The following is a 72,089-nucleotide window of genomic DNA, read 5'->3' as shown; positions in this document are numbered from 1 at the left end:
CCCATGCTGAGCTCGTCAATTTCATCGACTTTACTTCTGACTTCCATCCAGCCCTCAAATTCACTTGGTCTATCTCGGACACTTCTCTCCCCTTTCTCGATCTCTCGGTATCCGCCTCTGGAGACAGACTGTCCACTGACATCTTCTACGAGCCCACTGACTCTCATAACTACCTCGACTATACCTCTTCCCACCCCGCCACATGCAAAAATACCATTCCCTATTCCCAGTTCCTCCGTCTCTGCCGCATCTGCTCCCAGGATGAGGCTTTCCGTTCCAGTACATCTCAAATGTCCTCTTTCTTTAAGGATCGTGGTTTCCCTTCTGCCACCATCAATGATGCCCTCACCGGCATCTCCTCCATTTCCTGCACCTCGGCCCTCACCCCATCCTCCCGCCACCACAACAGGGACAGAGTTCCCCTTGTCCTCACCTACCACCCCACCAGCCTCCGGATCCAGCACATTATCCTCCGCAACTTCCGCCACCTTCAACAGGACCCCACCACTAAACACATCTTCCCCTCTCCACCCCTCTCCGCTTTCTGCAGGGATCGGTCCCTCCGCGACTCCCTTATCCACACGTCCCTCCCCACGGATCTCCCACCCGGCACTTATCCCTGTAAGCGTAAGTGCTTCACCTGTCCCTACACCTCCTCTCTTGCCACCATTCAGGGCCCCAAACAGTCCTTCCAGGTGAGGCAACACTTCACTTGTGAGTCTGTTGGGGTCATCTATTGCATCTGGCGCTCCCGGTGCGGCCTCCTCTACATCGGTGAAACCTGACGCAGATTGGGGGACCGCTTCGTCGAGGACCTCCGCTCCGTCTGCCACAACAGACAGGATCTCCTGGTTGCCACCCACTTCAACTCTGCTTCCCATTCCCATTCAGATATGTCCATACATGGCCTCCTCTACTGCCATGATGAGGCTAAACTCAGGTTGGAGGAGCAACACCTCATATACCGTCTAGGTAGTCTCCAGCCCCTTGGTATGAACATAGAATTCTCCAACTTCCGGTAATTCCCTCCCCCTCCCTTCTTCTATCCCTATTTCACTCTGCCCCCTCCCCCAGCTGCCTACCACCTCCCTCATGGTTCCGCCTCCTTCTACTACCCATTGTGTTTTCCCCTGTTCCTTCTTCACCTTTCCTGCCTATCACCTCGCTGCTTCCCCTCCCCCACCCCTCTGTCTTTCAAATTACTGGTTTTTCAACTGGACCTACCAGCCTTCTCCTTCCCACCCTCCCCCACCTTCTTTATAGGGCCTCTGCCCCTTCCCCCTACAGTCCTGACGAAGGGTTCCGGCCCGAAACATCGACTCATCGTTTCCATGGATGCTGCCCGACCTGCTGAGTTCCTCCAGCATGTTGTGAGTGTTACTTTGATCCCAACATCTGCAGATTATTTTGTCTTTAAAACTCCTTGTGTCTTTTGGTTCTTTAAGAGATCACTTTTGTTGGACGTCATCTGGTTCTGGATTCTTCTGCAAGGTGAGACTGTTGTTCCTTCTGTTCTGTCTAGGTTTATAACGATAACAAACATCTCTGCTTTGGGTATCAAGTGACCTATGGCATTCACACCACAAATGTTCCACATATTAATGACTTCCAACGAGGAAGTCTAATTACCCACTCTTCACATCCATTGACATTGCCTTTGCTGAATTCACAACCATCATCACCTCAGGGTCACAGTGATCAGACCATCTTCCTGAGCAGCTGTGAAATACCACAAATTTCCTGCAGAGCAGTGGGATATGACCAGAACTGTTATGCTACAGCAATGGACAGACACACTGAACCAACTCACAGACAGGTGATGGGGAAGATTATCTCATTATGATACAGATAAGTGGACAATCAGGGAACTTGATGCTGAGTCCAGATGTTTGAACTGTAACCAGATGTAAGATGAGGATTTGTTCTCTAAACTTGTGTGGAGCCTGATTGTAACCTTCATAAATCAAAGTATTGAGTACCGGAGATGTGATGTTACGTTGAAGTTGTACAAGATGTTGGTGAGGCCTAATTTGGAGTATCATGCAGTTTTGGTCAGCTACCTACAGGAAAGATGGAAGTCACCTTGGAGACTAAAAATATCTCATCTGAAATTGTGTTCTTCGTACATTGTTCCCTTTTTAAAACCTCTGTGTAAAAAGGATTTGTGTTCAGCAGTCTCAAATACAATAGCTCAGCAGTTCTTCTCTGCATGACAGTTCACCAGTACTTGAATACCATCGATCTTTTGAACGTAACGTTGGAGGTCGGGTCAAACCAACCTTATAATTTTTTGAGGAAGTTACCCAGGAAGTTGATGAAGGCAAGGCAGTGGATGTTGTCTACATCACATTCAGTCAGAAGGCATTCCAGATGAGGTCGTAAATTGGTCATAAGTTTACCACGACATACCGCTGCAATATGCCCAAACCTCTGATATTTGTAATATCCAAGTGAAGGTGGAATATAAGCTCGTACATTACAAGTAACATACCCCAAACTTTATCAGGGAGCTTCACCTCAAAAATATATCAATACAGATAAACCATCCATCCTTTCCCCATTTCTGACTGTTTGCAATCTCTTTGCCCCCTTAACCTTGCCTCCCAATAAACGAGATTTAACCTCTTGTATCGAATTCTCCACCGGAACACCCGTTATAACATCCCTGATACCTCTGTTTTCATTGGGCAACATAGATACTATCCTTTTGCCAAGTAAAGTCTTCAAAGGTATGCCTTCTCATACTGATTCTTATCCTTACAAACGATTACCCCGTTACCTCCTCTTAAAGTACAAGCACAATCTATATTCCCTATGGCCAATTTTAACTCTGTAGATTACTTAACAGGATTGAAAGAAGGCAGTTCTGCGTCAAGCTTAAACAATACCTTAAAGTATTCTTTCCTTCTCCCCCCCCCCATATCCAGCCCCTCTTCTCCATCACTTGAAATCATTCCAACATTATATTTCTTTTCCCGTTTTCCGAATCTAGATTCAACTTTATTCCAACCTCCTCCCGCCAACCTGCACTCATCCCAACCCTCCATTTGTGGTGCCTTTTCCATATTCCCCACCCCCACCTGAACCTACTCTATTTCCCAACATTCCTACACCATTCACATTCAGCGCCATCAACCACCACTCCTCCGAGCCACAAAATCCACGAGATTTCTCAAAAGAGCCCAACCAGCCGATAACAGCACTAAACGTATGTTCAGGTGTTCCTTAAGTACTCAATTCTGAGCGCCCGAAACATGATTATCAATTAACAGGAATGTCCTAAGCCCTTAAAAAGGCAGCACCAGCTATCTATACCCTGGACAGTCAAAGTATTTAATTCTTGGAAGCTGACACGGTTGGGTGCATCTTGCAGCAATTGCGTTATTGGAGTCATGATAGAAATATGGTGAGACAGGGACAGAACTAGAAACTCACTGTTCCAGGGTACAGATAAAACAGATATGATGGAGGTAGAGATGAGAGAAGAGGGGCAGTTGTGTTTTGGATCAGGGTGAAGTCAATATTTAAATAGGATATTCCTGAAGGATGGTCTGGTGAGACTCTTTGTGGAAGTTAGAAATATAAAGGATGTGAGGTGATCATTTTGATGGGAATGTTTTATAAACTCCCAGTAATCAGTATGAATTAGAGGAACAAATATGTAGGGAATAACAGAGAACTGACGGAACAATAGGGTTGCAATTACAGGTGATTTCAGTGTTCCTCATATTGACTGGGACTGCCATAGTATTTGGATGGGACAGAATTTGCCAAATGTTGCCAGAAAGTTTTCAGAAACAGTTTGCAGATGAGGAGTCTAGAGTGGATCTCCTATTGGGAAATGAAAGTAGGCGAGTGACAGAAGTGACAGTGAGGGATCACATTGGGTTCAGTGACCATAAGTCTATTAGTTTTAATAGACTTATGGAGAAATATAGAACTGATCCACAAATTAAAAAACCATAATCTGAGAGTATATGCATTTACAGTGAAGGAAATAAGTTTCAGGGTGATGGGCAGTGAAATAGCAGTTACCTGTAACAAGCTTTCCATAGTTGTGGAAACAGAAATGAAAGTGGTGTTTAAGAGAATGTTAAATACACAGAGTATATGTGCATGTGGAGGGGTACGGATCATGTACAGACAGAAGAATGTTAGTTCAATTTGGCATCATGTTTGTCACAGACATCGTGGGCTGAAGGACCCGTGTTCCTCTGCTGTACTGTTCCATAGACAGCAAATGTCGATGGCTTTTTGATTGAGAGACATCCGACAAATGAGATGGCACTGCTGAAGTGAGGGGCAGGATGGTAGGATTAGGGAACCTCGGTTGTTGAGAATCTGATCAGGAAAGGGCATGATAGGTATAGACAGCAGGGATTATGAATCCCATGAAGAGTATAACAGATAGAAGAGTACACGTTGGGGAAATCAGGAGGACAAAATGACATTGGATAGTTCTGATAGATGAAGGGAAAGGTGAAGCCGAAGAGAGTCAGCAAGTAAAGTAAGAGCAAAAGAGTGCAGGGTAGTGTAGCAGTTAATGCAATCACTTTACATGTGTGATGATCGATCGGGCTTCCATTCCCAACGTTGTCTGTGAGGAGTTTTGTATGTTCTCCACATGACCATGTGGATTAACTGCAATCATTTTACAGTGTGATCATCGACTGGGCTCCATTCCCAATGTTGTTTATATGTCCTCACCGTGACCACATGGATGGCCTCCGGCTGTTCCAGTTTAAGGTAGCACCACAGAAGGTGGGTGACAGCTTATTGATGGTTTTCAAAGCAAAGAATTTGATGAAATACTTTGTTATTAACACTTTTTACATGGAAGATTGTAAACGATCACCGCAAACAATGAAGAAGCAAGCAAAGATGAGGCTGATCCAAGGGTCGAGGCGTGTCGGTATGAGATGGAGCTGGGGAGAGACCGAGGCATGTTCCAGGAGAAGTTGGAGAGAAGTGGTTGGAACTTTAGAGACGAAGCTGGAGTGAGTGGAGTAGAGAAAGTTGAAGCGGACTTGTTTCAGAGCTCATGGATGTAGACTGGGAGCAAGGATTGACCCATCTAAGTGCCTTGCCAATTTGGAAAGGTCAAGCAAGGGCTGGAAGCTCTACTCTGGCTGTTTTGGGCTTCATGTCCGCAAGCTTCACGGCAATTTATCCACCTGTATGATGGACTGAGACTATGTGCATACTCCGGGCTTTGGGATTATGGACTCAATTCATTCTGAATACTGATACTTGTTTATTGTTTGCATGATTCACTTTTTGTTTCTTTCCCCCCCACTTCTCTCCCCACATTGGGTGTTGGTCTTTTTTTAAAATTGGGTTCGTTTGCATTTCTTGTTTTTGTGGCTGCCTGTAAGTAGACAAATCTCAAGGTTGTATAATTTATACATAGTTTGAATATAAATCCACATGGATGGTGTTTAGAGAGGCTGGTGTTGAAGTACATCAGCTCCTGTCTGAGTGGCGACTTGGATCCGCTCCATTTTGCCTACTGCAGCAACAGGTCTACAGACAGGACCGGATTTAGTGGGGCTGGAGACCTTGATGGGCCCCTGTGGACACTGTAAAATGATGCTGTACCAGGCAAAAAAAGGCAAGAACAAGAGCAAAGGTCGTACTGGTCTAAGTATCAAAGCTGTGAACCAAGGCATTGGTCAAGTACAATACCATCACTGAAGATGCGGCATGGAAAACAAAACACACAGCCGATGGAAGGGGAATATAAGCGCCATTGCCTTGATATGTACTCACCATTTACGAGCTTGCGTTTGACGTGAAATTTGCAGAAAAAAACGTCTCTGCCGCTTGTATACTCGTTCCAAAGCTTTGATATCCACTTCCTTATTCTGGCAGGACTCCGGCCTTTTCTTAGCCCAGTATGCACGGACTGAATCATCTAACGTTTCATTTCCCCAGCGAGCAGGATCAGTGCTGTAAGGATCCACAGTAGCGGTCACGTTAACATTAATGGTGGTCCGACTTGGTTGTTTGGAGGCCTCTGTGGTTGGAGATCCCAAAGTCATGCTCTCTGCCTCTTCAACGTTAACTGCTGACTGTGGCAAGGACGGCGGTCCTGTGCTAACGCTGGTGCTAGCGCTAGCTGTTGAACAAGTCTCCGTTTGTCCACCGGTCTCAGACTGTGACGAGCGATGGTACTGCTGCATCATTGAGAACAGGTTTAAAAAAATCTGTCAATTTCAATGTCCTTTTTAATGCTTCCCAAGGTCCTCATTTTCTTGTTTCTTTTTACTTTTCTGTGCTCCAACCTCGTATTTTTTGTTTTGTCCACCATGATGATAGCTACCTATTTTGGGCCCCCCTGCAACTCGGGCCCCTGGGCTGCAGCCCAGCCTAGCCCTGCCTAAGGTCCGGCCCTGTTGGAGGCACATGATAAAATAGGCCAAAATCAACATGGTTTCCTTAAGGAGAAAACTTGCCTAACACATCTGCTGGTATTATTTGAGAACATACCAGGCAGGATAGACAAGGCAAAATCAGTGGCTGGCGTTTGCTTGGATTTTCAGAATGCCTTTGGCAAGGTGCTGCACATGAGCCGGCTTAACAAGATAAGACCCCATGGTATTACAGGAAAGTTACCAGCATAGGCAGAAGATTGACTAACTGGCAGGAGGCCGAGACTGGGAATAAAGAGGGCCTTTACTGGTCAGCTGCCTATGACTCATGGTGTTCTGCAGGAGTCTGTGTTGGGACCGCAATACTTCATTTAATTTAGAGATACAGTGTGGAACAGGCCCTTCCAGCCCAAAAAGATGCACTACCCAACATCCCAGGCCTCAGGATTTTGTATACGTACTGCTTTCAACCACCACCACCAGGTCTCCTAACCAATTTAACCTTTCCCTATAGCTTTGGTCCTCGGATCCTGCAAACATCCTTGTAAATTTTGCAGATTGCTCTGAATTAGACCCAACCATCATCTTATACAACTTCAGCATAGCATGCCAATTCCTTTGCACAATGCTTTGATTTATGAAGGTCAATGTGCCAAAAACTCTCTTTCTGACCCTATCTACATATGACTCCACTTTCAAGTAATTATGGATCTGTATTCCCAGGTCCCTCTGTTCTACAACACTCCTCAGTGCCCAAACATTCATTGTCTTAGTCCACTTTGATTTGTCCTCCCGAAGTCCAACAGCTCATTCTTGACTACACTGAATTCCATCTGCCATTTTTCCTCCCATTTTTACATCTGGATCAGATTCCGCTGCAAGCTTTGATAACCTTGCTTGCTATCCACTACACCCCAGTCTTGGTGTCACCTGCAAATTTGGCAAATGTGATATACATGACAAACCACAGCGTACCCAGCACTAATCCCTGTGGAACACCACCAGTCACAAACCTTAAGTCAGAGAGGCAACCATCTGCTCTCTGCCTTCTGCTGCAAAGTCAATGTGGAATCCAATTTAGGACCTCTTCCTGATTGCCATGCGATTGAACCTTCCAGACCAGCCTCCCATGTGGGACCTTGCCTGGCTAAAGTCCATGTAGACAACATCCACTGCCTTTCCGCCATGACTTTCCTAGTTAGGCACGACCTACCATGCCCAAAGCCATGTTGACTGTCACTAACTAGTCCCTGTCTATCCAAATACTTAAGTCCTATCCCTATCCCTTACCCACTACTGACGTCAGGCTCACAGATTTCTAATTTCCCACCTTATTCTTACAATCTTCCTTAAATAATAGAAGGACAATGGCTGCCCTCCAATCAAGTGGCACCCTAGCCGAGGCACAGGACATTTTAAATACCTACATGGGAAACCTTTCAATTTTGGCACAGCCAAACCACAAGATAAAGTGGGATGAAGGGGAAAGACAGAGAGAGATAGATATGTCAAATGTGATGGGGTGGTGGCAAGGTAAATGCTCAGCAGCCTGCTGCAGTTATAAACAACAGCAAGAAGGATATAGAACGTGGTAGAGCACAGGAACAGGCCCTATGGCCCACAATGTTGTACTGAACCAGCTAAAAAGCAAATCAAACATTAATCCTGCCCACCTGTACAATGTCCATATCCCTTCATCTTCTTCATATTCATGTGCCTATCTAAACCTCTCTTAAAAGCCTCTAATTTATTTTCCTCTACCACCATACCAGGCACTGCATTCCAGGTATCCACCACTCTTGAGTAAAAAAAAAATTACCCCTCACATCTCTTCTGGACATGCTTCCTCTCACCTTCAATGCATGCTCTGTCTACTTCATCTATACCACACATAATCATACAAACCACTATCAGATCTCCCCTAAGCTTCCAGTGCTCCAGAGAAAACACCCGTTTATTCAGCCTCCCAAGATAGCACATGCCCTTTCAACCAGGCAGCATCCTGTGCCCTCTCCAAAGCCTCAACATCCTTCCGATAGTGGGACGACCAGAACTATATGCAATACTCCAGATATGACCTAACCAGAGTTTCATAAAGTTGCAACATAACCTCTTGACTTTTGAACTCAATGCCTCGACTAATAAAAGCAAGCATTCCATCAGCCTTCTTAACCACCCCATCTAGCTGTGTAATCACTTTCACGGAGCTGTGAACGTGGATCCCAGGATCTCTTTGCTTAACAACGCTGTTAACGATATTGGCCTTAACAGCGTTCTGTCCCTTTGCATTTGCCCTATCAAGGTGCAACACCTCACATTTATCTGGGTTAAACACCACAGGCCAACTCTTTGCCCATATCTGCAACTGATCTATGTTGTGCTGTATTCTTTACTAGTCTTCTGCACTCTCTGTAACTCCACTAATCTTGGTATTGTCCACAAACTTAATAACCCATCCATCTACATTTTCATTTATATGTATCACAAACAGCAGAGTTCCCAGCACGGATTCCTGTGGAGCACCACTGATTACAGATCCCCAGCTCAAATAAGCTCCCTCGTTGCCTCATCAAAAAACTCAAATTGGTAAGGCATGACCTGCCCCGCACAGAGCTGTGCTGGCTCTCCCTAAGAATTTTCTCCAGCAATTTCCCGGCATCTAGTATGAGACCCACCAGTCAGAAGTTCCCACGATATTCCCTTGTTCCTTCTTTCGCCACCTACTAGTCCTCTGGGACCTCAACTGTGCCAAAAGAAGATACAAAGATACTGGTCAAAACCCCTCTTTTGCCTCCTTCAATAATCTTGGGTAAATCCAATCAGGTCCTGAGGACTTATCCACGTTAATATACATTAGGAGGCCCAACACTTCCTCCTCCTTGACCTCTAAATACCCTAAAATATTTATACACTAGACATTGATCTCCTGGTCCTGTGTATCCTTTTCCTTAGCAAATACTGAAGCAAAGTACCACACTCACATTCTGCACATCCAAGCAAATGTTTCCCCCTTTATCCTTGAGTGGTCCCACCATCTCCGGAGTTATCCTCTTACTCTTGACGTATGTATAGAATGCCTTGGGAGTCACCTTAATCCTACTTGCCAAGGACTTGTCATGGCCCCTCCTGGTTTTCCTAATTAGATCTCTTGTGTCTTGTTTCCAATCCCCATGTACTTTGTTTGATCATAACTTTCGAAGCTTTACATAGTTTTCCTTTTTCTTCTTGACTAAATTCATCACCTCGACAGCTATCCAAGATTCTCTTATCTTTCCATCCCTGTCCTTTTTTTCTAACAATAAATCATTTTTCCTGTATTCTGTGCTCACACTCCCAGACAAGCAAACAAGCAGGCAGTAAGATACAAATGCACAAACTCCCACATACGAAGCAACTTCCTTGCGTCTGTGGCCTGCCGTCTTATTTGTCCAACCACATTTGTGCAATCTGCATTCCCCTTTATCTGTCTTTCCCTTCCAACCAGGACACTCCAAAAGTGGCAGCTACTTCTTGCGGCCAAACAGGCCCTTTACCGTTCAAGAGCTTGGCAAGGTGCACTCAGACCAGTTTGTTCATTGGCAGGCCAACAGCAGATACACTGCATCATTTATAGGATAGTTAGCTCAGCTGTTCACAGTGTGGTACTAATAACGCAAAGGTCATGGGTTCGATCCCCATACTGTCCAGACATTTGCTTTAGCCATCCTCTCAACAGTGGTTCTCATGCAAGTACAACTCCATGCTCAACCACTGCAAGGAGTTTCTGACCAGTGGGCAATGCCTTTAAAGTGTGTCCGTCCAGTTTCTTTCTTTCCACGCAACCAAGGCTGTTGGGGTGCCGAGCTGAGCACAGCAAGGGTAAGGGCTTGAGATCGCGGGTGCGGTGGCGGTGAAATCAGGGCTTGGCACAGTTGCTGTAATGTGGCAGGAGTATCGGGGTTAAGTCTGGATAGGGCTGGCTGGCAGCATGTTGAGTCATAGAGTGCTACAGCACAAAAACACTCCCTTTGGCCCATCAAATCCATGCTGATTCATTATTCTGTGTGGTCTGTAGAACCATAAGACAAAGGAACTGAATGAGGCCATTCAGACCAACAAAGCAGCTTCTAACTTCCATCATGGCTGATTAACACCACGCTCCCTCTACCCTTTGATGCCCAGACTAATCAAGAACCTGTCAACTTTGGCTTTAATATTCCCAATGACTTGGCTTCCACAGCTGCCTGTAGCAATAAATTCCACAGATTCACCACCATCTGGCTGAAGAATTCCTCCTCATCTCTTTTCTAAAGGGACATCCTTCTGAAGCTGCGCTCTCTGGTCCTAGATGGCCCCACAATGGGAAACATCCTCACCACATCCATTCTGTCTAAGCCTTTTAATATTTGATAGGTTTCAATGATCTCTTACACCCCCCCCCCACCCCAATTCTTCTAAACTCCACTGAGTACAGGCCAAGACTCATTTGATGGTAGTCCTAGGCTAATCATTTAATTCCTGATTCAATCCCATGAGTCTCTTCTAGAACCTCTCTAATACCAGAATCCCTTTCCTAATGCAGACTCAATAAGAATCAGGTTAAATACCACTGGCATATGCCGTGAAATTTATTATATCTGCTGCAGCAGTGCAATGTAATAGAAAATAAGAAAAAAAACTAAATTGCTGTAGTAGAGACATAGAAACAGAGAAAACCTATAGCACAATACAGGACCTTTGTTCATAAAGCTGTGCCGAACTTGTACCTACCTCAGAACTACCTAGGCCCTCTATTTTTCTAAGCTCCATGTAGCCATCCAGGAGTCTTTTAAGAGACCCTATCGTTTCCGCCTCCACCACTGCCGCCAGCAGCCCATTCGACGCACTCACCACTCTGCGTAAAAATTTACCCCTAACATCTCCTCTGTACCTACTTTGAAGCACCCTAAAACTATGCCCTCTCGTGCTAGCCATCTCAGCCCTGGGGGGAAGCCTGTGACTATTCACATGATCAATATCTCTCAATATCTTGTACACCTCTATCAGGTCATCTCTCATCCTCCATCGCTCCAAGGAGAAAAGGCCGAGTTCACTCAACCTATTCTCATAAGGCATGCTCCCCAATCCAGGCAACGTTCTTGTAAAGCTCCTCTGCACCCTTTCTATGGTTTCAATGTCCAGTGAGGTGATCAGAATTGAGCACAGTACTCCAAGTGGGGTCTGACCAGGGTCCTATATAGCTGCAACATTACCTCTCGGCTCCAAAACTCAATCCCACGATTGATGAAGGACTTCTTAACCAGAGTCAACCTGCACAGCAGCTTTGAGTATCCTATGGACTCGGACCTCAAGATCCCTCTGATCCTCCACACTGCCAAGATTAATACTATATTCTGCCATCATATTTGACCCACCAAAATGAACCACCTCACACTTATCTGGGTTGAACTCCATCTGCCACTTGCCAGTCCAGTTTTGCATCCTATCAATGTCCCATTGTAACCTTTGACAGTATGTATATTAATTCGTTAAATTAAATAAGTAATGCAAAAACAGAAATAAAAAAAGTAGTGAGGTAATGGTCATGGGGTTCAATGTCTATTCAGAAATCGGATGGGAGAGGGGAAGAAACTGTTCCTGAATCATCGAGTGTATGTTTTCAGGCTTCTGTACCTCCTTCCTGATGGTAACAATGAGAAGAGGTCATGTCCTGGGTGATGGGGTCCTTAATGATGGATGCCGCATTTTTGAGGCAATGCCTCCTTGAAGATGTCGTGGATAGTCCCCATGATGGAGCTGACTAACTTTACAACTCTCTCAAGCTTACTTCAGTCCTGTGCGGTAGCCCTCTCATAGCAGATGGTAATGCAGCCAGTTAGAATGCACTCCATGGTACATCTGTAGAAATTTGCAAGTGTTTTAGGTGACATACCAAATCTCTGCAAAATCATAATGAAATACAGTATAGCCGCTGTCTTGCCTTCTTTACAGCTGCATCAATATATTGGGACCAGGTTAGATCCTCAGAGATATTGACACCCAGGAACTTGAAATTGCTCACTCTCTTCACTTCAGATTCCTCTATAAGGACTGGTTTGTGTTCCCTCGTCTTACCCTTCCAGAAGTCCACAATCAGCTCTTTGGTCTTCCTGACATTAAGTGCAAGGTTGTCAACTAGCTGGTATATCTTGCACCTGTACACCCTCTCGTCACCCCCTGAGATTCTGCTAATAGTGGCTGTATCATCAGCAAATTTATAGGTGGCATTTGAGCTCTGCCTAGCCGCACAATCATGGCTGTAGAGGGAGCAGAGCAGTGGGCTGAGAACACATCCCGAGGGTGCACCAGTGTTGAATGTCAATGAGGTGGAGATGTTATTTCCAATCTGCACAGATAGTGGTTTTCTGGTTAAGAAGTTGAGGATCCAGTTGCAGAGGGAGGTACAGAGGCCCAGGTTCTGGAGCTTATTGATCAGGACTGTGGGAATGTTGGTGTTAAACACTGAGCTACAGTCAAAGAATGGCACCCTGACATGGGTATTTGTATTGTCCATTGAACAGCCAATTAATGGTTCTCCATTCCGCTTTCAGACTTTAGTGGACAGTGGCGTGTTCTAACAACTCAGCAGTGGTGAAAATTACCCATAACGTTGAAAAGAGCAGGGAATGAAGAGGTTAATTACCAATGTTGTTCATCCTTGTCCCAGAGATCTGAGGGACAAAGAACATGTCAAACATAACTGCAGTCGGCTCGTCATCTTCATCAGTCTGCAGAAAGTCATGCAGGATGTTCAAAGGAAACCTCTTCACCCACAGAGTGGTGACTGTTTGGAACCTATCAGCATAGGGAGAGTGAGAGGTGAACAGCAGGAAAGGATTAAAGGAATTGTTGTGGAACAAAAACACAGGCTGATTTGTCTCCCTACTGTACACTAGAATCGACAGTTGTAGATTCACTAGGTACCTGTGAGAGAGTTTAAAATAAAACTGATTTATATGTTGCAGATCCAGAATTTAAAATCCAGTTCCATTAAAGATGAACAGCAGCAGGTGAAAATCCTCCTCTGCCCAGTGACGCGATGTGGCCAATAGGTGGGATGACTGAGGAAATCCCTTCCCACAATCTGAACAGGTGAACGGCTTCCCCCCAGTGAGAATTAATCTGTGTGACAGTAGGTGAGATGACCCAGTGAATCCCTTCCCACAATCTGAGCAGATGAATAGCGTCTCCCCAGTGTGAACTGACTGGTGTGTTTGTAGGTGGGATGACAGAGAGAATCACTTCCCAGGCACTGAACAGGTGAACAGCCCCTCCCCAGTGTGAACAACCTGATGTACCTTCAGTTGAGATGACTGAGTGAATCTCTTCCCACACGAGCAACAGGTGAACTGCTTCTTTCCTGCGTGCATTCGCTGGGGTGCCAGTAGTTCAGATAAACAAGTAAATCCATTCCCACAGTCTGTGCAGGTGAATGGCCTCTCCCCAGTGTCAACTAACTGGTGTACAAGCAGGTCATATGACCAAGTGAATCCCTTCCCACAGGCTGAGAAGGTGGGATGAGTGAGTGAATCCTTTCCCACAGTTTCTCAATCAATTCATCAAATCAGATGTCAGACGTAGTGAATCCCTTGCGCCATCAATGCAGTTGAAAACCTAATCTCAAGTGAACAAATGCCGGTGTGCACACCGGTTCCAGTGAATTTCACTGAGTTACAACGGAAAACTTCATTTCAGACACAAGGCACGCTTCCAGCTGAGATTAAAATATTTCTTCATCTCCAAGGATCAACAACAGATCAAAGGAAATATCTGGTCACTACTTAAATCTCAGTACACCAATCTTTTGCCATTTCTAAACTGTAAAAAGATTTACAAAAGGCATCAGTGGGTGAAGGATACGATTTCAGATTAGATAACTTTAGTATCTATGCTGTTCTGAGAACACTGTTACAGTGAAGTTCAACCAAAGTTAGAGGATCAACTCATTATCTAACTGGGCACAGAGCGGGCATCAAGACAGACCATCCAATGCTCTGGCTGTTTTTCTGTCTGTATCAGAATGGGCCATTTCTCCCTGAATTCAACCTGTGGCTTGACTCAGCTTCTCTCTCTCTCCATTAGTATTGTTTCAAGTTCTGGTCATGTCCCACAGCACTAAAAAGAACACATGATATTACAAGGCTGACGTGGACACTTTCTAATTAGTCTGACCCCCCCCCTCAGGTGATTGACAGTGGTGAACTCGTCATCTTCTACAGTCTGCAGAAAGTTATACAGGAAATTCAAATGACACCTCTTCGCATGCAGAGTGGTGACTGGATCCCAATGCCACGGGGAGAGCAAGGGGTGAAGAGCAGGGATAGATTTAAAAGGACTTTTGTGGAACAGAAACACTAGCAGGTCCAGCTGGTCTCCATACTGAACACTGGCTGTGTTGCAAGTTCACTGGGAATCTGAGACAGATTTAAAATAAGCTAATTTATTAGTCAAGATCCAGAATTTAAAATCTAGTCCCAGTGAAGGTGAATATTATCAGAAGAAACTCCTCCCATGCCCAGTGACCAGTTGGTAGGATGTGGCCAGTAGGTGGGGTAACTGGGGTAACTGAGGAAATCTCTTCTCACAATCTGAGCAGGTGAACAGCCTCTTCCCTGTGTGAACTGACTGGTGTGTTTGTAGCTGGGATGACAGAGTGAATCACTTCCCTGACACTGAACAGGTGAATAGACTTTCCCCAGTGTGAACTTGCCAATGTTGCTTCAGATCAGACAATCGAGTGAATCCCTTCCCACAGTCTGAGCAGTTGAATGGCCTCTCCCCAGTATAAACTGACTGGTGTGCCAGTAGGTCAGATGACTGAATGAATCCCTTCCCACAGTCTGAGCAGATGTATGGCCTCTCTCCTGTGTGAACTTGCTGGTGTATCTGTAGGTGGGATGAATTAGTAAATCCCTTCTCACAGTCTAAGCAGGTGAATGGCCTCTTCCCTGTGTGAACACTGATTTACCTTCAGATGGAATGACCAAGTGAATGCCTTCCCACAGTCAGAGCAGGTGAGTGGCCTCCCTCCCATGTGAATTCACTGCTATAGGTTCAGTTTAGATGACTGAGTGAATACCGTCCCACAGTCTGAGCAGGTGAATGGCCTCTCCCCAGTGTGAACTCGCTGATGAACCTTCAGTTGAGATGATCAAGTGAATCCCTTTCCGCGGTCTGAGTGAGTGAATCCTTTCCCACAGATCTCCATCAATTCAGAAAGTCACAAGTCAGACTAAGTGAATGTCTCATGCAATTAAAACAGTTGAGGAATTTATCTCGCATGAACAAATGCTGGTGTCCTCAGCATCCTGGTTTCCAGCTGATTTCACTGAGTTACAACAGAAACTTCACTTCAGACACAAGGCATGTTTCCAGCTGGGATGAGATCATTCTTCATCTCCAAGGATCAACAGCTGATCTCTTGATGGAAATATCTGGTTACTGCTTAAATATCTGGACAGAGACAACAAAACTGTGTTTGAGATTCCTGTACACAAACTCTGAGCTAGTTCTAACCTGTAAAAAGATTTACAAAACACAAAGGGTAAAGGTCAGCATTTTAGATGAGATCATTTCTGTCTCCATGCTGAGCTCTGACATCACAGCGTTATGGTGAAGTACAACCCAAGTTGGAGGAACACCTCCTTATCTTTGAACTGGGCACGGATCAGGCATCCGGACTGACCATCAAATTCTCTGACCGTTTTTCTCTTTGTATCAGAATGGGCCATCTCTGCCTGTCTGCAGTCTGTGACTTGGCTCAGTTTGTCTCTCTCCATTAGTATTATTTTAAGTTCTGGTCATGTCCCACAGCACTACAAAGAGCATATAGCTGTTCCTAGAGACTTACTAATTACTCTGACCCCTCTGCATCAGGTGAATGACGGTGGTAAATTCAACAAGGGCATTGCCAATCAATATGAAGGGGAGGGCAGTGTGGCACCTTTGTGATTGGAAAGCTGCCAGTCACTTGTTACCCAGGTAAAGGGAGTTTGATATCAAACCAATGCACACCAAATGCTGGAAGAACTCAGCAGGCCAGGCAACATCTGTGGAAAAGAGTAAACAGTCAACATTTCAGGCAGAGATCCTTCTTCAGAACTGAGAGAGAGTGCGGGAGATGCCGGAATTAAATGGTGGAGGGAGGGGAAAGTGGCTGGCAGGAAGGTGGCAGGTGAAGCCAAGTGGGTGGGAAAGGAGAGCTAAGAATCTGGTAGGAGAGGAGAGTGGTCAATAGGAGAAAGGGAAAGAGGAGAGCACCCAATCAGAGGTAATAGGCAGGTGAGAAGAAGTAAAATATCAGAGTGGGAATAGAGAAGGGGGGGGGGTGGGAGGGAAATTCTGTTCACCAGAATAAATAAATATTCATACCACCACATTGGAGGATATCCAGACGAAATATAAGATGTTGCTCCTCCAGCCTAAGGGTGGCCTCATTTTGGCACAAGAGGCCATGGATTGACACATCGGAATGGGAATGCAAATGTTTGGCGACCAGGATATCCCGCTTGTGGCAGACGGTGTGGTGGTGCTCAACAAGTGGTCCCGCAGTTTACGACGGGTCTCATCAACGTAGAAGAGCCTGCGGCGAGATTTTGTTGCTTTTGCCTTCTCATCAATAGGCGATGCCGGCAGCACACTTACTTGAGCACCCGTGACACACGTATAGCAGGAAGCACGCCCTGCAAAGGTGTCTGTGATGAACACTGGACGACCCCAGGCAGTGGTGAGGATGCTGTGATTTGGGGAAGTTATCTACATCTGTCATAGTCGTAAACCCTCCGCTCACTGGTTCTCACACAAACCACTTACATTCACGGATGAGACGTGATACTCACACCCAAACCTTTCAAGGTTACTCGCTTGGTGGGGTGCTATAAATAAAGCCCACACTATAGATAATGTAATTTTAAAATTAGAACATCGTGTTAATGCAACTATAGAAGAATTCCCTATTATGAATCAGGAAATGCTAAATCTTGGAATAGTTGCTTTGCAAAACAGGATGGCCCTGAATTATGCTTAGCAAAAGAAAGTGAGGTTTGTACACTATTTGGGAAAGAATGTTGCACTTATATACTAGATATTTCAAAAATATGACTTGTGTATTGGGACACATGACAAATCAGAGATGAAATTCTCTAGGAGCTTCAATCTTATAGTTCAAACAAAGCATTTCTTTTCAACAAAGAACAATTGTTTCATTCCATAACATACCTCCATTATCTGCATAATCTCTAGTTCCTGATTTTCTTTGATTTGTCTTTAGAAGCTGTATTTTGTTTTTCTCTATTCTCAAATCATCCCTGCCAGAAACACAACAACCTGCAGTCTTAAGACACACACAGATTTTTAAGCCTCCTTTCAGAGAAATTTAAAATAAAGCTCAATACCACATTTCAAGTGGCAAATCTTCTATTTTAGCATGAGATCATGGAGAGTCCACATGTCTGGAACTTTGAGGTACAACGAATCAGCTTGTGTCCATCTTAGTAATAGACATGTGAGAAAAACCAGCACCCGCCACCCCTTAGATGTCAAAGATTTGACAATTCATGATTTGTGGCATCTCTGCCCTGCTTATCTACACAGCTGTATTAGTGCTTAGCCCCATAATCTTAGTCATGTAGATTTGAAACTTAATTAAAAGAAAATACAGGATTTACACAAGGCCGTTTTAGCAACACACAGATCTTTTAACCCTATCTTCAAAGTTCCTCGGTTTTTGATCGTAAGATCAGCTCTATAGATTGGTGTCTCCAAAAGGGGTCTGATCCCTGGGGTAGTGGTTGAATTTTTAAACATTCTTGTTCCTCATAACTATCATCTTCCTCACTTTTCTCCACATTTGGGACCTCGCATAAAGTAAAGCAACAGTTTCTTTTGTCTTTGACTGGGAAGGGGTACATGTCAGATGAATAGACAGTTGGAAGATGCAGTGAATAACTAATGCCAAGCAACTCAGGGCAATAAGTCCATAAAAGGGGGGTTGTAACCAGGCATGTGCGTTTTGGAATTTGCAGCCACTCTTGCACCTGCGCATTTGTTCGGTGCGTCACTGGCACTGAATTTTGAATCGCGGAGTTACTGCGTAAACAATGTGCCATTAAAAGTGTCTCAGGGTTATTCCAGAATGAGGAGTATAACTGGTCTAAATGTGACATTCTGCAAGCTTTATGAATTGGACTCCAGAAACTCCTTGAGTGAAATAGTATAGGATTTAGATTAGTCTTGTTTTCCACATGCTGTGAGAGGATGTTAAGGGGAGAATGTGGTGCAGTGGCGAATTTTGAATCGCACAGTTTCTGCGTAAACAATGTGTCTTTAAAAGTGTCTGCAAGCACCGGTTCCACGCCACATGTCTCAAAAACAGTCAATGTTTTTTTGTGGGACACTCAGCAGCTACTTTACCGCAGCAAACCCCTACAAACAATACAATCAATATCCAACCACTTACAATGCAAATATAAACCACAAGAGATTCTGCAGTTGCTGGAAACGACAAGCAACACACACAAAGTGTTGACGAACTCTGCAGAAGAATAAACAGAGTAGGCATAGTGAAGAGACTGCTAATTCCTCTCCGTAGATGCTGCCTGAACACTTTCTCCAGCATTTTGCAAAAATAAACAACTTGTTTTTCAGTCAGTTTTCAAATGTTTCTGATCTTTCATTTGTAGGCACATCCTCCTGATTTGATTCGCTCCCCCCCCCCCCCATTACACTCTAGCCTCCACCACGTTTCAGAGCTCCCAAAGCTTGGCCTGTCCTGGCTTCTTTTTGGATTCTCAACTTCCTGCAGCAAACATTTACCTACTGTTCTGCTCAGCCTTTAGAGAGCGGTGTATTGCAACAACCCAGCTGCGTGAGGCACAGCCCTTCAAAATCTGTGAAAACAACCCAAAACTTTCAAAAGAGCAGGAAAGAAAGTTTAACCAGTCGTGACATTCTCTGTTTGCCCAGAGCCCTGAGGAATGAGGAATATATGAGACAAATTCACAGTGAACCCATCTTCTATTGCGGTCTGCAGAAAGTCATAGAGGAGATTCAGTGGAAACCCCTTCACACACAGAGTGCTGACCTGTTACAACACAGCAGCAGGGATACATTTAAAAGCACTGATGTGGAATAGGGGCACAGGCAAAGACCAGCTGGGCTGAATGGCCTCCCTACACTACACTGGCTGTGTGGCAAAGACTCTAAGCAGCTGAGACACAGGATCTGAAATAGGACTGATATATTTATCACAGATCCACAACATTAAACACCAGTCCAACACAAGACTAACATCAACAGAACAAATCCCTCTAGTGTACGGTGACCATGGGTCAGTCCTGGCTGTGATGGGCCGCCACAACCGCAGCATCTCACAATAACAACCAGTTGAGGACTTACAATCTGATTCAGTTACCATGCTGGTTAAAAATTTAACATACAGCTTTGTTGAACTTACTTCCTGATGTGAAGTTGCTGTTGTTTCTGCAAGTGGGATGACTGACTCACTCACTCACTCAGGACAGAAATGTGCCCTCTACTTATTGCAAACTTGCCGGATCCTCACAAGGAGAGTTAACTGAATTAAAATCTTTCTCACACTCACAACAGCCATAGCTGCTTTCCTGCGTGAACTGGCTGGTGTTTCAGTAGCTTAGGTAACTGCGATGTGAAGTAAATGCAATGACTACTCCAACCCTTCCAGCATGAATGGCGTCCTCTCCGGTTCTGCCAACTGCTGATCCCATTAAGAGAAACACTATTCCTTTCACATCAGGATGTACTGTTGTAACCAAATGCCCTACCATGGCAGGGGTTAGCTTAGAACCCTCTGGCAGGTTATTACTATCTTTACCATCATACAAGCCCATAACTAAAGTTCACTCATGTCAGGACATAGTCCCATTCTCTACTGTACACCACTCAACCCAGGACTGTAAATTCCACTCAAGGAGAGAAGCATACCATATCTTAACCACCACTACCACCTGAACCCATAATGAGGGATTGCCCCCAGGGGAATCGTGTGGCATCCTCTGAGTGCTATTAACTGTGTTTGGGGATGACCGTCCTTCCAGGATTCCTAACTCTGTTAGACAGGCTCACTCCAATACCCACCTCATCCCATATCCTCACCAACCATGTGGCCAGAGGTTCACACAACTTCTGCCACTACCTGTTCCCCAATCCTTTCAGTTCCTTTGTAGAAAGCTCTCCAGCCTCTGCTGTCTTAGAGAGACGAGTACAGTTCCTCACTTGTCCTTGTTCCCCCTCGTGTTAGAGAGATCCCATGCCAGGTATGGGATACTGGAGTGGCCTATGCTGGTTTGTGGTAATGGGGAGGAGGTGCTTAATTGAAACACTGCTCTTCTTCCATTTCTACATCCTCACTAACAGGACAGAAATCTCCATTCCACAGCCACGTGTTGGAGTCAGTTCTGTGTATTGTCAAGGCTTGGACCTTAGCAGGATCTGGTTGGCAGCTGCTTCTAATGTCTGCACCATCATTAGTTGGGAAGCTATCTCTGTGCCCTTAGTTTCTAGATCCCTGGCCTGGGTCTGTGCAGTACTGTTGCAGCACTTCCACTTCATTCTTTAATCTTGTTATCTCCTGCTCCCTCTGTACAATCATCCCATGTTGGTGCCGTAAGAAGGCCACCAGCAGCCGAAAAGCATCCCTTTGCACCCCAACCCCCACCACCACCATCTGGGAAGGCAAACATGGTCAGCAATGTGATGTCCCATCTTCTCCCCATGAGAGTCCAAGCTGTTTGACCAATCCACTGGCTTGTCATGATCTGCCAGGAGATAGGAGAGACTACCGAACCCAGCACTATCATCACTCTATCCCAGGACTCAGGACACCCTGCAGGTGGAACTCTTATGCTTACACTTAACCCTGAACATTATGAACTCCGGTTATACTTACTGAACCCTGCTCACAGCGCCAAATGTTGTACAGAAGCAGTTTTGTGGGTTTGGTAAGAGAAAGGGCAGACACTGATTATTCACAACAGCAACTGTTTACTCACAAGCAAGCAATGAAACACTACTCGCGTGTAAGTCGGACAAGCACTCATACAAGTCACTCAAACCCTTGTTACTACAACACTAAACATTCAATACACTTGTTAAATGTGTCCTGGGGATTCTGTTTCAGCTTCTCTTTGAAACCCATTGAATTCCAGGCCCTGAGAATCTTCACTGGAGATTAGATGGTAAAATTCTTGAATTGTGAGAGGGATTGGCTACATTATCTGACCTGATGAGACAACAGAGAATTCAGAGCAAGGAAAAATCATTCACCTCTTCTGAGCGTGTGAAGGGGTTCAGTTGTTCATCTGGACTGCAGACACACCAGCAAGTTCACAGAGGGGAAAGGTCATTCATCTGTCTGTGTGTGGGAAGGAATATATTCACTCTTCCAACCTGCAGAAACCCCAGTGAATTCACACTGTGGACAGGCTATTCCTTTGCTAGGTGTGTAGGATGGGGTAAACACAATCATTCAGTCTAAAGATACATCAGGGAGTTCACAGCACAGAGACAGTACACCTGTTCTGACTATAGTATCATGTGATCAGCAACAATGAATATAGAAATGAGTCATGTTTTATAAACAAATAAACATTTATTAATCTCTGCTCAATATTAGTAAAAAGGATAAACAAACGAAAACCTTAACTGGAAGTAAACTGCTATGCGGCCATTTAACAAACCGCCAAACTCAGTACTAGTTCTCAAAGCGGTAAATGTGAAAACAGTTCTTAAAGTGGTAAATTCGAACATAGTTCTTAGAACTGTAAATTCGAAAGTCCAAGAGATTTATACAGTCAATTCGGAGAGACTTCTCTGGAGAAGTGTTTCTTCATAGATGCGACTTTCCGGCTGGTTCTTCTAAAGGATTCACGATGGAGGAGATAAACAGTTTAAAAGGAACTTTTTAGCAAACCCTGCACGAACTTCCTTGCTCTTTTGGCAGGAGTTATATCCGATGCAGGTCACTACTTCCTGACTGAAGACTCGATAAGGTCGATCCTTTACTAAACTGCCAAATGACACCAACTTTTCTTAATCCTTCAGGTGCCGTACTTCAATAAAGTCTTCACTCTCCAATACTACTGAAAACGTACATCAACAAATCTGGCAGCTATTGGTGAAACTGCCAGCCCAACACTACTGTACCTTACAATTGACAGTAAGACTCCGTTTTTTTAAAAATATAATTTTTATTGAGTTTTCGAAGTGATTACATAGAAAGATAATGTCTACCCTTCTCCCCGATATATACCCCTACCTGAAAAAAAAGGAAAAAAAAAGAAAAAGAGAGAAGAAAGAAGAACTGCCTGGATATTGGAAGGTTTCCACATGCTCCATGGGATTCAAGATAAATTTGTATATTTATTTATTACCTTCCCCAAGGGACCAACATCTTTATCATCGGAGCAACTAAATATGCCATCCTATCTTTTGTAAATAAGGGCACCAAATATTCAAAAATGTATCATATTTATCTCTTGAATTATAAGTAATTTTTTTCGAGTGGAATACAACTAGACATTTTATTGTTCCAACAATTCATACTTAAATACGAATCTGATTTCCAAGTAACTGCTATAGCCTTCTCGGCTACTGCCAATGCAATTTTTATGAATTCTTTCTGATATTTATTCAGTTTAAGTTTCAGTTTTATCCCTTCAATATCACCTAATAGAAATAATACAGGGTTATGTGGAAGTTGAGTTCTAATAATTTGTTCCAATAAGACTCTTAAATTTATCCCAAAAGGTTGAATTTTAGAACAAGACCAAGTAGAATGTAAGAAAGTACCAATTTCTTGATTACATCGAAAGCATTGATCAGATAAGTTTGAATTTAATCTATTTATTTTTTGCGGTGTAATATATAATTGGTGTAAAAAATTATATTGTACTAATCTAAGTCGAACGTTTATTGTATTTGTCATTCTGTCGAGACATAGTCTTGACAAATTTGTTTCATCAATATTCAGATCCGTTTCCCATTTTTGTTTTGACTTGTGGAATCCTTGTTTAATTGTCTGTTTTTGAATCAAATTATACATACAAGAAATAAAACACTGGGTGAAGAAGTGGTGTCACTGACAACTTGCACTCATTCTTCCTTCAAACTTTATTTACCCATCTTGCGTCCAAGGGCAACAGTCCAGCCCCTCTCACCAAACTGCTCTGAAACTTCTGCTCAGAATTGTCAATTATATATGAATATTGATCAATTGAAAACTTGTGCAACCCCACTCCCCATCTCAGGGCCACTCCCTTCTTCCTGGTCTCTGCGTCACCTCTCTCACCATCTCTTTGGCTCATTCCACACTCATCTCCCTTGTCCCTTCTCCAAGTCATTAACGTTCCTCTCCCCTGCATCTCTGGGATGCCCCCCCTCAGATCCCCCACTTCTCGACTGCCCCCTATTTCCCCCATATCTGTCATCTATTTAACCCCTCCCCCCTTCACTAGGTCATTCCCTTTCACCCTCCCCTGTCTATTGGAGGGCTCATTCCCATGATTAATCCGGGTCATCACCTCTAGGTCACCCTTTTCCCCTCAATTCCACAACTTCCAGCACAGGTCATAACTATCCCCCTTTTTAATCCCCACTTATCCCAATGTCTCTGGGTCATTCCTTGCCTATCCCCCCCCAATCTATTTCAGAGAAGCCCCAACCCCCCTCACCAACTGTTATGGTCTCCCAATTCACCACATCCCCTTACGGTCACACTTTTCCCTCACTCATGCAGTTTCTTGGTTATCCCACCCACTTGCCTTTGGATCTCAACTTTCTACCCATTCCCCTCCCCCTTCTCTGTGTTGGCCCATTTTCCCTTCTCTGTGTCTTTGGGTCACCTCTTCCCACGTCCCCTTGTCTCTGGGACCTGGACTCCTCATATGTCCTCCCCTTTCCCCATCCACAATTTATTTTACAAATTAAAATATTCATTCCTATTTTACATTATAAAACTTGTGCTTTGATTCATTCATTGCCCATCTCCAATGGGATGAGTAGGTAAGTCCTAAAATGCTGCAGTGCTTTTTGTGAAGGATATCCCACAATGTGTTAAGGTAGGGAGTTCCAGAATTGAGATTTAGTAAAGATGGGTGGATGGCAAAATACTTCAAAGACAAAATCATCAGCAACTTGAATGAGAGCCAGTCGGCACTAGCTATGGTGGCAGAGATCATGTCTTCAGGAGATGATGTTGATTAGCCTCAGCAAATAACAAGTTGGTTTTGTAGATAAGTCACGATGTAGGTTCAGTGTTCCAGTGGCCATTCTGTTTTGTTTTGGAAGCTGTTGATTTTCTTGTGTATTGTTAGATGTACACTTTTACAGGCAAGTGGAGACAAATTGATTGGATTCCCGGCGTTGTCATGTAGGTGGTGGAATGCCAGGCAGTGAATCACTCAATGCAGGGTACCCAGCCTCCGACCTGCTCTTGTGTTAATTGCATAAACGTGTCTCTGGTCAATGCAAAGCGCGGGGGGATGAGGCCTCCTTTGCCTACCAATTTGTAGGCGAATGCACAGTCATTTGAAAATAAGATTGACAAGATCAGGGCAAGGCTACCGTATCAGAGGCAGATGAGGCAGACCTCAAGTGTTTGTGGCATTGAGACTTGGTAAATGGCGAATACTCCAGACGCAGCTATCCGTCCAGAAGGATTTATGATTTTTTAGAATGGATCGAACCTTGAATTCTGGTAAGGAAAGAGGTGGCAGCATATGCATTTTAGTCAATTCTTGTTGGTTTTATGTCCACTTCTTGTTCCCCTGACTTAGAACAACTGATTAAATGTAGCCCATTGCATTTGCCTCGGGAGTTCTCATCTGTGATTGTGACTGCAGTTTAAATACCACCCGCAGCCTGTTATAAGCAAGCATGTGCGAAAATGTGCGATGCTGTCTGTAAACACGGAACAGCCTGGCACATTTCAAATTATAGTTGGTGACTTTAGCCAGGTGTATCTGAAGAAAGCCCTGCCCAATTATCACCAGCACGGAACCTGTTGCACCAGAGGTCCCACACACTAGATCACCGCTGCACTATGATAAGGAATGCCTATTGTTCCTTACCGCGACCACATTTTGGCAAGTCAGATCATTTGTTTGTACTCCTACTTTCTGCATACAGCGCCTAAAGAGTAAGGCTGCAGAGATCAAAACAACCAAGAGGTCACAGGAGGTGGAAGAACAGGATTGCCTTGAGTCAGTGGACTAGGCCGTGTTCAAGAACACATCTGAGGGCCTGAATGACTACATCAGGGTCATAACAGACTTAATTAATACAGCTGTGGATGAGTGTGTCCCCATGAAATTGTTCAGTGTTTACCCAGTGGCACTTAAATCCACTGTGATGAAGTAGTTTGAGAGGCTGGTGTTGAAGCATATCAGCTCCTGTCTGAATGCTGACTTGGATCCACTTCAATTCGCCCATTGAAGGAACAATTCCACAGCAAATGCTATCTTGCTGGCTCTTCACATAACCCTGCTACATCTGCACAGCAAAGATACATACACCAGGATGCTCTTTATCAATTACAGCTTGGCATTTAACACCATCATCCACCCAAAACTAATCAGTAAACTTCAAGACCTGGACCTCAGTACCGATTTATGCAATTGGATCCTGTATTTCCTCACTTGTACAACCCCATTCAGCTCAGATTGGCAAAAACATCTTCTTCACAATCTCCATCAGCACAGGATCACTGCAGGGATGTGTACTTAGCCCCTGCTCTACTCACTTTACACTTATGTCTGTGTGGCTAAGTACAGCTCCAACACCATATACAAATTGCTAACAACAAGTGTTGTGGGTTGTATCAAAGGAGCAGATGAATCAGCATACAGAAGGAGACTGAAAACTTGGCTGAGTGGTATAATAACAACAACCTCTACTCAATGCCAGTAAGACCAAGGAACTGATTGTAGACTTGAAGAGTGGGAAACCATACATTCATCAGCCAGTAATCATTGGAGGATCAGAGGTGGAGAGGGTCAGTAACTCTTAATTCCTGGGTGTCACTATCTCAGAAGACCTGCCCTGGACTCATCATATAAATATTATTGCAAAAAAAAGCACAACAGCGCCTCTGCTTCCTTAGGAGACTGAGGAGGCTCGGCAAGTCATCAAAAACCTTGGCAAGCTTCTTTAGATGCGTGCTGACTGGCAGCATTATGGCCTGGAATGGAAACACCAATGCCTTTGAGTGGAAAATCCTATAAAAGGTAATGGATTCCGCCCAGTACATCATGGATGAAATCCTCCCAACCACTGAGCGAATCTACATGAGATGCTGCCATAGAAAAGTAGCTTCCATCATCAAAGATCCCCATCACCCAGGCTATGCTCTTTTCTCACTGCTGCCATCAGGTAGAAGGTACAAGAGCCTCAATACTCCCACCACCAGGTTCAAGAACAGTTACTACCCCTCAACTAACAGGCTCCTGAACAAAAGGGGATAATTACACTCATTTAAGGAAACAGTTTGATTGTAATTTCATTGTGGTTATATTGCTACTTATTTATACCTGCATTTGCAGTTTGTTTAGTTACTGTTCCATAGATTTGCTCATTATGCCCGCAGAAAAAGAATCTCAGTGTCGCATTGGTGATATGGATGTACTTTGATAAAAAAAATATTATTTTGAACTTTGTACCTGTGTTGCCGCATTCAGCAAATTACATCCCTGTACTCTCAGATCCCACTGATCTACCACGCACCCCAGTGCCCTACCATTCATTGGTAAGACCTACTCCGGTTGGTCCCACCATAGAAACCATAGAAACTACAGCACAGAAACAGGCCTTTTGGCCCTTCTTCGCTGTGCTGAACCATTTTCTGCCCAGTCCCACTGACCTGCACACGGACCATATCCCTCCATACACCTCCCATCCATGTATCTGTCCAATTTATTCTTAAATGTTAAAAAAGAACCTGCATTTACCACCTCATCTGGCAGCTCATTCCATACTCCCACCACTCTCTGTGTGAAGAAGCCCCCACTAATGTTCCCTTTAAACTTTTCCCCCCTCACCCTTAACCCATGTCCTCTGGTTTTTTTCTCCCCTTGCCTCAGTGCAAAAAGCCTGCTTGCATTCACTCTATCTATACCCATCATAATTTTATATACCTCTATCAAATCTCCCCTCATTCTTCTACACTCCAGGGAATAAAGTCCTAACCTATTCAACCTTTCTCTGTAACTGAGTTTCTCAAGTCCCGGCAACATCCTTGTAAACCCTCTCTGTACTCTTTCAACCTTATTTATATCCTTCCTGTAATTTGGTGACCAAAACTGAACACAATACTCCAGATCTGGCCTCACCAATGCCTTATACAATCTCATCATAACATTCCAGCTCTTATACTCAATATTTTGATTAATAAAGGCCAATGTACCAAAAGCTCTCTTTACGACCCTATCTACCTGTGACGCCACTTTTAGGGAATTTTGTATCTGTATTCCCAGATCCCTCTGTTCTACTGCACTCCTCAGTGCCTTACCATTAACCCTGTATGTTCTACCTTGGTTTGTCCTTCCAACGTGCAATACCTCACACTTGTCTGTATTAAACTCCATCTGCCATTTTTCAGCCCATTTTTCCAGCTGGTCCAAGTCCCTCTGCAGGCTCTGAAAACCTTCCTCACTGTCTACCACACCTCCAATCTTTGTATCATCGGCAAATTTGCTGATCCAATTTACCACATTATCATCCAGATCATTGATATAGATGACAAATAACAATGGACCCAGCACTGATCCCTGTGGCACACAACTAGTCACAGGCCTCCACTCAGAGAAGCAATTCTCTACTACCACTCTTTGGCTTCTTCTATTGAGCCAATATCTAATCCAATTTACCACCTCTCCATGTATACCTAGCGACTGAATTTTCCGAACTAACCTCCCATGCGGGACCTTGTCAAAGGCCTTACTGAAGTCCATGTAGACAATATCCACTGCCTTCCCTTCATCCACTTTCCTGGTAACCGCCTCGAAAAACTCCAATAGATTGGTCAAACATGACCTACCACGCACAAAGCCATGTTGACTCTCCCTAATAAGTCCCTGTCTATCCAAATGCTTGTAGATTCTGTCTCTTAGTACTCCCTTCAATAACTTACCTACTACCGACGTTAAACTTACCGGCCTATAATTTCCCAGATTACTTTTTGATCCTTTTTTAAACAACGGAACAATATGAGCCACTCTCCAATCTTCCGGCACCTCACCTGTAGACAGCGACATTTTAAATATTTCTGCCAGGGCCCCCGCGATTTCAACACTAGTCTCCTTCAAGGTCTCAGGAAATACCCTGTCAGGTCCCGGGGATTTATCCACTTTAATTTTCCTCAAGACAGCAAGCACCTCCTCTTTATGCCAGTTTCCTTAGTAAATATAGACGCAAAAAACCTATTTAAGATCTCCCCCATTTTCTTTGGTTCCGCACATAGCCGATCACTCTGATCTTCAAGAGGACCAATTTTATCCCTTACAATCCTTTTGCTCTTAATATACCTGTAAAAGCTCTTTGGATTATCCTTCACTTTGACTGCCAAGGCAACCTCATGTCTTCTTTTAGTCCTCCTGATTTCTTTCTTAAGTATTTTCTTGCACTTCTTATACTCCTCAAGCACCTTATTTACTCCGTTTCCTATACATGTCATACAACTCCCTCTTCTTCTTTATCAGAGTTGCAATATCCCTTGAGAACCAAGGTTTCTTATTCCTATTCACTTTGCTTTTAATCCTGACAGGAACATACAAACTCTGCACTCTCAAAATTTCTCCTTTGAAGGCTTCCCACCTACCGATCACATCTTTGCAGAGAACAACCTGTCCCAATCCACGCTTTTTAGATCCTTTCTCATTTCTTCAAATTTGGCCTTCTTCCAGTTCAGAATCTCAACCCTAGGACCAGATCTGTCCTTGTCCATGATCAAGTTGAAACTAATGGTGTTATGATCACTGGAACCAAAGTGCTCCCCTACACAGACTTCTGTCACTTGTCCTAACTCGTTTCCTAACAGGAGATCCAATATTGCATCCCCTCTACACCCTCCTGAATACATGTTACAAACTCTAAACCATCTAGACCCCTAACAGTATGGGACTCCCAATCAATATATGGAAAATTAAAATCCCCTCCCACCACAACTTTATGTTTCCTGCAGTTGCCTGCTATCTCTCTGCAGATGTGGTCTTCCAAGTCTCGTTGACTATTGGGTGGTCTGTAATACAATCCCACTAATGTGGCCATACCTTTCCTGTTTCTCAGCTCCACCCTTAAGGACTCAGTAGATAAGCCCTCTAATCTGTCCTGCCTGAGCACTGCTGTAATACTTTCCCTAACAAGCAATGCTACTCCCCCACCTTTCATTCCTCTGCCTCGATCACATCTGAAACATCGGAACCCTGGAATATTAAGCTGCCAGTCCTGCCCCTCCTGTAGTCAAGTTTCACTAATTGCTATAACATCATAATTCCACGTGTCAATCCACGCCCTCAACTCATCCGCCTTCCCCGCAATACTCCTAGCATTGAAATATATACACCTCTGAAGATTTTTACCACCACTCACAACCTTTCTATCAGCGGATTTGCTTGAACTTTTAACATCATTTAATTTCACCCCAGCCACACTGTCAGCTCTGGCACTCTGGTTCCCATCCCCCTGCAAACCTAGTTTAAAGCCTCCCCAATAGCACTAACAAACCTCCCTGAAAGGATATTGGTCCTCCTGTAGTTCAAGTGTAACCCGTCTCTCTTGTACAGGTCCCACCTGCCCCAGAAGAGGTCCCAATGATCCTGAAATCTGAAACCCTGCCCCCTACACCAGTTCCTCAGCCACTTGTTCATCCTCCAGAGCATCCTATTCCTACCCTCACTGGCACATAGCACAGGTAGCAATTCTGAGATTACCACCCTCGAGGTCCTGCTTTTCAAATTCCTACCAAGTTCTCTATACTCACTCTCCAGGACCTCCTCACTCTTCCTTGCTATGTCATTGGTACTGATGTGCACCACGACATCTGGCTGATCACCCTCCCACTTCAGAATGTCATGCAGGCGATCAGAGACATCCTTGACCCTGGCACCCAGGAGACAACAAACCATCCTGGATTCTCTGTCACGACCTCCTATCTGTACCTCTAACTATCGAGTCCCCTATCACTACCGCTCTGCTCTTTTTCCACCCTCCCTTCTGCACTGCAGAGCCAGACTCAGTGCCAGAGATCCGGCTACTGCAGCTTGTCCCAGTTAAGTCATCCCCCCCAACAGTATCCAATGTGGTATACTTGTTGTTGAGGGGAATGGCCACCTCGCACTTGTCTGCATTAAATTCCATCTGCAACTTTTTAGACAATTGTTCCAGCGGTCCAGATCCCCCTGCAAACCATGATAGTCTTCCTCACTGTCATTCAGATCATTGATATAGATGAGAAGCAACAACAGACACAGCATCAATTCCTGCAGCACTCCACTAGTCAGAGAGGCAACCATCTACTAACACTCATTGGCTTCACCCCTACAAACCCAATGTCAAATCCAATTTACGACCTTATCTTGAATGCCTTGCGACTGAATGCGATGCAGACAACATCCACTGCCTTGCCTTCATCAACTTTCTGGGTAACTTCCTCAAAAAAATTATAAGATTGGTTTGACCTGACCTCCAATGTCACATTCAAAAGATCAATGATATTCAAGGACTGGTGAACTGTCATGCAGAGAAGAACTGCTGAGCTATTGTATTTGAGACTGCTGAACACAAATCCTTAGCCTTTTCTACACAGAGGTTTTAAAAAGGGAACAATGTACGAAGAACACAATTTCAGATGAGATATTTTTAGTCTCCAAGGTGACTTCCATCTTTCCTGTAGGTAGCTGACCAAAACTGCATGATACTCCAAATTAGGCCTCACCAACATCTTGTACAACTTCAACGTAACATCACATCTCCAGTACTCAATACTTTGATTTATGTTATATGACCAAGGATAAATTATCTCATATTTATTGGGATATATCTCCCTACTGTGATAGGTGTAACAATGGAGAAGCTTCACTTATTCATATGTTTTGGACATGTCCAAGTCTTGGAAAATATTGGAAGGAAGTATTCCAAACTTTTTCTGTACTCCTTAAAGTAAATTTTAAGCCTAATCCTTTGACTGCCCTATTTGGTATTGTTGGAAGGAAGAATATCATTTTGAAGACATCTGGCTTTTATCTCTGTTATGGCTGGAAGGGCACTTTTGTCTAAATGGAAGGATGCTGTTCCGCCTAATCATGCTCAGTGGTTACGGGATGTTATGGCATGCATAAGTTTAGAAAAGATTCGTTGTTCAATTTCTGAATCTAACCAAGATTTTCAATATTTGTGGGGGCTGTTTTTAACTTATTTTCATAATCTTTGACTTCCTGTTAAAGTATAGAAGTTGGTTAATAGTATATTTTATTAATCTGATAAGTTTCTTTTTTCTTTTTTTTCCCAAATAGCTTCAACTTTGGTAGTGGGTGTAGATTTTTTTAATAAAATTGTTTATATTCTAATATACAAATTAATGTAATCCATATGAATATAGAGTAAGGAGTTTGTTAATGTGACTCAATATACTGTATCTGGTATTATTATATTTTGTCTTATGTTTTATAATATGTATTCTCCTGAACTCTGTATTCTTCTATATAGAAATCAATAAAAAAATTGAAATAGAATACTTTGATTTATGAAGATGAGGATCCACACAAGAGAACAAATCCTCATCTTACATCTGGTTACAGTTCAAACATCTGGACTTAGCATCAAGTTCCCTGACTGTCCACTTATCTGTATCATAATGAGATAATCTTCCCCATCACCTGTCTGTGATTTGGTTCAGTGTGTCTGTCCATTGCTGTAGCATAACAGTTCTGGTCATATCCCACTGCTCTGCAGGAAATTTGTGGTATTTCACAGCTGCTCAGGGAGATGGTCTGATCACTGTGACCCTGAGGTGATGATGGTTGTGAATTCAGCAAAGGCAATGTCAATGGATGTGAAGGGTGGGTGATTAGACTTTCTCATTGGAAGTCATTAATGTGTGGAACATTTGTGGTGTGAATGCCATAGGTCACTTGATACCCAAAGCAGAGATGTTTGTTATCGTTATAAACCTAGACAGAATAGAAGGAACAACAGTCTCACCTTGCAGAAGAATCCAGAACCAGATGACGTCCAACAAAAGTGATCTGTTAAAGAACTAAAAGTGACACAAGGAGTTTGTTTATCCTGTGCAGCTCTAACTGCCATTTTAATTCACCAGAAGTTGGACCCAGTTCTTTCTTGTAGGCCTCAGTCTCAAATATTCCTATTATCTACCAAAGTATGGACATCAGCTGGTTCAGGATATCAGATCTGATCTCAATGTTCCATTTCAGTTGGTGGAAAATCAAGAACAAGATCTCAGCTCTGTCTGGGAGTTCAATCGCATCCATTCCTGGAGTCTTTTTCCCAATGAATTCATACACACCTTTTGACACAACTTTAAACTCCCAGTGCATGTGTACTCGATTCACAGTGATAGTAAATTCTGAAGCTCAGAGATTTCTGGGTAAGAACAGAGCCATTGAAAGTGTTTACAAGAATTGCCTCCACTCTGCCAAATGACACCAATGTATGTTATGAGAACTCAGTAGCCAGTTTAACACAATAAGCACTGTACTCAATGTCAACAGGCATTATGTCAACAAAGTCAATCCAATTTTTTTTCTGTCAATCAGCTTCCAAATGTTGCTCTAGTATTCATTGCCACGCACCCCCACTTTATTTCCCTGCTCCTTATCATATGCTCTTACACCTACCACTGAACAGAGCCCAAAGCTCTGTGCTCTGCTGACCAGTTTCTGGTTTCTAACCCTGCTCCACTGAACATCCAACTAATGGTTCTCCATTCTGCTTTCAGACTTTAGAGGACAGTGCTGTATTCTAACAACTCAGCTGTGTGAGATACAGTCCTTTAGAAGCAGTGAAAATGACCCAATCCATTCAAAAGAGCAGGGAATAATGAGAGTATTATATGGATGTACCCTTGTAATAATGATCAGAGAGGTGCAGAGAGAATCTGTATTTCCCAACAAGTAACCTTTATTGTCTCAACTGAAAAGCACCTGGGTTCACAAACTAGCTAACTGTGTGCATATCCACTAGAATTCCCCAATCCTCCATGAACAGTCAATGAAGAGAAAAGGTATTACACAGCAAAGGAGTCTACGCTGACCAGGCGTTCCTTGTGATCCAAATCTCCACGTATCTGTGGGGTCCTCTTCATCCATGATGGTTGGTCTCTGGTTGCTGGAGTGTTATTGCCATTATACATTTGGATCTCCTGACTCTTATCGTGTTCATCATCAGTTGAACTGATGGATCTTCATCCTCGTGGCTCAAGATAACTTAACCTACCTGGGTCACCTTCTTACTGGTTCCAGTCCAGGGCTACAGCCAATGTTGTTCCATGGTTTGTCCCCCACCTCCTCCCCTCCCCCCACCTTCTGTATATGTGTCTTTCATCTCTGACTGGTCCAAACCAGTTGAACTAGGCGACTCAGACACTCAGTCTAATGAGATTATAGATTGCTTCTTTGCTAGGTCTGGCACTTTACATAATAAATAGCTACTCATCTGAGAATGGTCTCAGGTTTAGCTGGTCATTATCTGAAGCTCCTTGTGTCCACATTCAATTGCTCTGATTAGATTACCCCAGAGCAAAAATCAGTTCAGAGTTCACAAAATGGGGGACACAAAGACACTTGGTTCATCTTCTTCCCATGTCCTTGATTCATCTGAATCCACTGATTTGTAGACTGCTGTTCCTTCTGGCCAAGATCTCCCTACTCTTGATCAAAAGATATTTACCTTAGGATCCTTTCCTCCTCTCATTCAGTTGACTGCCATGGAACCCCAGTTGGTGTGCAATATTTGCATTATATAAATAAAACTAACATTTACTTACTGAATTTACACACTTTATACTGACAATAGCCTCTACTGTTTGATGAAAATATTATCCTCTAGACTTTGCATTATTTCAGCCTTCACCTTCTCAGTTGATATTCATTAAGCATTACAATAACACTGGACAATGAAGATTTTGCTTCCTGAACGCTTTTGGGTGTATGTTATGGATTTTGGGCTGCTGATAACGAAAATCATTGTAAAATTTTCCTATCACATACTGTTTTGTAGATATAACCTATTTTTATGATTTCCCATCATATTTTAAGTCTACAAGTATATTGCCCACAAAGCAAGCTGTTTTGGTCAGTCCAAGCATGTCTGGGCATGCACTTAGTGTAAGTGCTATGCAATTGTTGTCTTAGGCATGCCTGGGCATGCTTAGTCAGGTTAGATGACAGTTTGACAGTACTGAAGGCACCAGAGACATGGAGCCTAGATGAGACAGATGAAGATGCCACAACGCATGAACCAGATGTGGAAAATGACACTGATCCAGATGTTGTACCCTTTATGCCTAGTTATCCTCATCTGATAACACAGCCAGAATTAAATAACTTGGTCAGGGACTTAAATTTGTCAAAAGATAAAGCAGAACTACTTGGTTCAAGATTGCAAGGATGGGGTTTGCTGTCACCAGTTACACTGAGCTGCTTGACAACATGCTTAAAGCATACAAAACCATGAAGTGCAACATGTCATTGAAAATTCATTTTCTGCATTCACACTTTGGCTTATTCCCCACTGATTTTGGTGCAGTCAGTGATGAACATGGTGAAAGGTTTCACCAGGACATTGTGACTATGGAAAAGCGGGATTAGGGCAACTGGAATCCATCAATGCAGGCTGATTATTGTTGGGACACTGACACGAGAGGCACCAGATGCTGAGTACAAATGGAAATCAGCTGCAAAACATTTTAATCTCAGTTGAACTAACACAACGTGTCAGTATCATTATGCGATTAAACATGTTAAATTCAATAAAAGTTATCTTAATGTTTCTCCAAATTCCTACGTGATACAGCAAATATGAAATTATTTTTGTGTTGAGCTTGATATTGTGTATCATAATCTCTAATTTTTTTTTCCAGGAAGCAAAACGTTTGAAAAAATTTGTTGTCCAGTGTAATCAGTGTACATACAATTTGTATTACAGCAGCATGCAATACTATTCTCACCCACAGATGTATTTCAACATTTGTTCCCCAATTCCAAAACTTCCTCCAAAAGGCTAGCTCCCACAATATTTCATTTGCCTTACCAGCATGTGTTTTAATTATTTTAGTGTGTTTAGTCTATTGATGGATCATCTCCCTTGCCCCCTCCACAACACTTGTCCAGTTTGCAGTCAAGTGAGGAACTAGTGGCAACTCAGTAACAACCTAGTCCCACAGATATTGATCCGCATTAAGCATTGGATCTTGACATTCTCTTTCATTACTGTCTCCTGCTGGCTGAGGCAAAGTTTATCCTCCAATGGCCAGATCTAATGTCGCATTCCCAATGGCAACATAGTGACTTTCCAAAGGGCATATAGCTTCGTATAACTTGTGTCCACTGTTGCTGTATAATGTCTGTCCCACCGATGCATATCGTAAGAAAGACAGATTACTCACAGGCAAAGTAGACAATGAACAGTTTTCTTAAGTACTGAAACTACAATTTGTAAGTTTCTGCTTTGTCATTTCTTCCGGACAGGGCCAGTGGTCTCTTGATAAATCTATCCCTTTATCAGTACCATTCCCAACAATAGCATGTGTTGGTGGGGAACAGAAGGATATCCATGTAGACCCATTCTTCTAGCTGCTCATCCGATACCCAGTTTGGTACTTCATGTGCATCAAGTTGTAATAAATTAGTGCCAATCATGGTAGCAACCAACTAGCATATGTAGCACAGATCTCAGCTTTATGCATTTTCTTAGACATTAGGTCTATGCGGTCAATAATCATATTTGTTGTATCTTGAAGGGGCTTTAGAAATTTAACCACATCCAGAGATACCTGGGATGCATCTCCACCAATCTAATTAGTTTGTACCTAATCTTTATAATTTTCTCCAGTAATATCTCATATTTTCTGCTGGAGAGACTGTATCTGGCTTTCTAATTCTGCTACATCTAAGGTGATGACTCTTGCTATCCCTTCTACTTTTGACAGACTTAAATTCACTACTGCTTAGTTATCTTCCAAAAAGGTGAGTAAATAATTGCTTCATTGTAGGTGAGCACCATTATTTCAGTGAAATTAAAAATTATCTGCACACGCTGGTACCCTGGTCCCAAAGTGACAAGTTCCACATATCTTCGAACACTAATCCTATCCCGTTTGTATTACACTGGTTATCACTACATTTAGGCTCTGGTGTAGTTTCCATCAGTTGAGGGTGTGGGGTAGAGATTTTTCTAAGTTTTAAAAACCTGGAAGGGGACCTGGGCCCTGACAGAAACTCTTCCCGGTCTCCTTTAGGGCTTTCTCCATTCTACTCTCCCAGTGTATTATATTCTCCTGTGGACAGTTTATAATAATAGAAGCAACCTTTGAGAAACGCTTGGAGTGGCTAGCCCAGTCGACATACCTTTTGTATAGATCACTACTCCACTCAATATTCACTTGAGTGTGATCCCACAGATCTGCAATCTTACCGTGGCCGTCACTACCTGAAGGCTACTCAATAATTGGACCTAAAGACGGACTTATGATTATCCCCTCTAGGACACTGAATAATGCCACCTCTAGAATTTTACTGCATAGGAATTGTAGCTTTGTACCTTCTGGAATACCTAAGGTTTTGTCAAGCCATCTACCCCAGTACAATGCAAATTCGAGTCCTCCATTTCTCCTTTGTTAGTCCACATTACCTGTATCCATTGAGTAGATTTGTTTTTGTTCACTGAGTGTTCTCCACGCAATGACCTCACCGTTGATATGTTTGTGTAATAGCTCTGGAGCAAGACTGGCCATGGCTCCAGTCATGGTTAATTCCATTGCAACAAAATACATTATTCTCTCCATGTTGAATTAAACCTGGAACACACAATGGTAATTTCTCTTCTTATTTCAAGTTTAAATCTTGTTATTTTATGTCCATATTTTCGATTTGTTTTTCTAGACCATCCAATCTGGACTCCCAATTGTCTTTGGAGTCAAGGCGTCCATTTTAATTCATCCAACTTAATTTCAGGATAGGAGAGACAAGCACTAGTATATTTTCCTTTTCGTTTTTTTTTGACAAAACTCCCGCAGTTCTCAGGATGAGGGAACTGAAAATCACCCCTTGCTGGGACCTGTCCCCATCTTCTTGGAAAAGTTGTTCCATCCTGAAGTCTCCCAAATCAGGGCTACATCAATTGTTACGTACCAATGGTCATAACTTTCCTGTTTCTTGTCCACCCATTTCAGCTGGTTGACATGATACCACCCACTTTTACATGGAGAAGTCAGTACTTTGTACACTGAAGGACTTACTTTGTCTATAATTTCATAGACCCCTGCAAACCTTGGATTTAAAAATGAGGTGGTTTGGTGTATTTGAATCATCACTCTTTGCTCTGGGCTTAATACTATAAGACTGACTTTTGAGTCACAGTAAGCTTTACTTCTTTTTTTCCTATTTGGTGGGCTGCCACATAATTGGCCTCTTTCACTGTCTCTGCCTATTGTTGTACCCACTTTTCCAACACAATCCCATCAATTTCACATTCTGACAAATCTAATCCTAACAACTCCTGCAATCCTTTCATATCCCTTCCAGTCATGAGCTTATAACAGGTGTACCTGTTGATGCCACTGTATTCCTTATTATCATCAGGGCATAAGGCAAAACTACCTGCCATGTGGCTTCACCATTTTTTGCAATTATATTTTTTAGTGTTCGATTCATCCTTTCCACAATTCCACTATTCCACTAGACTGTGGTCTGCAGGGTACATGAAATCTCTGCTTGATCCCTTAAACTGCCATGACATCTTGCATTATCTGGGCTGTGAAATATATGCCTTGATCCCCAGCGAGTGAATATCCTTTCCAATAAGATTTTTACAGAGCCTTTGCTGTGCTTCTCTTAGCTGGGAAAGCATCCCCCCACTTCACAAAGGTCTCTATTATAACCAAAATATATTTGTAGCCTCCTGGGGTAGACAGTTAAGGACCAGCATAATCTATCTGGAAATTAGTCAAAGGCCCTTCTACTGGTCTGGTGTATTGGAGGGCTCCTTTCTTTACATTTCCGTCAGGATTATATGGTGCACAGATCAAGCATTTCTTGACATAGTGCTCCACGTCATCCTTCATCTTAGGCTACCAGCACACTTCCGATATCTTTTCCAGAGTGCTTTTGCACCCCTGGTGTCGCCATAGATGATTTAGGACTACTTCATCTTTAACAAACACTCTCTTGTTGTCTTTGTATACTTTAGACCCTGCTCCTTCTATTAATTGTTTGAATTCTTTATCTTTCTTCTGGTCCTTGGTTAAATCCATAATCTGTTGTTCCTTCTGCCTCCCAATCTCACGAATGTAAAGTGCTCCCTTTGGCAGGATGTTGGTGGGAGTTCCTTGGCAAAATTAAAACATTTGTAATTATCAAAACCATTATCTAGTAGTTTCATCTGTGAAATCATACCAATCAATATCTCCAAATTCACCTTCCTCCCCTTCAGATCCGCGATGCTGAGAAAGTCGTGAATTGTACCTTCAGTGAGTTGGCCACACCGCAGTTAAAGGCTACACGGGCAGAAAGGGAATGGGTGGCCACTAAACAGCGTAGCAGTAGGCAGGTAGTGCAGGAGTCCCCTGAGGTCCTCACCCTTCTAAACAGATATACTGTTTTGGATATTGTTGGGGGAGATGACTCATCAGGGGAAGGCAGCAGCAGCCTAGTCATGGCACCATGGATGGCTCTGCGGTACAGGAGGGAAGGAGAAGGAGTGGGAGAGCTATAGTGGTAGGGGATTCGATTGTACGGGGAATAGATATGTGTTTCTGAGGCCGCAAACAAGACTCCAGGAAGGTATGTTGCCTCCCTGGTGCAAGGGTCAAGGATGTCCCTGAGCAGCTGCAGGACATTCTGGAGTGGGAGGGTGAACAGCCAGCGGTCGTGGTGCACACAGGTACCAACAATATAGGTAAAAAACAGGATGAGGTCCTACAAGCTGAATTTAATGGGTTAGGAGATAAACTAAAAAGTAGGACCACAAAAGTAATAATCTCTGGATTACTACCAGTGCCACGTGCTAGTCAGAGAAGAAATAGGAGGATATTTCAGATGAATATGTGGCTTGAAAAATAGTGCAAGGGGAAGGGATTCAAATTTCTGGGGCATTGAAACCAGTTCTGGAGGAGGTGGGACCAGTACAAACAGGATGGTCTGCACCTGGGCTGGACTGGAACCAATGTCCTAGGGGGACCATTTGCTACTGTTGTTCAGGAAGATTTAAACTAATGTGGCAGGGGGATGGGAACAAGTGCAGAGAGACAGAGGTGTGTAAAATGAGGGTAGAAGCAAAAAGTAGTAAGGTGAAAAGTAAAAGTGGTAGGCCGGCAAATCCAAGGCAAAAATCAAAAAGGTCCACTTTTCAACATAATTGTATTAGGGATAAGAGTGTTGTAAAAGCAAGCCTGAAGGCTTTGTGTGTCAATGCAAGGAGCATTCATAACAAGGTGGATGAATTGAATGTGCAGATAGTTATTAATGAATATGATATACTTGGGATCACAGAGACATGGCTCCAGGTTGACCAAGGATGGGAGCTCAACATTCAGGGATATTCAATATTCAGGAGGGATAGACATGAAAGAAAAGGAGGTGGGGTGGCATTGCTGGTTAGAGAGGAGATTAACGCAATAGAAAGGAAGGACATTAGCCGGGAGGATGTGGAATCAATATGCGTAGAGCTGCATAACACTAAGGGGCAGAAAATGCTGGTGGGAGTTGTGTACAGGCCACCTAACAGTAGTAGTGAGGTTGGGGATGGCATGAAACAGGAAATTAGAAATGCGTGCAATAAAGGAACAGCAGTTATAATGGGTGACTTCAATCTACATATAGATTGGGTGAATCAAATTGGTAAGGGTGCTGAGGAAGAGGATTTCTTGGAATGTATTGCGGGTAGTTTTCTGAACCAACTAGAGAGCAGGTCATACTAGACTGGGTATTGAGCAATGAGGAAGGGTTAGTTAGCAATCTTGTCGTGCGAGGCTCCTTCGGTAAGAGTGACCATAATATGGTGGAATTCTTCATTAAGATGGAGAGTGATATAGTTAATTCAGAAACAAAGGTTCTGAACTTAAAGAAGGGTAACTTTGAAGGTATGAGACGCGAATTAGCTAATTAGCCTGGCAAATGATACTTAAAGGGTTGATGGTGAATATGCAATGCCAAGCATTTAAAGATCGCATGGATGAAATACCACAATTGTTCATCCCAGTTTTACAAAAGAATAAACCAGGGAAGGTAGTGCACCCGTGGCTGACATGGGAAATTAGGGATAGTATCAATTCCAAAGAAGAAACATACAAATTAGCCAGAAAAAGCGGCATACCTGAGGACTGAGAGAAATTCAGAGTCCAGCAGAGGAGGACAAAGGGGTTGATTAGGAAAGGGAAAAAAGATTATGAAAGAAAGCTGGCAGGGAACATAAAAACTGACTGTAAAAGCTTTTATAGATATGTGAAAAGAAAAAAATTAGTTAAGACAAATATAGGTCCCTTACAGTCAGAAACAGGTGAATTGATCATGGGGAACAAGGACATGGCAGACCAATTGAATAACTACTTGGTTCTGTCTTCACTAAGGAGGACATAAATAATCTTCCGGAAATAGTAGGGGACAGAGGGTCCAGTGAGGTGGAGGAACTGAGGGAAGTGGTGTTAGGTAAATTGAAGGGATTAAAGGCAGATAAATCCCCAGGGCCAGATGGTCTGCATGCCAGAGTGCTTAAGGAAGTAGCCCAAGAAATAGTGGATGCATTAGTGATAATTTTTCAAAACTCTTTAGATTCTGGATTAGTTCTTGAGGATTGGAGGGTGGCTAATGTAACCCCGCTTTTTAAAAAAGGAAGGAGAGAAACCGGGGAATTATAGACCGGTAAGCCTGACATCAGTGGTGGGGAAAATGCTGGAGTCAGTTATCAAAGATGTGATAACAGCACATTTAGAAAATGGTGAAATCATCGGACAAAGTCAGCATGGATTTGTGAAAGGAAAATCATGTCTGACGAATCTCAAAGAATTTTTTTGAGGATATAACTAGTAGAGTGGATAGGGGAGAACCAGTGGATGTGGTATATTTGGATTTTCAAAAGGCTTTTGACAAGGTCCTACACAGGAGAATAGTGTGCAAACTTAAAGCACATGGTATTGGGGATATGGTATTGATGTGGATAGAGAATTGGTTGGCAGACGGGAAGCAAAGAGTGGAAATAAATGAGACCTTTTCAGACTGGCAGGCAGTGACTAGTGGGGTACCGCAAGGCTCAGTGCTGGGACCCCAGTTGTTTACAATATACATAAATGACTTAGACGAGCGAATTAACTGCAGCATCTCCAAGTTTGCAGATGACACGGGGCTGGGCGGCAGTGTTAGCTGTGAGGAGGATGCTAAGTGGATGCAGAGTGACTTGGATAGGTTAGGTAAGTGGGCAAATTCATGGCAGATGCAATTTAATGTGGATAAATGTGAGGTTATCCACTTTGGTGGCAAGAATAGGAAAACAAATTATTATCTGAATGGTGGCCGATTAGGAAAAGGGGAGGTGCAACGAGACCTGGGTGTCATTGTACACCAATCATTGAAAGTGGGCATGCAGGTACAGCAGGCAGTGAAAAAGGCAAATGTTATGCTGGCATTGATAGCAAGAGGATTCAAGTACAGGAGCAGGGAGGTACTACTGCGGTTGTACAAGGCCTTGGTGAGACCACACCTGGAGCATTGTGTGCAGTTTTGGTCCCCTAATCTGAGGAAAGACATTCTTGCCATAGAGGGAGTACAAAGAAGGTTCACCAGATTGATTCCTGGGATGGCAGGACTTTCATATGATGAAAGACTGGATCGACTAGGCTTATACTCTCTGGAATTTAGAAGATTGAAGGGGGATCTTATTGAAACATAAAAAATTCTAAACGGATTGGACAGGCTAGATGTAGGAAGATTGTTTCCGATGTTGGGTAAGTCCAGAACGAGGGGTCACAGTTTGAAGAATAAAGGGGAAGCCTTGTAGGACAGAGATGAAGAAAAACTTCTTCACACACAGAGGGGTGAATCTGTGGAATTCTCAGCCACAGGAAAAAGTTGAGGCCAGTTCATTGGCTATATTTAAGAGGGAGTTAGATATGGCCCTTGTGGCTAAAGGGATCAGGGGTTATGGAGAGAAGGCAGATACAGGGTTCTGAGTTAGTTGATCAGCCATGATCATACTGAATGGTGGTGCAGGTTCGGAGGGCTGAATGGCCTACTCCTGCAACTATTTTCTGTGTTTCTATGAAAACACATATTATTCCTCACTGTGCAGCAGGTTGGTCCTGCAGCTTTTGTATCTGCTTTAAACACTTTGCATGATCGCCAGTGTTACTCTTCCTTTGCTGTGCTGATTCCTGAATCACATTCATTGCCATCTTCAAATCTTTAACCTATTTTAGACATTTTCTGCTTTATGCCGATTTTCTAATATTTCCTGTTGTAACCTATCTCACTTGGATTCTGCTTTATGCCGACATTCGTTTTCCGTTTCTAATCTGTGCCGTTCTGCCTTAGCATTCTGTGGAAATTGTATCAAATCCTCAATTCAACAGCCAACTGTGACTGGTTTTAGTAGTTGTTTAAACTTTTTGCCCGACAACTTCTCTTGGGTGATTTTCCAAAGGATATCCCTAGTAGTTTTCCCTTCACAGCCAGGGTGACTAACCATCCCCTCATATTGTGGCCAGTTCCTCAACACAAATTTCTAGAGGAATCCCTTCCAATCAAAACAATCCAAGTCCTTCGAACTTGCAGATTTTCCTGAAAGCTTCATTCGGGTTAGTAACTGCTAACTACCTATCTCCATGGCCCGACTTGAACGAAAAGAAAGATTTATCCTTGAGCCGCCAACAGGGATGCCAATTTTGCTATACGGATCTTGAAATAATACATAGAATACATAGACTAGTACAGCACAGTACAGGCCCTTCGGCCACAATGTTGTGCCGACCCTCAAACCCTGCCTCCCATATAAGCCCCCACGTTAGATTCCTCCATATACCTGTTTAGTAGTCTCTTTAACATCACTAGTGTATCTGCCTCCACCACTGACTTAGGCAATGCATTCCACGCACCAACCAATCTCTGAGTAAAAAAACCTTACTCTAATATCCCCCTTGAACTTCCCACCCCTTACCTTAAAGCCATGTCCTCTTGTATTGAGCGGTGGTGCCCTGGGGAAGAGGCGCTGGCTATCCATTCTATCTACTCCTCTTATTATCTTGTACACCTCTATCATGTCTTCTCTCATCCTCCTTCTCTCCAAAGAGTAAAGCCCTAGCTCCCTTAATCTCTGATCATAATGCATACTTTCTAAACCAGGCAGCATCCTGGTAAATCTCCTCTGTACTCTTTCCAATGCTTCCACATCCTTCCTATAGTGAGGTGACCAGAACTGGACACAATACTCCAAGTGTGACCTAACCAGAGTTTTATAGAGCTGCATCATTACATCGCGACTCTTAAACTCTATCCCTCGACTTATGAAAGAGAACACCCCATAAGCTTTCTTAACTACTCTATCCACCTGTGAGGCAACTTTCAGGGATCAGTGGACATGTATCCCGAGATCCCTCAGCTCCTCCACACTACCAAGTATCCTGCCATTTACTTTGTACTCTGCCTTGGAGTTTGTCCTTCCAAAGTGTACCACCTCACACTTCTCCAGGTTGAACTCCATCTGCCACTTCTCAGCCCACTTCTGCATCCTATCAATGTCTCTCTGCAATCTTTGACAATCCTCTACACTATCTACAACACCACCAACCTTTGTGTCATCTGCAAACTTGCCAACCCACCCTTCTACCCCCACATCCAGGTCGTTAATAAAAATCACGAAAAGTAGAGGTCCCAGAACAGATCCTTGTGGGACACCACTAGTCACAATCCTCCAATCTGAATGTACTCCCTCCACCACCACCCTCTGCCTTCTGCAGGCAAGCCAATTCTGAATCCACCTGGCCAAACTTCCCTGGATCCCATGCCTTCTAACTTTCTGAATAAACCTACCGTGTGGAACCTTGTCAAATGCCTTACTAAAATCCATATAGATCACATCCACTGCACTACCCTCATCTATATGCCTGGTTACCTCCTCAAAGAACTCTATCAGGCTTGTTAGACACGATCTGCCCTTCACAAAGCCATGCTGACTGTCCCTGATCAGACCATGATTCTCTAAATGCCTATAGATCCTATCTCTAAGAATCTTTTCCAACAGCTTTCCCACCACAGACGTAAGGCTCACTGGTCTATAATTACCCGGACTTTCCCTACTACCTTTTTTGAACAAGGGAATAACATTCGCCTCCCTCCAATCCTCCGGTACCATTCCCGTGGACAACGAGGACATAAAGATCCTAGCCAGAGGCTCAGCAATCTCTTCTCTCGCCTCGTGGAGCAGCCTGGGGAATATTCCGTCAGGCCCTGGGGACTTATCTGTCCTAATGTATTTTAACAACTCCAACACCTCCTCTCCCTTAACATCAGCATGCTCCAGAATATCAACCTCACTCATATTGTCCTCACCATCAAGTTCCCTCTCATTGGTGAATACCGAAGAGAAGTATTCATTGAGGACCTCGCTCACTTCCACAGCCTCCAGGCACATCTTCCGACCTTTATCTCTAATCGGTCCTACCTTCACTCCTGTCATCCTTTTTTTCTTCACATAATTGAAGAATGCCTTGGGGTTTTCCTTTACCCTACTCGCCAAGGCCTTCTCATGCCCCCTTCTTGCTCTTCTCAGCCCCTTCTTAAGCTCCTTTCTTGCTTCCCTATATTCAATAGACCCAGCTGATCCTTGCTTCCTAAACCGCATGTATCCTGCCTTCTTCCTCCTGACTAGATTTTCCACCTCACTTGTCACCCATGGTTCCTTCACCCTACCTTCCTCACCGGGACAAATTTATCCCTTACACCCCGCAAGAGATCTCTAAACATCGACCACATGTCCATAGTACACTTCCCTGCAAAAACATCATCCCAATTCACACCCGCAAGTTCTAGCCTTATAGCCTCATAATTTGCCTTTCCCCAATTAAAAATTTTCCTGCCCTCTTTGATTCTATCCTTTTCCATGATAATTATAAAGGCCAGGGAGCGGTGGTCACTGTCCCCCAGATGCTCACCCACTGAGAGATCTGTGACCTGACCCGGTTCATTACCTAGTACTAGATCTAGTATGGCATTCCCCCTGGTCGGCCTGTCCATATACTGTGACAGGAATCCATCCTGGACACACTTAACAAATTCTGCCCCATCTAAACCCTTGGAACTAATCAGGTGCCAATCAATATTAGGGAAGTTAAAGTCACCCATGATAACAACCCTGTTATTTTTGCACCTTTCCAAAATCTGCCTCCCAATCTGCTCCTCTGTATCTCTGCTGCTACCAGGGGGCCTATAGAATACCCCCAGTAGAGTAACTGCTCCCTTCCTGTTCCTGACTTCCACCCATATTGACTCAAAAGAGGATCCTGCTACATTACCCACCCTTTCTGTAGCTGTAATAGTATCCCTGACCAGTAATGCCACCCTGCCTCCCCTTTTTCCGCCCTCTCTATCCCTTTTAAAGCACTGAAATCCAGGAATATTGAGAATCCATTCCTGCCCCAGTGCCAGCCAAGTCTCTGTAATGGCCAATATTACATGATCAGAGAGGCACACAGAATCTGTATTTACCAATAAGTAACCTTTATTGTCTCAACTAAATAACACGTGGGTTCACAAACTAGCTAACTGTGGATATCCACGAGAATTCCCTGACTCTCCATGAAGAGTCAATGAAGAGAAAAGGTATTATCCAGTAAAGGAGTCTACATTGGGCAGGTCTTCCTTACAGTCCCCATCTCCACGTGTCTGTGTGGTCCTCTTCATCTGTGACGGTTGGTCTCTGGTTGCTGGTGATACGTAACAGCAGCAACAGATCACAAACTGAGTCCGGTTTTAATGTTAAACCACTATATTTATTAACATCTACTTAAAATATAGAAAATTAATCAAACTACTATCTTAAACAGAAGTTAACAGTGTTATGCATCTGTAGCACCCAAATGGTCAAGATTATGAACCGTTCTTAACAAATCTTACTCAAGCACAGTCTGAGAATGGCAATTTAGAAAGTTCCAGTAATCCACAAGGTAGGCCAGAGGATAAACTTGTAAATTCACAATGCAATATAAAGGTGATCACAAAGACTTCAAAAGGGTCCATGCTGGGTAAACGAAGTTTACAGTCACCGAAGATCTTATCCGTTGAGTCATTCCGAAATCCACGTAGAGATATCACAAGATGACAGTCACAGTCTATCTCTTAGCACGAGTGGTTACCACATAACATACCTGAAACCATATAAGGGTTAACAAAAGTGGTTGCCACAAAATATTCCAACGAATCCACATATGGATCTTACGAAGTGACAGTCACGTCTCCAAAATGCAGAGTGTGCTGCTGATTAACCCAATCCTTTGGGCATGGGTAAGTATCAGACTTTACCCTTTTCAGTAGCAAGCCGTTCCCTGATAGCTCACATTCCGCATTCTTAACTCTCTCGCTTTTTCCTTCGAAATGAAAGACTCCAGCAATCTATCCGCATGTCTTTTTATACTGACATCATATGCCATAAAGTGACGCTTACAGAAAATGAAACTGTGGACACCCAGTAAAACGAAACTGTGGACACATCACACTGGAGAGTTATCACCATTATGCATTTGGAGCTTCAGACTCTTGCAGTTTCCCTCATCAGTTGAAGTCCTGGATTTCCATCTGATTGGCTCACCTACTTTGGTCACCTTCTTACAAGCTCTATTCCAGGGCTATAACCAATGTTGTTCCATGATTCCTACCCCTATCTTTGTGTATTTGTGCCTTTCAACTCTGACTGGTCCAAACCAGTAAAACGAGGTGACCCAGACACGTTATTACAGATTGCTTCTTCGGTAGGACTGGCACTTTACGTAATAAATAGCTACTTGTCTGAGAATGATCTCAGGTTCAGCAGGTCATCACTTGAACCTCCTTATGTCCACATTCAATTGCTCTGATTAGATTATCCCCAAGCAAGTATCAGTTCAGAGTTCACAAAATGAGGGAAAACAAAGACATTTGGATTGTTTGTTACTTCTGTCCTGATTCATCTGAATCCACTGATTTGTAGACTGTTGTTCTTTTTGTCTACTTCCACTGTCCTTGATTCATTCAAATCCAATAATTTGTAGACTGTCGTCCCTTCTGGCCAACAAGGATATTTGTCCCCAGGCAAGAGATTTGAGAGAGAAACATAACTGCAGTCAGCTTGTCTTCTTCAGTCTGTAGAAAGTTTCTTTTTCAGTCTGTAGAAAGTCAAGCAGGAAATTCAAGGGAAACCTCTTCACCCACAGTGCAGACTGTCCAGAACCCATCACCAAAGGGAACGTGAGAGGTGAATAGCAGGATGGAATTAAAAGGATTCTCATGGAGCAGAAACACTGGAAGGGTCGAGCTCAATGGTCCCCAAACTCCGGGTCACGGACTGATACCAGGCCGCGAAGCATGCAGGGGTGCAGCGGTAGCCTGAACGCAGCCAGCACATCTTTAAGAAAAAAGCCGAAATAAACAAGCTAATTGATTAGGTGCCGCCTGGCACGTAAATGTCGGCCCAGCTCAGAGGCGATTGCCAATTTCACTTGCTCTACGCAATAGTACCTAATTAATTAGCTTGTTTATTTCGGCTTTTTTCTTAAAGATGTGCTGGGTGCGTTTCGGTTACCGCTGCACCCCTGCATGCTTCGCAGCCCGGTATCGGTCCACAGCCCGGAGGTTGGGGACCACTGGTCTAGCTGGACTGAGTTGACTCCCTACTGCACATGGGGTGAGTTGGAAATTCAGCAACTACCTGAGGCAAAGTTTAAAATAGAACTGAATTATGAATCACAGATCCAGAATATTAATTTACAGTCCCATTGAAGGTCAACATCAGCAGAAGAAACTCTGCTCATGTCCAGTGGCCAGGGTGTCGAACTGTGAGTGATAGGTAGCAGCAATAATTACTGAGTTCAACACCAACAGTGTCTTTTGAATTTGCCTCTGGATTCAGCAACTTTGATGGTTAAATATCCAGCATGAGGCATATTTAAACTTTGTCCTCACTGTGAACTTGGTAGTGTCTCTGAAGTTTGGTTACCTGACTGAATCGCTTCCCACATTCAGAGCAGGAGAACGGCCTCTCGCCAGTGTGAACTCGCAAGTGTACCTGCAGGTGGGATGTTTGAGTGAATCGCTTACCACAGTCTGAGCAGGTGAATGGCCTCTCCCTAGTGTGAACTCGCTGATGTATTTTCAATGCAGATAACCGACTGAATCCTTTCCCACAATTTGAGCAGGTGAACAACCACTCCCCAGTGTGAACTGACTGGTGTCTAAGAAGGTCAGATGACTGAGTGAATCCCTTCCCACAGTCTGAGCAGGTGAATGGTTTCTTCCCAGTGTGAACTGACTGATGTGTCTGCAGGTGAGATGGGCGAGTGAATCGCTTCCCACAGTCTGAGCAGGTGAATGGTTTCTCCCCAGTGTGAATTCGCTGATGTCTATATAAGTTGGATGAGAAAGTGAATCCCTTTCCACAGTCTGAGCAGGTAAACGGCCTCTCCCCAGTGTGAACTCGCTCATGTACCTTCAGCTGATATGATGATTTGAATCCTTTCCCACAGTCTGAGCAGGTGAATGGTTTCTTATCAGTGTGAACTCGTTGATGTAGCTTCAGTTGAGATGACCGTGGAAATCCCTTCCCACAGTCTGAGCAAGTAAACGGCATCTTCCCAGTGTGAACTGATTAGTGTTTCAGTAGGTCAGATGACTGAATGGATTCCTTCCCACATTCTGAGGTGAACTGAACAGTGAGCCAGTTGGTCAGATAACTGAGTAAATCCCTTCCACATGACAGAACGAGAATGATATCTCCCTGCTATCAACTCATTAAGTCAGATGCCTGACGTAGTGACTCCCTTGTACAATCAATGCAGTTGAAGACCTAGTGTTCTCAGCACGTCAGTTCTAGTGGATTCACTGAGTCACAACAGAAAACTTCACCTCGGTCACAAAGCAAATTCCCAGCTGGAATGAGATAATTCTTCACCTCCAAGGATCAACAATAACTATATTGGTGTTACAGAGGAAATATCTGGTCACTCCTTTAAATGTGCACAGAGACAGCAAACCTGAGGTGCTCGAGTTTGCAATTCCCGTTCACAAATGCTTCGTCATTTCTAACCCTGTAAGATTTATAAAAGAGGGACAGCATTTTAGATGTGATAATCTGAGTCTTTATGGTGAGCTCTGACATCACACTGTAACAGCGAAATTCAACCCACGTTGAAGAAACACCTTCTCCTCTTCTAACTGGGCATAGATCAGTCATCTGGACTGACCATCAAATTCTCTGATTGCTTTTCTGTCTGTATCAGAATGGGCCATTACTGCCCATCTCCAACCTGTATTCAGAGTTTTAGAGGTCAAGAAAGAGGAAGATTTTGGCCTCCTAAGGGGTATTAAGGTGGATTAATCCCCAGGGCCTGATGGGATTTACCTCAGGTTACTAAAGGTGGCCCTTGACCAGTATTCTTGTGTCCTCTCTAGCAACAGGCGAGGTCCTGGAGACTGGAGAGTGGATAATATTGTACCTGTATTTAAAAAGGGAACAAGGGAAAATCCTGGGAACTATAGACTAGTGAGTCTCACGTCAGTTGTAAGGAAATTGCTACAGAAAATTGTTAAGGATAAGATACATAAGCATTTGACAATAGACAATAGGTGCAGGAGTAGGCCATTCAGCCCTTCGAGCCAGCACCACCATTCACTGTGATGATGGCTGATCATCCACAATCAGTACCCTTTTCCTGCCTTCTCCCCATATCCCTTCACTCCGCTATCTTTAAGAGCTCTATCTGTTTTTTTGAAAGAATCCAGAGAATTGGCCTCCACTGCCTGCTGAGGCAGAGCATTCCATAGAACCACAACCCTCTGTGTGAAAAAGTTTTTCCTCAACTCCATTCTAAATTGTCCACCCCTTATTCTTAAACTGTGGCCTCTGGTTCTAGACTCCCCCAACATTGGGAGCATGTTTCCTGCCTCTAGCGTGTCCAATCGCTTAATAATCTTATATGTTTTAATCAGATCCCCTCTCATCCTTCTAAATTCCAGTGTATACAAGCCCAGTCGCTCCAATCTTTCAACATATGACAGTCCTGCCATCCAGGGAATTAACCTCGTGAATCTACGCTGCCTTCCCTCAATAGCTAGAATGTCCTTCCTCAAATTTGGAGACCAAAACTGTACACAATACTCCAGGTGTGGTCTCACCAGGGCCCTATACAGCTGCAGAAGGACCTCTTTGCTCCTATACTCAACTCCCCTTGTTATGAAGACCAACATGCCATGAGCTTTCTTCACTGTCTGCTGTACCTGCAAGCTTACTTTCAGTGTCTGATGAACAAATACACCTAGATCTCATTGTACTTCCCCTTTTCCTAACTTCACACCATTCAGATAGTAATCTGCCTTCCTGCTCTTGCCAACAAAGTGGGTAACCTCAAATTTATCCACATTAAACTGCATCTGCCCACTCACCCAACCTTTCCCAAGTCATTTGGAAACACATGGCCTAATTAGGGACAACCAGAATGGCTTTGAGCAGGGCAAGCCATGGCTTACCAGCTTGACTGAGTTTTTTGACAAGGTGATGAGAGAGATTAATGAGGGTAGTAGGGCAGTGGATGTTGTCTACATGGATGTTAGTAAGGCCTTTGACAAAGTCCCTCATGGGAGGCTAACCCAGAATGCTTATGGAATGCTTGTTTTTATTAGTTGAGGCACTGAGTTCTAAAGTCCGGACGTTATGTTGCAACTTTATAAAACTTTGGTTTAGCCATATCTGGAGTACAGTTCTGATCACCCAACTTTTGGAACGATGCTGAGGCTTTGGAGAGGGTGCAGAAGTAGTTCACCGGGATGCTGCCTGGCTTAGAACACACGTGCTATCACAAGAGTCTGGATAAACTTGGGTTGGTTTCTCTGGAGCGTTGGAGGCTGAGGGGAGAGTTGATACATGTTTATAAGATTATGAGAGGCATAGAAAGACTGGAGAGAGAGTATGTGCTTCCCAGGGTTGAACTGTCAAATACCAGAGGGCATGCATTGACGGTGAGAGTGGGTAGGTTAAGGGGGTGGGAGGGGTAAGTTTTTTACTCAGAGTCATTCATGCCTGGAATGCAATGCTTAGTATGGTGGATTTTGTTCTATTTCTCCATATAGCACTAATTGGCAATTTCAGTGACTGGACGATAAGATTCCTCATTGGAGATTAAATCAGAACGATATTTTTGTTGAGAGTCCCTAATCCATGGAATTGCTCGGCAGTGTTTGGGAGACCCATCCGCTCATATTCCCTCCGCCTGCGCTTCCAAACACACCTTACGGACTGGTGCGGAAAGCGGTAAAATGTCACCCATGACAGCCTCTTTACCCAGAAATCCCCATGATTAAGATGCCCATCTATCCGTCCCGCTTACAGTAATGCGCATGCGCAGCCGTAATGGCGCCGACCCCATTGCAGCTCGGCAGAAATCTCAGTGGAGCCCGAATTGGGAGGTGGGGCTGACAGAGAGGGAAAGGACCGAGACTGTCCCGAATTTGCGAGGCCACCATATTTCCGGAACTCACAGGAGTTTTCCTTTAGCCGCGATGTCGACACCAGTACTGATGGATCCCAACTCCGCAGTCCTGCTGCCGATTCACCAGCGCCGTTAGTCCGCTGAGCGCATGCGCAATGACGGGAATATTCTTCGCCCTTTACGCCTGCGCATTTGATCGCTGGGTCATTGACGGCGACTTATGAAGCGCTGCGCTGTTTGGAGCAACGATCACAAAATGTTGGAGAAACTCAGGTCTCGGACGGAGAGTAGCTCCTGAGCAGCTAGCCATTGCTAATGAACGAATGACACCTGTTAAAACTCACCTGAACATGTCTTTTACAGTCCTAACGCACCATGGGCAATAGAAAAGTCACTGTTGCAAACAGTGCAGAGAGCAACATTGTCATTATTTTTGACCCCTATTAGGCAGGGGTACACTTTAGTGTAGTCTGGACTGACGTACGTTTTATATTTTTTTTGGAATACTGCCATGGCACGCTCTCTCTCTCACTTGTCGATCTCGCTCCTGCGCTCACTCTCCCTCGCTCTCATCGTGTCTCTCTTACTCTAAAAAAATTGATTTCTGGGACATTGTATATAATTTGCGGGTATCAGGGAGCCACTATTAATATGTGGGAGACTCCCGGAACTTCCGGGAGACGTGAGATGTCTGGAAATATCAAGAGGCATCCCCTACCTTGAGAGAAATAAAATTGACCATCTGCCTTATTTACACACTTAATAATAATATATACTTCTGCATGATCACCCTGAGCATCCTACATTCTCAGGAAAACAATCTGTGACAGAGATGGAGAACACTTGGTAAATGCACTTTGCGCGCGCGCGCACACACACACAGTTGTAGTTCTGCTGTCATTCTTACAAGGTATTGGCTTTATGGTACTTCCCCGCCATATATGGGGGAATATTCTTTTTCTTTAGTGATGGGATGTGCAAATGTGTATATATTGTTTGTGTGCTGTATGTAGCGCAGATACTTTTATTTTAAATATGATTGTAACTATATTGTGGCGTGCATCTAGTCTAAATCGTGTGTAGTCCTAATTTAACTTTGTGCATAATTGACAGGGTTTTTCACTCTCAGAGATCGAGCTGCGATGAGTTCACACTGGACAAATAATATGCAGCTACTCATTGTGTCATGGTAGATACCTTTTTGTAAATATTGGCAGTTTTCTTTTTGCTAATTTTTGTAAGCTTGATTTTTGACACGCCAGCTGTTTTTTCCTTTTGGTCAGAACCCACTCCTTTATACTTCATTGTCGCCAAACAATTGATACAAGAATGTACAATCATCACAGCGATATTTGATTCTGCACTTCCCGCTCCCTTGATTACAAATCAATAGTAAATATTAAAAATTTAAATTATAAATCATAAATAAAAAATAGAAAAATGGAAAGTAAAGAAGTGCAAAAAAACCGAGAGGCAGGCCCGGATATTTGGAGGGTACGGCCCAGATCCAGGTCAGGATCCGTTCAGCAGTCTTATCACAGTTGGAAAGAAGCTGTTCCCAAATCTGGCCGTACGAGTCTTCAAGCTCCTGAGCCTTCTCCTGGAGGGAAAAGGGACGAAAAGTGTGTTGGCTGGGTGGGTCATGTCCTTGATTATCCTGGCAACACTGCTCCAACAGCGTGCGGTGTAAAGTGAGTCCAAGGACGGAAGATTGGTTTGTGTGATGTGCTGCGCCGTGTTCACGATGTTCTGCAGCTTCTTCCAGTCTTGGACAGGACAACTTCCATACCAGGTTGTGATGCACCCTAGAAGAATGCTTTCTACAGTGCATCTATAAAAATTAGTGAGGGTTTTAGGGGACAGGCCAAATTTCTTTAGTTTTCTCAGGAAGTAAAGGTGCTGGTGGGCCTTCTTGGCAGTGGACTCTGCTTGGTTGGACCAAGTCAGGTCATTTGTGATATTGACCCCAAGGAACTTAAAGCTTTTGACCTGTTCCACTTGTGCACCACCGATGTAAATTGGGTCGTGTGGTTCGCTACTCCTTCTGAAGTCAATAATCAATTCCTTCGTCTTGCTGACGTTGAGGATAGATAATTGTCTTTGCATCATGCCACCAGGTTCTTAATTTCCTCTCTGTACTCACACTCATCATTACCTGAGATACAGCCTATAGTTGTTGTGTCATCAGCAAACTTATATATTGAGTTCAATGGAAACTTGGCCACACAATCATGGGTGTACAGTGAGTACAGCAGGGGGCTGAGTACACAGCCTTGTGGAGCACCAGTGCTCAGAGTGATTGTAGAGGAGAGCTTGTCCCCTATTTTTACAGCCTGGGTCCTGTCTGTGAGGAAGTTGAAGATCCAGCTGCAGATCTGAGTGCTAAGGCCCAGGTTCCGGAGCTTAGGAACCAGTTTATTTGGCATGATGGTATTAAAGGCAGAGCTGTAGTCAATGAAAAGGAGCCTTACATATGCGTCTTTATTCTCCAGGTGTTCTAAGGAGGAATGTAGGACCAGAGAGATGGCATCTGCCGTTGACGTGTTGCTCCGATAGGTGAATTGCAAAGCATCAAGGCTGTGGTCGATGTGTGCCATAACCAGTCGCTCGAAGCACTTCATAGCAATTGATGTCAGAGCCACAGGTCGATAGTCATTCAGGCATGCCACCTTGCTCTTCTTCGGCACTGGGATTATCGTTGCCTTCTTAAAACACGAGGGGATCTTAGACTGAAGCAAGGAGCAGTTGAAGATGTCAGCAAACACTCCAGCTAGCTCACTTGCACAGGCCCAAAGAACCCATCCCAGGACGCCATCTGGGCCTGTCGCCTTCCTTGGCCCTTCTAACATCCTCCTTGGTGACGATGAATCTCGATGCCACCAGGTCTGGTTCATCCGGAGGGAGCGGGACGCTCCTCTTCTGTTCGAATCTTGCGTAGAATACGTTAAGTTTGTCAGGAAGAGAAGCGCCACAGTTATTGATATTCCCAGCCTTTTCTTTGTGCCCAGTGATCTCATTTAGACCATGCCATAATCTACTGGCATCCCTCTGGTTAGGCTGGGCTGCCAACTTGGCTCGATATTTCCTCTTGGCGCCCTGAATGGCTTTCCGGAGTTCATGCCTGGATTCCGTGTAGCGACTGGTATCACCGGACCTAAAAGCCCCAGCTCCAGCCTTCAAAAGGAACTTGACCCCCTCATATTTCATCCAAAGTTTCCGGTTATGGAATACCCGGATCATCTTGCAAGACACACAGTCCTCCGTGCATTTCCAAATAAAGTACTTAACAGCTGAGGCATACTCATCATGGTTAGCTGCCGAGTCCTTGAATACTAACCAGTCCACCGATTCAAAGCAGTCATGGAGGACCTCATCCGTTTCCTCCGTCCAACGCGACACTACTTTTGACACTGTGACCTCCCGCTTTAGTTTCTGTTTGTAAGCCGGGAGGAGGAGTACGGTCTGATGGTCCGATTTTTCGAAGTGAGGTCGTGGGATGGAACGGTAGCCATCCTTGACTGCTGTGTAGCAGTGGTCAAGTATATTCGGGCCTCTAGTGGGGCAGGAGACATGTTGGTATAACTTTGGCAGCACCTTTCTGAGTTTGGCCTGGTTAAAGTCCCTGGCAGTAATGAGCAAAGCCTCTGGATAACTGGTCTCAAGTTCACTGATGTTGGCATATGGTATGTTCAAAGCACACTCCACGTCCGCCTGGGGGGGAATGTAGACTGCTGTCAGTATGACCGAGGTGAATTCCTGTGGCAGATAGTAGGGACGACATTTCACCGACAGGTGTTCCAGGTCCGGGCTGCAGGAGCTTGTCAGTGCCACTGTGTCCGAGCGCCATGCGGTATTGATCAGTAGGCAGACACCACCTCCCCTCATCTTGCCCGAAGATGCCGTGCGGTCCATCCGCTGGATCAAAAATCCCTCTGGTTGGATGGCACAGTCAGGGGTGGCAGGGGAGAGCCAGGTCTCGGTGAAACAGAATACACAGCAGTTCTGCATCTCCCTGCAGTAGGTGAGTCTCACTTTAAGATCTCCTTTAACATAGTCGTAGTGTATCCAGTTTTTCTTTATAACTCAAGCTCTCTCGCCCTGGTATGAATCTTTTCTGCACCCTTTCCAACTTAATAGCATCCTTTCTGTAGCTGGGAGACTAGAACTGTGCGCAATGTTCCAAGTGTGGAATCACCAAGGGTATTTACGAGAATGGTTTGAGGATTGAAAGGTTAATCATATGAAAAATGTTTGGTGGCTGTGCGCCTGTTCTCACTGGAATTCAGAAGAATGACTGGGAATCTCCTTGAAATCTATTGAATGATGAAAAGCCCGGAAAAATTTGATATGGAGAGTATGTTTCCTTCAGTGGAGGACTCTAAGACCAGAGGCACAGCTCCAGAATAAAGGGACATCCCTTTAGAAAGGGGAGGAGGAGGAGGAGGAATTTCTTTATTCAGAGAGTAACTTAACATCTGTCGGACGATGCTGAGGATGTTCTATGAGTCTGTGGTGGCCAGTGCGATCATGTTTGCTGTTGTGTGCTGGGGCAGCAGGTTGAGGGTAGCAGACACCAACAGAATCAACAAACCCATTCGTAAGACCAGTGATGTTGTGGGGATAGAACTGGACTCTCTGACGGTGGTGTCTGAAAAGAAGATGCTGTCCAAGTTGCATGCCATCTTGGACAATGTCTCCCATCCACTACATAATGTACTGGTTGGGCACAGGAGTACATTCAGCCAGAGACTCATTCCACCGAAATGCAACACAGAGCATCATAAGAAGTCATTCCTGCCGGTGGCCATCAAACTTTACAACTCCTCCCTTGGAGGGTCAGACAACCTGAGCCAATAGGCTGGTCCTGGACTTATTTCCTGACATAATTTACGTATTACTATTTAACTATTTATGGTTTTATTACTATTTAATTATTTATGGTGCTACTATAATGAAAACCTATTTCCCCCAGGATCAATAAAGTATGACTATGACTATAATGAATCTGTGGAATTGGTTGCCACAGGTGGCTGTTGAGACCAGGTCATTGGTATATTTAAAGTGTAAGCTGTCCCCCCCAACAGTACTCAAACAGGAGTACTTATTGTCAAGGGGCACAACCACTGGGGTATTCTCTAGTACCTGACCCTTCCCCTTCCCAACAGTGACCCACCTGTCTTCCTCCCATGGCCTTGGTGTGACCACCTGCCTCTAACTCCTCTCTATCAACTCCTCACTCTTCCTGACCAGACAAAGGTCATCGAGCTGCAGCTCCAGTTCCCTAACGCGGTGCTTTAGGAGCTGCAGCTCGGCACACCCGGCGCAGATGTGGATGTCCGGGAGGCTGCGAGATTCCAGGACCTCCCACATCCAACACCAAGAACAACAATCTGCCCTTCCCCCCTTTCCTCAAATAACAGGAAAAATTGAAAACCAAACCTTCTTCACCTCACCCGTTTCCGCCTAAGCCTTCACTCTGCAGCCCGCAAAATGATGCTGCCCAACGTCACATGCCTGCGCAGTCCCACCTCTCTAAACTCTGATGAAAAAATGAAAAATTCAAAATGGCTTCCGCCACACTCCCGCTCCAATTCTCAGACTTCCTTCTCCGAATGATGATGAACACTGCTTTTCTATGGCAACATTTCATGTAGATGTGCTGAATGGTTGGGAGGATTTTGCCTGTGATATACCGGCTGAATCTGCTGCCTTTTGTAGGATTTTGTGCTCAAAGGCATTGGTGTTCCCATACTAGGCTGTAATCAGCCAGTCAGTACACCTTCCACCACACATCTATAGAAGTTTGCCAAGGTTGCTGATGACAAGCTAAATCTCTGCAGGCTCCTCAGGAAGGAGAGGCACTGTTGTGTTTTCTCTGCAAATATATTTATATGATGGGTCCAGGACAGGTCCTCTGAGATAGTGACACCCAGGAATTTAAAGTTAGTGACCCTCTCTAACTCTGATCTTCCAAAGAGTATTAACTCATGGACCTCCAGTTTCTCTCTCCTGAAGCCTATAACCATTTCCTTGGTCTTATTGACATTGAGTGTAAAGTTGTTGTTATTACACTTTCAATCTCGCAAGGATTCAATCTCAATGAATGTATGTTGATTTATCACCCCCAACAGTGGTGTCATCAGCAAACTTATATATGGTGTTGGAGCTGTACTTGGTCACACAGTCATAGGTGTAAAGCAAGTAGAGCAGGGGACTGAGCACTCATCCCTCTGGTGCTCCCATGCTGATGGAGATCATGGAGATGTTTTCAAAAATCTGAACTGACTGGGTTCTGCAAGTGAGGACATCCAGGATCCAATTGCACAAGGGGGTATTGTGGCCCAGGTTTTGGAGTTTACTGATTAGTTTTGAGGGGATGATGGCATTAAATGCTCAACTGTATTCGCTAAAGGGCATCTTGATGTATGATCTGTCAGGGCACTGGAGCAGGGATCCAATTGCAGACCCAGTACAGTGCACACAGTGAAATTAATTGAGTAACAAATCCTGAGGTGCAAACAACATCGGTGTCAAAGTTCAGGCAGAGATCAAAACATCCAGAGAAATCCAAAAACCAGAATCAGGAAAACAGGCAGAGTCAATATTCAGGCAGACAAAGTTCAGATACGAATGCAGGAAAGGGTCAGGAAAATTCACTGGCACAATCTAGCAACAAACAGATGAAAACACAGGACTGAAATACACTGAGCAATAAACAGAGAGGCAGATGATAGGTGGAGCACAATGAGACACGGGTGGCAGCAATACAGGTAATAATTAGAAACAGATGAGAGATGGACAGGACCAGGGACAGGAGCACATAGCAATACAAAACCACAAGCTGACAGCACCTCCCCCTCTACGGATGCCTTCTGGCATCATGGCAGGTACAGCTGGGTGCTGGTGATGAAAGTCCCTCATGAGAAAGGGATCCAGGATGTTATGGTCAGCCCTCTGACTCATCAATGAACCATGTGGAAGAGGGATGGCTCATGAAAGGCTTGATGTGGGACACATGGAAGGTGGGATTAATGTGGCGGAGAGTGGAGGGAAGTTTGAGATGGACGGCAGCAGGGCTGATAACTTCAGCAATGGGAAAGGGGCTGATGAATCGAGGGGTGAGCTTGCAGGAATCCGCCTTGAGGGGCAGGTCTAGGGTTGAAAGCCACACATGCTGACCCTGGCAGTAACCTGGGGCCTTGGATCCATGGCGGTCAGCTTCCCACTTGATCCTAGCAGAGGCACAGAAGAAGGTAGAAAGTGTGCCTTCATGTCCGCTGTCAACAGTGGATGAATGCCTCGGCTGATGGAATGCCAACCTCCTCCTGGGCAGGAAACAGTGGAGGTTGGCAGCCAAGGCAGCACTGGAAGGGGGATAGGTCAGTGGGTGAGGACAGATGAGAGTTTATGGCGTACTCGGACCAGGTTAGCTGCTGACTCCACATGGAGGGGTTCTGGGAGACCAGACACTGCAATACAGTCTCTAGCTGTTGGTTGGCCTGCTCGGTCTGGCCATTGGTCAGTGGGTGGAATCCTGAAGACAGACACATGAAGGCACCCAGAAGATTACAGAATACCTTCCAAAAGTTAGATGTGAATTGAGAGCCCCTCTATGACACAATATCTACAGGTAAACCATGTAACTTAAAAGCATGCAAAACTAGTAATTTGGCTGTTTCTTTGGCAGAGGGGAGTTTAGGTAAAGGAATGAAGTGTACAGACTTGGAGAAATGATCAACTACTGTGAGAATGGTGGAATTACCACCTGATGGGGAAGACCGGTGACAAAATCCAGGGCTACGTGGGACCAGGGTCACTTGTGGATAGACAGGGGTTGTAACAGACCAGCAGGTAACCGGTTAGAATTATTACCTTGAGCATAGACCAAGCAGGCTGAGACAAAGTTGTGGATGTCATCTCTCATGGAGGGCCACCAGAACCACTAACTGATGAAGGCTGAGTACGCTTGGTTCCAGGGTGACAGGGAGTGGGCATCTGGTTTTCCATTCTTGGAACCAGGGTGGAAGGACAGAGTAAAATTGAATGTCGAGAAAAACAGGGACCAACAAGCTTGACGGGAGTTGTGACACTTGGCTGTACAGATATATTCCAGATTCTTGTGATCAATTCAGACTAAGAATGGCACCTTTGCTCCCTCCAGTCAATACCTCCACTCCTCCAGAGCTAACTTCACAGCCAGCAACTCCCGGTTTCCGACATAATATTTCCACTCCGTAGATTGAGGCAGTGAGAGAAGAAGGCGCAGGGGTGTACCTTCTTATCCTTGGCCGAGCACTGAGAGAGAACAGCTTCTACACCAATTTCAGAAGCAGCCACCTCCAGAATGAACTTCCAGTCTGTGTCCGGTTGAATCAGGATGGGGACAGAGGGGAAACATTCCTTCTGGTCAGAGAATGCTTTTCCAGCAGCAGGGGACCAGAAGAATCTGACAGCCGATGAGGTAACAGCAGTAAGTGGTGCAGCCAGTGTACTGTAATTGAGTAACAAATCCAGAAGTGCAAACAAAGTCAGTGTCAAAGTTCAAACAAAGATAAAAACATCCAGAGGAATCCAAAAACCAGAATGAGGAAAACAGGTAGAGGCGATAGTCAGACAGACAGAGTACAGATACAAATGCTGGAAAGGCTCAGGAAAATTCACTGGCACAATCTAGCAACAAACAGGTGAAAACACAGGACTGAACTACACTGAGCAATAAGCAGAGAGGCAGATGATAGGTGGAGCACAATGAGACACAGGTGGCAGCAATACAAGTGATAATGAGAAACAGATGAGAGACGGAGTAGTCAGTAATACAGGGGCCGGAATAGAGCAGGAGCACATGGCAATACAAAACTACAGACTGACAGCTGGGGGAAAACACACAAAAAGACAGGGTTCAACTGGAGATACTGACAGTATCTTTGCTGTCCAAATGTTCCATGGTTGTGTGAAGAGCCAATAAGATGGCATCTGCTGTAGACAGGGCCAGACTTTAGGCAGGGCTAGGCTGGGCTGCAGCCCAGGGGCCCGAGCTGAGGGGGGCCCAAAATAGGTAGCTATCATCATGGTGGACAAAAAAAAATAGGAGAGTGGAGCACAGAAAAGAAAAAAGACACAAGAAAATGAGGACCTTGAGAAAGAAGCATTAAAAAGGACATTGAAATTGACAGAGTTTTTTAAATCTGTTCTCAATGATGCAGCAGTACCATCGCTCGTCACAGTCCGAAACCGGAGGACAAACGGAGACTTGTTCAACAGCTAGCGCTAGCACCAGCGTTAGCACAGGACCACTGTCCTTGCCACAGTCAGCAGCTAATGTTGAAGAAGCAGAGAGCATGACTTTGGGATCTCCAACCACAGAGGCCTCCAAACAACCAAGTCGGACCACCATTAATGTTAACGTTACCGCTTCTGAAGATCCTTACAGCACTGATCCTGCTCGCTGGGGAAAGGAAACGTTAGATGATTCAGTCCGAGTGTACTGGGCTAAGAAAGGGCCGGAGTCCTGCCAGAATAAGGATGTGGATATCAAAGCTTTGGAATGAGTATACAAACAGCAGAGATGTTTTATCTCCACATTTCACGTCAAACGCAAGCTCGTAAATGGTGAGTACATATCAAGGCAATGACTCTTATATTCCCCTTCCATCGGCTGTGTGTTTTGTTTTCCATGCCGCATCTTCAGTGATGGTAACTGTCAGTCCATCTTCGAAGCTGGCTTTAGCGACTGGAAACATGCCGCTGAGCGCATAGGAGAGCATGAAAATAGTGAACACCGCAGGAGAACGCTACTGACCTACGTTACACTAGCGTCTGACAGTGGAAGAATAGGTACAGAACTGCAAAAACAGTTCGAGTCAGAGTATGTCTACTGGACCGACATATTGAGAAGAGTGTTGGTGGTTCTGAAGGTTTTGGTCAAGAGGGGACTGACTATCTGAGACTCCAGTGACATATTTGGCAGGCCCGATTAACGGCAACTACATAGGCTCAGATCCACAATGGGACAGGACAGGCTGAGTCATCTTACTCTGATGTCACTTGAAAGTGATCTTGTTCGGAAACTGGGTTTTAGTGATCTGATCAAGGACTTTGCTGTGAAGGAATCCGGAAGAACTGAGCTTCAATTTTGAAAAACAAGCATCTGACTTTGTAAGTATCTAGGCTTGTGTGTCAGTGCTGTTCATGTTTTTGTGGCAATAAGCTAATAGTTGACTGTTTACAAACTTAGTAAATAATAAGTGGTCTTTACTCTGCAAGCTACACAGTACAGCAATAGGTTAGTATGTGTTAGATCTCATTTTTCAAAAAGATTGTTGGAGTATTGTCAAGTTTCCCAGTTCGCCATTGTGCCATCACTCTTGGTCTTTTTTCTCTCATTTCCATTTTACTTTCACAGAATACACGGTTGAGAAAAATACCTAGATAAAAATGCTTTGGCATTGTTTGAGAAATAAGGCCTATGGTATGTGCAGCAGTAGTTAAATAAAGATTTAGGATTGGGTACATCATACTTCATCTCCCACCTAACTTTACTAAGCCAACTAAGCCTCGGTCAATTTTTGAGTGCTTTAGATGCTGTCCTTCAAACTAAGAATCTGCATTACTTTCTGTCCTCCCTCTTAAGGCCTGTAAGCTCATAGCCTACGTATTGTACTAAACCAATGTCTTGGTCCACAGCTTTGATATTTAGACCAGTACAACCTTTGCTCTTGTTCTTGCCTTTTTTTGCCTGGTACAGCAGCATTTTACTGTGTCGGCAGGGGCCCATCAGGGCCTCCAGCCCAGGGGCGCCGGCCCCTGGCTTCCAAGCACCTTGAAATCTCGTCCTTAATCATGGACTCTAACATCTTGACAACAGTCGTAGAATACACCTTCTGGTGCTACTTAGACACGTCTTCAGTGATGAACCCAGGGTCGCAAGGCGTTTCGGGTCTTTAATCATCAGACACCCTAGCCCGTACGATCCAGCCAGGGATGATCAGCCCCTGACTTGTGTCCAAGTGGCAAACTGCTCCACGGATCCCCCCTCCAGATCCACAGCCACCGCGAGGCCTTTTCAGCATCCTCCAGAATGTTCTTGGTGGCTCTTCTGCACTGCAGTCCTTTAACTCCAAGGAGTCTAAGAGTCCGCTGTAATGAATGGCCAGCAAAGCCCCAGTACCCAACCTCAACTGGCTGACAGTGAGTTCTCCAGCCATTGCTCTTAAGTTCCCGCAGGTTTGGTCTCACTGAATTACTTGTTCCATGCTTTTCCTTGACGCCAAACTGTGCTGAGCCTATGCTCATCGTGAGGATGCACATAGTTTGGAGCTTCAGGTCAGCATTGTCCTTCGATATCACCTCCTGAATCTTGTCTACATCCTCATCCAACTGGAGCCACTCCATCTTGTTAGCGGCAGGCCACTTCACCTGACGCTGTTCCGACTTCCTGCTTTGTGTTGCTTGGAGGTCCCGGGCACTGTGGGGTGACTCAGTGCCTGGCTCCTCCTCTGTCTGACCAGGTTCAGTAGTCAGCACTGCAGAACCTGTAGTTCTAGTGACTGCTCCTGTGTGCTGCTTCACTTGTTCCCTCCTCAAGCATGCCACCTTTCTCTGGTGGATCTTCAGACCTCTCAGGATTTTGCACACCTTGCTTCAGATACAGACTGAAGTCAGGCCGGCTAACTTATAAATTTCCTGTTTTTTGGCTCTCTTCCTTCATAAAGAATTGAGTGGCATTTGCAATTTTCTACTCCTCTACAACAAATCCAGAATTTAGTAATCCTTCAAAGATCACTACTAATGCCTGCATGATCCCTGCAGCTATCTCCTTCTCAACCCTGGGGTGTAGTCCAGCTCTTCTGGGTGGCTTGTCTACCTTGAAACATTTTGGCTTCCCAGTATCTTCCACTTAGTAATAGTGACTCACTGCCGCCCCTGATGCTCTCGAATTTCTGGCTAACTTCCACAAGGAAGCAAAGCATCAATTCAGTTCATCTGACATTTCATTGTCCCCCATTACAACCTCTCCAGTGTCATTTTCCAGCAGTCCACTGTCCAGTCTGGCTGCTCTTGTACTCTTTTTTTTAAAACTAAATTGGTGTCCTCTTTTCTATTATTGGCTAGTTTACCCTCATATTTCTTTTCTCTCCTTAACGCTTTTTTGCTGCTGTGTGTTTTTTAAAATTTTCCAAGTCTCTAGCTTTGCACTAAGTTTTGCTTTTTACTGCATTCCGTCTCTTTTGCTTCCCTGTCAGTCATGGTTGCCTCATTCTCTCTTTAGAATACATCCTCTACTTTGGCATGAATTGATCTTGTGCCTTCTGAGTTATTCCTAGAAACTCCAGCCATTGCTGCTGTACTGTCATCCCACAAGTGTGCTCTTCCAATCTATTTTGGCCAGCAGCTCTCACAAGCTTCCCTTGACACCATGTAATACAGATACATCTGAATTCTCAGTCATGTACTTATCCAAACTTCTCTTAAATGTTGCAATCCAGTGTCCAGCAATTCCACTGGAAGCTCAGTGTACATACACACACACCACCCCTCGAGTGAAGGAGTTCCCATCAGGTTCCCCTTAAACATTTCACTTTTCACCCTTACCCTATGACGTCAATTCTAGTCTCACCCAACATCAGCGGAAAAATCCTGTTTGCATTTACCCTATCTATACCCCTCATGATCTTGTATACTTCTAACAAATCTCCCCTCCTTCTCCTACACTCCAGGGAATAAAGACCTAACCTGTTCAGATTTTCCCTGTACAGTAACTTAGGTGCTCAAATCCCAGCAACATTCTTGCAAATATTATCAAACAATTTACTCTTTCAAAAAAAAAGGAAACGAAAAACAGATTTTTTAAAACAGTGCGTGAATTAGTCCTCAGCAGAGGAAGACAATTTGTTGACAAAACTTAGAGCTTCGCCTGGAGTTTTAAACAAACGACGAGAATTATCCGGCATAACAACTTTCAAACAGGCTGGGAACAGCAACGCTAATTTATAGCCCTTAGGATAAAGATCTGACATCTGTGGTTTAAAAGCCATCTGTTCTTACAATACTTCCTGGCTGAAAACCTCAATGATACGAAATTTAAAACTTTGAAATTCGATCATGCCTTTCTGCCGAGCACCTTGTATCACTTGTTCCTTAACATGAACGTAATGAAACCGAATAATGACGGGCCTCGGTTTAAATTGTTTAGGTGGTTTAGAGCGTAAAGTACGATGTGCGCCGTCTAGCAATGGGGGTTCCTCCAACATTTCTGGACCAAACACATCCACTAACAATTTAGAAAAGTATTCAGTAGGATCTCCTGTCTCAACACCTTCAGGAAGTCCGATTCTTCACAGTTTCTGTCGTCGAGAAGATTTTCGAGATCAATAATCTTTGCTTTATAACGCTCCAACTGCTGAGTTGTCGAAGTTAGATTTTTTTCAAGAGATTCAATTTTTCGATCCCTTTTGTGACCATCTTTATCTAGTTTCGAGATTCTAATTTGTTGTTGATCAACTTCGCGTCTAAACGATTTAACGTTGTCTTGAATCGTCTTCTAAACTTCTTCAAACACAGCAAATCTTTGGTAAAGTGTATACTCTAGGAGTTTCATCATTATTTCAACAGTTAATGGAGTCTCCTTCGATGCTTCAGGATCGCCATCATTTTTCTATTCCCGCCAGAGCCCTTTCCATTTTTAACTTCTTGTGCTCTGGTCAGCATTTTCAGTAAATAAAAATCGAAGTTCAAAGATATATTTGTAGTATAAACCCTTTAGTGTAGGTGTAGATAAAATAAATAAGAGTGGTTACAGATGAAAGAGATAAAGGGAATGGAGCGACGCCAAAGTGTAGCTCACTCCATGAGCACCCCCTGAAAAAAAGCTAATATCTAGTTTACAGATTTAGATTTTTATATTTTGAGAGCTCTTTCCTTGATTCTGTAGTGTAAGTATTTTTTACATTTTTAAATGAAAGTACTCTTTTTTTGTTAGTGATTTTGTATATTTCACTTGTAATATTTTTTTCCTTTTGAGGGCAATTTAGTAACAGTTTTAATGTTTGCGTTTCCTTTTTTTTTGAAACATTACTGGAGAAGTATTACATCTTAAGATGGTGGATTGCTTCCTTCTCCTCAGAATTTTCTCTTCTTCTTGCATCATTTCTGATTATTTATGTATGAAAAACTAATAATATAAACTGGCCCTTGGTCTTTTTTTTTGAAATATGAGTAAGAAGTAACTATTTTGTGTTTGTAATTGTTATAATCTTTTCCTTACATTTATAGTAACTTTTTTTCACTTTTTTGACTATGAGTGGTGTTTTTTTACAATAAACATATTTCTTTTGGGTTGCCTTCTGGAAAGATGGGGTTAGATTTAGCAGTAGATTTAGCATTGGCCACTTTCTGGCTTTTTTCTGGGTTTTTGTGGGGGTGGGGTGGTATTTTTGTTCCTATTTTTAATTTAGTTTTTTCTTTTAAACGGGCTGACATGAAACTACCGAAATGTTGTGACTTCCAGTTCCTCTTTGGACGTTCTTTCCTCTTCTGGGGTCATGAGTTTGTATTCTGGTTAACCCTTTACATACCTTATGTTCGATTTCAGTACTATGGATAAGATCATTAACTTGGTTTCTTGGAATACAAATGGTTTAAACCACCCCATTAAATGGAAGAAAATTTTTAAAGTGTTCCATAGGATGAATGCTCATATTATCTTTGTACAAGAAAGTCATGTCCGGAAAGAGGATAATCAGCGTTTTTTTTTTAGGTTTTGGAAGAAAAAACAGTACCACTCGAATTCACAGGCCAAAGTAAAAGGCGTTTCTATTTTTATAGATCCGTCAATTTCATTTTTGCATCATGAGACTATTTCAGATCCGAATGGTAGATTTTTGTTAATTACTTGTTTGTTATTTAACAAAAAAGTTGTTATGCTTAATGTTTACGCCCCAAATGATGATTGTCCTGAATTTTTTAAGAATCTCTTTATATCCCTTCCTAATTTAAATGATTATATGTTGATTATGGGCAGAGATTTTAACTGTTGTTTAAATCCTTTGATGGATAGATCCATGTCCAATCAAGTACTTCCGAACAAATCGGCTACTTTTATTAACTCTTTTATGGTTGACTCTGGAATCTCAGAAATCTGGAGATTCTTACACCCCAACGAGAAAGAGTTCTCATTTTTTTCAGATGTATATCATTATTATTCAAGAATTGATTATTTTCTTATTGACTCTCAATTAATTCGACTTGTTATTGACTTCAAATATGACTCCATTGCTGTCTCTGATCATGCGCCGTTGAAACTATCTATTAAGTCAATGGATACATCTTCTAGTACTAGACAATGGCGATTTAATACCACTTTGCTTCAGGATTCGGACTTTGTTAATTTTATTGAGGAACAGATTCATTTCTTCTTTACAATGAATTTTACAGAGGGAATTTCCAGCGGGGTACTATGAGATACTTTTAAAGCATATATTCGTGGACAAATTATTTCATATTCTGCTGGATTAAAAAGGTGAACTAATAATGAAATACTTAAACTGGTTGACCAGATCAAAGAAATTGACAAGAAATATTCTATAGCTCCTAATCAGGAGCTTTACAAAGAGAGAGTCGAACTTCAAATGGAACATAGCCGATTACTATCATCTTTGATTGAAAGCCAATTAATTAAAACTAAGAGTCAATTCTATATACATGGTGATAAAACTGGGAAACTATTGGCTAATCAATTGAAATCGGCTTCGGTTAAATGCCAGATTGTTCAGATTCGTAAAAAAGATGGTACTCTGATGGTTGATCATGATGAGATAAGTAAATCCTTTCAATAATTTTATACCTCCCTATACCAATCAGAATTTCCTGATGACTCCACTATAATTCATGAATTTCTAAAGAAATTGAATATTCCAAAATTATCATCCAATGAATGTTTAAAACTAGATGTACCTATTACGGACGAAGAAATAAAAAATGCTATTTCTTTGATGAACTCAGGTAAATCACCTGGCCCAGAGGGATATACAGCAGAAGTTTTTAATTTTTTCTCTACTATACTGTCTCCTTGGCTATGTAGAATTCTTACGGATGCAGTATCTATAGGTAAATTACCACAATCATTTTATCGAGCTTCTATTTCCTTAATTCTCAAAAAAGGATCCTATTGAATGTGCATCTTATAGGCCTATATTTTTGTTGAATGTGGATTCCAAGATTTTTTCTAAAATATTGGCAACGAGATTGGAGAATGTATTGCCTCAAATTATTTCTGCTGATCAGACTGGATTCATTAAAAATAGTTACTCTTTCTTTAATATTAGGAGATTAATGAATATTGTTTATACTCCCTTCACCTAGAACTCCAGAATGCGTCATTTCACTGGATGCTGAGAAAGCCTTTAATAAGACATATTTGTTTAATATGCTTGAGAAATTTAATTTTAGTCCGATATTCATATCTTGGAAGAAATTGATATACCTTACTCCTTTGGCTTCGGTAGTTACTAATAATCAAAGATCTCCCTTTTTTCAATTATTCTGTGGTACTAGGCAGGGTTGCTCTCTTAGTCCACTATAATTCGACATTGCCCTGGAACGGTTAGCTATTGCTATTCGTGAATCTCCTAATATATTTGGTATTACCCGTGGAAATGAGATACATAAATTATCACTGTATGCAGATGATTTACTATTATATATTTCTGACCCTGAGAATTCCATTCCGGCAGTATTAACTCTGCTTGCTCAGTTCAGTAGTTTTTCTGGTTATAAATTGAATCTAGGTAAGAGTGAACTTTTTCCATTAAATATGCAGGTTCCCATTTATGGATGCTCAGCATTCAGAGTGATTACTGACTATTTTACTTATTTGGGAGTTAAAATTGCTAAGAGACATAAGGACTTATTCAAGCTCAATCTTTTACCGTTAATTAGTCAGGCTAAACAACTGATTACTAAGTGGTGCCCATTGTCTCTATCACTGATTGGCCGAATCAATGCTACTAAAATGATTATTCTACCTAAATTTTTATATCTACTCCAAGTGATACCAATTTTTATTCCTAAATCTTTTTTTGATACTATTGATTCTAAAATTTCCTCCTATATATGGCAGAATAAAAATCCCAAATTAAGTTAAAAATATTTACAGAAGTCCAAGAAAGATGGTGTTTTAGCATTTCCGAATCTAAGATTCTATTATTGGGCAATTAATATTCGATATCTAATATTTTGGACACAAGTTTGGAATATAATTCCAAGTCCACAATGGGTAAACCTTAAAGGTCACTCTGTACAAGGGTTCTCTTTGGCTTCCACTTTAGGAACTTCACTTCCTTTTCTGTTATCTAAATTGAATAAATAAATGGTTAATCCAATGATTAAACATACATCATGAATATGGTTTCAATTTCGTACATTTTTTGGTTTGAACAAATTTATATTATCAAGCCCTATTATATCTAATTTTTTTTTCAACCCTCGGCTATGGATCAAGCCTTTTAGATTCGGAAAATAAAAGGTATAACATGCTTCTGTGACTTATTTCTGAATAACTGTTTCATGTCTTTTGAACAGTTATCTAATAAATATAATTTGCCCAGATCCCGTTTTTTTTTAGATATCAGCAAATAAGAAACTTTTTAAATACCACACTGCCTACCTTCCCGATTTCACACCCTGCTGATATCATCAATAAAATTTCAGGTTTAAATCCCTTTCAGAAGGGATTAACAGCAATTATTTATGATATAATTATGAAATTACAGCCAGGTATATCTGAAAAAATTAAAAATGAATGGGAAAAGGAACTTCAACTTTGCCTACCTGTAGAGAAATGGGATAAAATTTTTCAATGAGTTAGTTCTTGCTCTGAATGTGCCAAACATATGCTAATACAATTTAAAGTAGTGCATATGGCCCATATGTCGAAAGATAAACTAGCTCATCTTTATTTTTCATATAAACCCTATCTGTGACAGATGTCACTCTGAGGTGGCTTCCTTGACTCATATGTTTAGGTCCTGCCTTCTCTTGGAAAAATTTTGGAAAGATATTTTTGATATTATCTCAACAGTTTTGCGTTTTTACTTACAACCCCATCCTATTATGGCAATTTTTGGTTTGCCAATGACAGAACCTAGATCTTCATCCTCTTCAGCCTGTCGGATGATCACATTTGTTACTTTAATGGCCAGAAGATCCATTTTATTGAACTGGAAGGAGACCAACCCTCCTACCACATTTCAATGGTTTTCCCAAACTATATCATGTTTAAATTTTGAAAAAATTAGAAGTGACATTTTTGATCCTTCGGTTAAATTTGAAGAGACTTGGAAACTATTTATTCAACATTTTCCTATGATTTAACTTGACCTTTTCCAAATCCTCCTTCTTAACTTAAAATATATGAATAGAGGAGCGGAGTTGATGACATTATTGAATGTATTCAATTTAAGATATTGGTCTAGTCTTATTTTGTTCCATTTGCTTTCTTTTCGGGTTTAATATTTAGTTTTATTTTTTTTGTTTCTTTTGGGGGTTTTCGTTGCATTTTTTTTTATTTCTGTTTTCTCTATGATTAACTATATTAAGAGTTTGGAAGTCTATTACACCTGTATTATTTGAAGTCTTTTTTGTATATGTTTATCAACAATAAGATTATTCCAATCTCTCTGTGTCAATATTGTTATTGTTTATAATTTTGGAAAATTAATAAAAAGATTTAAAGAGAAAGACAATTTACTCTTTCAAATTATTGATATCTTTCCTGTAAGTAGATAACCAGAACTGTGCAAAATACTCCAAGTATAGCCCAGGACGCAGCCATCCACCCCAAAAGTAGATAGCATAGGTCTAAATGAGAGGGAAAAAATTGAATTTTGTCCATTGAATACTGGTTCAAAACAGTCTAAGCAGGTCAGCCAAACACTGGGACCAGATGACCAAATCACAGGCTGCTCCTTCAAACCAGCTGTCGGTGGTGGGGAAACTGCTGGAGTCAGTTATCAAGGATGTGATAACAGCACATTTGGAAAGCGGTGAAATGATCGGACAAAGTCAGCATGGATTTGTGAAAGGAAAATCATGTCTGACGAATCTTATAGAATTTTTTGAGGATGTAACTAGTAGAGTGGATAGGGGAGAACCAGTGGATGTGGTATATTTGGATTTTCAGAAGGCTTTTGACAAGGTCCCACACAGGAGATTAGTGTGCAAACTTAAAGCACATGGTATTGGGGGTAAGGTATTGGTGTGGGTGGAGAGTTGGTTAGCAGACAGGAAGCAAAGAGTGGGAATAAACGGGACCTTTTCAGAATGGCAGGCGGTGACTAGTGGGGTACCGCAAGGCTCAGTGCTGGGACCCCAGTTGTTTACAATATATATTAATGACTTGGATGAGGGAATTAAATGCAGCATCTCCAAGTTTGCGGATGACACGAAGCTGGGTGGCAGTGTTAGCTGTGAGGAGGATGCTAAGAGGATGCAGGGTGACTTGGATAGGTTGGGTGAGTGGGCAAATTCATGGCAGATGCAATTTAATGTGGATAAATGTGAAGTTATCCACTTTGGTGGCAAAAATAGGAAAACAGATTATTATCTGAATGGTGGCCGATTAGGAAAAGGGGAGGTGCAACGAGACCTGGGTGTCATTATACACCAGTCATTGAAAGTGGGCATGCAGGTACAGCAGGCGGTGAAAAAGGCGAATGGTATGCTGGCATTTATAGCGAGAGGATTTGAGTACAGGAGCAGGGAAGTACTACTGCAATTGTACAAGG

The 72,089-nt window shown here is 43.2% G+C and overlaps 1 pseudogene; it reads right to left on the bottom strand.

Moving 5' to 3' along the window:
• Window positions 1-14,882: 14,882 nt before the first annotated feature.
• LOC140210831 (uncharacterized) lies at window positions 14,883-63,699 on the bottom strand (annotated as a pseudogene).
• Window positions 63,700-72,089: the final 8,390 nt, after the last annotated feature.

This window comes from Mobula birostris, chromosome 2, assembly GCF_030028105.1.
Source record: "Mobula birostris isolate sMobBir1 chromosome 2, sMobBir1.hap1, whole genome shotgun sequence".
NCBI classification, from domain to species: domain Eukaryota; kingdom Metazoa; phylum Chordata; class Chondrichthyes; order Myliobatiformes; family Myliobatidae; genus Mobula; species Mobula birostris.
This window is presented reverse-complemented; position numbering and strand designations above follow the sequence as displayed.